The 60,948-nt window shown below is 39.7% G+C and overlaps 1 protein-coding gene across 2 annotated transcripts; it reads right to left on the bottom strand.

Annotated features, from left to right (window-relative positions):
• Positions 1–312: 312 nt before the first annotated feature.
• LOC109426452 (cholesterol transporter ABCA5-like) lies at positions 313–41,177 on the bottom strand. Of its 2 annotated transcripts, XR_009998656.1 has the most exons (13): positions 40,804–41,177; positions 39,914–40,342; positions 21,366–21,752; positions 21,072–21,301; positions 20,820–21,006; positions 3,134–6,031; positions 2,886–3,072; positions 2,536–2,810; positions 2,330–2,467; positions 1,599–2,269; positions 1,193–1,536; positions 842–1,132; positions 313–781 (listed from the first exon to the last, which is right to left on the bottom strand). XR_009998656.1 is itself a non-coding variant. In XM_029875496.2 (12 exons), the coding sequence occupies exons 2-12, from the start codon at positions 40,196–40,198 to the stop codon at positions 1,026–1,028; spliced, it is 5,709 nt and encodes a 1,902-aa protein (XP_029731356.2). In that variant the 5' UTR covers positions 40,199–40,342; positions 40,804–41,177; the 3' UTR covers positions 313–1,025. The 2 variants fall into 2 exon arrangements, 1 of the variants encoding a protein (XP_029731356.2); XM_029875496.2 differs by having other exon boundaries at positions 313–1,132.
• Between the last annotated feature and the right edge of the window lie 19,771 nt (positions 41,178–60,948).

Genomic DNA, 60,948 nt, shown 5'->3' with positions numbered 1-60,948 from the left:
GTGTTTTCGCCATAAATAATAGCATTGCATAATCTGCTGGGATCCGTGAAGCTCTTGAAATTGTCATATAGAGACGTTCCAGATTAGCCAAATTATCTTAGAGTTCAGAACTTCAGATCTACACTCGAAACAGCAGCAGCCATATCTGATATACTGAGTAACGTTGCATAGTCCACTAGATATTATTATGAACCTTTGCTAGATATTATTATGAATCTTTCTGCGTCATCGTGATCCTTCATTTTCCTAGACACGGAAATTCATCAATAAGCTTTTCTTTTCATATCTATTATAAATCGATACGCAAGTATTTTATTTCACAATTTTATTTGAACCACTTTTTTTGTTATTTTCTTCCTAGTTTTTAATGATTTTTTCTCTCAATTTTGGAATGAATCATTTCGCTTTTGGGTTTACCGATCGTAATAAATCACAGATGCAAAACAAAGTTTTAATTCTTGTTCACGTCGTCTTTTGTTCGAATAAATCACGCCCTTTTTGCTCCGAATAATTCCGTTCATAAATCGCTAGTTTACATCTATCAATACTTCCTTCTGGTTCGACATCGCCGCCTACATATTTTTCGTGGGTTTTCTTCTTTGGGTTTGTCCCTCGATGCCCGCTCACTGCTTTAGGTTTCCTTTTGGTTTGTTGTTTTGGTTTTTGACTTATTGTAATTTCACTTTATTGTAATAATTTATAATTAATTTATTTTAAGGGTTAATCAATTTAGCGCTGTTCACTTTTATTCGTCGTTTTCCTTCCGGTCTTTGTAAGATACCTTCAGAATTTAATTATTAAATAATTACCTCTTTGGGTGCTGCTTTTCAATTAAACTTACCTATCGACTAGATAATTATTTTTCAGCACAATGTCTTTTTACATCTGTATTTTTGCTGCTTTTTCTTTAAGAAGCATCATCCGCTCGTCGTTCTCGTTCACACTCCGCACTTGCTAAATGATTACGACTATGTGCTACACTGCACTAGATAGAGAACATGGCTTCCATGTGGCGAGCTGGCCTTCTACTGCACGCTGGACGTTTCCTCGTCGTAGTGGGCAAACTTGAGGAACACCTGCTCCAGGGTGGTTTGGCTGAACGAGTACTCCTCGATGTCCAGTTCCGTTTTGGCTGCAAGAAATGAATAGGTCGATATAGATGGAGTTGCTTATTTTATGTAAACGATCTTACCTTTCTCGAGTCGCGAGAAGCACTCGGCCAGCGAACTGACGCCCTGCTGGGGCACAGAGTACACCAACCGGTCGGCGAAACTCTCCTCCAGGGTGGCACTAGGGAACAAATCAGTCACAAAGTTGCGCAGCGCCATCGATCGGTTGTCGATGCAGTTGCTAATGACCGGCACCGGCCCGATGTTCTCCGCACTGTTCTGATCCAGCTGTAGCTGCTCTCGGCTACTACTCGGCTGACTTTCGATTGGCGTTTCACTATACACGCTTTCGATGTGCTTAAGCTTGATCTCCAGCGTATAACCTGCCCCGTACAGGTTCTTCAGATGCTGCGTCGAACCGAGGCATCTGAAATAGCAAGATAGTGAATATTCCATTACAATACCAAGGGAACAGTTTCCGATTGTTACCTCAATTCCCCTTTGACCATGATTCCGACCCGGGAACAAAGCGCATCGGCTTCCTCCATCGAATGGGTCGTCAACATGGCGCAGCGTTTTCCGTGGAAGCTAGCGAGTATGGTGTCCCACAGGAACCGCTTTGATTTGGGATCCATTCCGGTAGATGGTTCGTCCAGTAGAACCACCTTCGGGGATCCCACCATGGCCATTGCATAGCTGAGCTTCCGACGGGTTCCTCCAGAACAGTGTTGCGTTTGTTTGTTGGCATGCTCACTTATGTGCAGACCCTTAAGGTAGGTGTTAACTAAGCGGTTCATGTCCTTCCTAGTTACACCGCGGATACGGGCGTACAGCTCAAGGTGTTCCCGAACCGTAATGTTCTTCCATAGAGCGTCGTGCTGTGGACAATATCCTAGTGTTTTAAATGCGTCATCCTGGTTGATAGTTATGCTGTGACCGGCCACACGAACCGTCCCCCTCGTAGGCATCGTTTCACCGGTCATAATCTTCATCGTGGTTGTCTTGCCCGCTCCGTTATGACCTAAAAGCCCCAGAACTTCTCCGGCGTCTACTGCAAACGATAAACTACGCACAGAAACCTTTTTCCGGGGTGGTTCATCGTCTGCACAGCAGCAACAGTTGCCACACAGAGAATCTTGCGAGAACTCTTTACGAAGACTCTGAAAATTTGAAGACACGGTTATTCCTTGAGCTTGAGTTGGAGAACAGTGAATACAAACCTTGACCAGGACAACCGGTTCCACTTGTCCAGTTTGTTCTTGAGTAGTTAACCGGAACACCTTTGAGCGTTCGTTCCGGACATCCTCGTCCTCGTGCTCTCCGATGCATTGATCTTCCGCCATAACATCTTCTTCGCTCTGAAATCAAGAACAATACGTCAATTCTAGTTCTTCATTCCAAGCACCAGATGAATGTCAATCCTTACCGCCTTGTGGTGGAACAAATCCCGCAGCCGGCCGCCGCTCTTCATCACGTCCGACACCCGCAGACAGAACGCCCAAATCGGAATATGCAGCAAACAACCGCAGGCCATCACGATCATTTCCTCGGTCATGTAGTGGGCCATCGAGAGCTCGGCACAGGCCGAACTCAGCTGACAGGCGATGTAGACCCGATCGACAAAGTACACCGTGGCGTACGGGATGTACATCGGGTTGATCAGCGAAAACACAAAGTGTAAGGCAAACGCTGCTTTTACCTCTGTAAGGATAATATGTGTATCATATAAGGTATCTTTTTCATGGAATCATCTAGTCATAACCAAGTTGTACTCACCAATTCCTAACATATCTAAGAACACTACCAATATGAAAGGAATCAGTCCCACGAAGGTTAAAATGTTCGGTAGAATGGACTGCGCCGAGTCGGTTCGGTCGAAGAAGTAGGAAAAGCACGTCGAACACAGAATACCAGCCGGCGAGTACAGGAACACCAGCAAACCTAGGGTGATAAGGGCCGGTGGCTGAAATAAACAAAATTTCCATGACGTTACTTCCGATGTGGTTTCACCAAGTACCACCTACCTGTCGGAACGAAGGAATGTCGAACAGGTACACCAGCCCCAGCAGGGCGGCACAGATCAGTATCATCAACACGGACAGCACGATGAAATAAGCGGACAGATAAAGCGACGAGGAAAGCCCGTTGACGCGCAGCTGATTGCGGGCCTTCATTTCCCGATCGTACACCATGTCGACGGCAAGCGACACCGGAATGAGCACAAAGATCATCCCGACGAACAGTGCCGACGAGAAGGTTCCGATGTTGAACTCCTGCGGTTGGGTCGTCTGCTGGAAGGGATGCGAGCGGAGTTCGATGTCTAGGATCGATTCCGGCGATACCGTAGCAGGCGGTGTGATCGACGATGGCGGGCTGTGCTCGGCGAACAAACGCAGCAGGCTATTACTAATTAGGTTTAACAGTATTGGTAGACTATGCTGAGTGGTATCATTGTACAAGGTAGTTATTGACACATTCGTCCATGATATTGAGTTGATGTTGAACGCGGCCATGTGAGGCGCAATGTCCAAAAGCAACGAAAAGTTTCCGTTGTAGTCCTCCGTCACATTCGACGATTGCTTCAGTTCGGCAATGAAACGATGGTATAGATATGATGATTCTTTGGACTGCTGCTGAGCGTTGTGCTGATGTTGATGGTGCTTCTGATGGAGCAGCATAGGAGATGGCGATGATTGCTGTTGCTGCTGTTGTTGCAGCAGTATTGATTGTTGCAGCTGTTGTTGCTGCATGTGATGATGGTAGAGGTTGTGTTGCAAAAACAGTCTATTGGTACTATCATGTACTGCTATCTTGGTAATATTGCTGCCGTACGTTGTGTTATCTAGGAGTATTGAACGCATCACCGGTGAAATCACCTGGATCGAGTTCAAGTACAATCCTAACGCAGTAAATGCTAGGGGTAGTATGATTAACAGATAGAGACGTTGAATGTCACGAAAAAGTATTGTTATCCTAAGCTTTAGTAACGCTACGATGGTGTTCATACAAGACGGCTTCAGCTCAATGTCCTCCAAATCCATCCAGTTAGTCTTGTTTTGACTGTTCAATTTCACAACCGACGATGAGTTATTGGCGGGATCCTCGTAGACGCTCTTGGTGCTTTTGCTCACGCCATTACGGGACCTACTGTGCCGTTTTCGCTGTATCTTCAAATTCGGAGAAGTCCCCGTCGAATTCTTTGCACTCTGAACAACCTCGACTTCGTTGGTAGTCAGTCCATTGATTGGTATGATTGTATCAAAATCCAGTCCATTGTCCGGTAATGAAGTCTTATTCTCGAGGTTTTGTTCCTCCAGTAAATTTTTCGTATCATTTTTCAGCGATTGATAGCTATTACTCCGTTCCTGTAGAGATAAACTTCTCGGCAAAGCTCGATTCTTCATGACTTTTCGACTGAGGCTATCCACTGCATAGCCACTGTCTTGCTCATCATCATCTTCTGTCTCCACCTTCTGTTCTTCTTCTCGTTGAGTTTCCAGATGTAGAAATACTTCCTCCAAGGTCGTCATCGACACCCCGTAAGAGCAAATGCCAAGTTTCATACGCTTCGACTTGATCTCGTTCTCGATATCGTCGAACAACGAAACGAACGAATTCACTGCATCGTGCGGTAGAATGTAGCTCAACTCTCTCCCATGTCGTCTAGCTTTCTCCGCTTTCGGCACATGATCGTTCACTAACTTGGTGATCGCAACTTCGCACGCATGCGAATCCAATACCAACGTTAAATGGTACCCGATTCCGAATTTGTTCTTCAGGAACAACGATGATCCACAACACCTCAAACGTCCTCTCGATACGACTGCTTTTCTTTCGGCCAAGATATCCGCCTCGTCCATGAAATGCGTTGTTAGCAAAATCACTTTCCCATGCTTTCTGTTCTGCAGAATAGACCACATATGCCGTCTCGAGTATGGATCCACTCCAGCCGTGGGTTCATCCAAGATTATAATCTTCGGATCACCAATTATCGCGATTCCCACCGACAACTTCCTCTTTTGGCCCCCACTCAAGTACTTTACGCGAGTTTCCGCAGAATCGAACAAATCGATATCCCTTAGGGTCTTCTTCACCTCGCAGTCCACCAAGTTCGGGGCTATTCCACGCACCGCCGCGAAGAAATACAGATGCTCCTTCGGTGTCAACGTTTCAAAGAGAATATCATGCTGCGGACACACTCCCGTCATCCTCCGGATCATCGTCATGTCGTTCGGATCTCGGATGTCATACCCAAATATGTACACCGTTCCCGACGTCGGTGACGTCAACCCGGTCAAAATGTTGAACAGCGTACTCTTCCCGGCACCGTTGTGCCCCAGAATGGCCGTGATCTGCCCCTCGTATATCGTCAGATTGATCCCATTGACCGCGTTAACCGCCGGCTTCCGACACGAGTGGAACGTCTTGTACAAATCCACTATCCTAATCGCTTCCTTCCCTCTCATTTCGCGCGAAACCGGCTCCACGTCCCGCGTCTGCTCGTCCACATTGTTGAACGAATTGGCCGACTCACCGTTCAGCAGCGGTACCTTTGGCACTTTCTTCTTGCACCAGTAGTGACGACTCAGGCAGAAGCATGGCCGATGCTTGGTTCCATGATCGGACGGTATCACACTGTCGAAGTAGAATGCCAACCCGGCGTACAGCAGAATGTCCACCACCAGCATCAGAATGGAACCCCCGATGGGAATACCCGGCCCAGTCCACAGGTTGTTCAACGTGACACCCTGTCCGGAGATGTCCAGCACTAGGATTTTGTCCATGGCTAGGGCGAAACCCGTGGGCGATATGAGCGAGACGGTCCACAAGGCCGCCGAAGTGTGCGTATCGTCGATGAACACCTGCAGGAAGTACAGCAGCGACATGATGTTGACGGCAAAGTTGCCCAGGATGCCGGCGGTCTGGAATGAGGGAAGGGAAGCATGTATTCGAGATAAGATGCTAAGCCAAAAGGTGAAAACGGTAAAAACATATAAATTTACTTGAACTTCAAACTGAGACGTACAAACATTTATAAAGATTAGTGGCATAAATACGTTCCATGTTTTCCATTACGATGTTTTCCTCAATAAATTTACTTCAATCATGTTCATTAAAGAGTTTGTTTGAACTCCTTCAATAGTTAAGTTGGAAATTTCTTTGGCATTATTTTCAAGAACTCTGCTGACATTTTAGTTGAAAGATTTTTCGTTAAATTCTTTGGGAATCGAAGTAGGCTTCGCCGCGAACGGACGCGTTTTGCTCTACTTGTCAAGTTTTTTCTCGCGCTCCCTTTTTGTGTGGTTTAGAAAAAAAAATTAACTGGTGCTATGCCTTCCGGAAATAGAACGCGTGTGATTTCACGATCTGCGTAGTTTATTGCCTGTAACGGTGCAATTGTGAAGTTGTGAATTTATATACCGGATGTTTGATTTGACCGGCGAGAGGTGGTAACGTGAATTGCCCACTGAAGAAGCGGCAGGAGTGAATAAGTGGTAGCAATTGGAATTTAGAAGATGGTGGTTAGACCGGCCCACAGTTGTATGAAGCGAAAACAAAGTTTTCAAAATTCACGGGGCACCCTCTAGAATCGTGCCTTTGGATGAGAAGATCAATCTGTGAAAGATTCAGCTCAATCGGTTGAAAACTGAGCTGGCGCAAATGAGTTGAAGGTTTGTATGGGATATTCAGTCCAATTATATGGGAAATTTGATGACCTCCAGTCTCTCATACAGCACGCCGGTTTGGCGAGTTCGATTTGGCTCAGAACTGAAAGAATAACAGTTGATACCCTAATGAACAACTTTGTAGAAGACCATATCATGATAAAACTTAATTTAGTTGCGGTTTTAGTCAACGAAACCAGGATTAGGACATCTTCCCCCGTTTACTCTCGGTTGTTATATGCAGCACGTGTTTGCCGTTCGAAACTTGCTCACTGCATCATAGGCGGCTATGTTGTCCTTCATTTTCATTGCTCACGCATGTGGGTGAGTATCGAGACAAAGTAGAATTACATAGCTGCCTATGATGTAGCGCGCAAAATACGGCCGACCAACACGTGCTGCATATAACAACCGAGAGTAAACGGGGGAAGATTTCCTTATCCTGGTTTCTTTGGCTAAAACTGCAACTAAATTAAGTTTTATCATGATATGGCCTTCTACAAAGTTGTTCACTAGGGTATCAACTGTTATTCTTTCAATTCTGAGCCAAATCGAACTCGCCAAACCGGCGCGCTGTATGGGAGACTGAAGGTCATCCAATTTCCCATATATTTGGACTGAACATCCCATACAAACCTTCAACTCATTTGCGCCAGCTCAGTTTTCAACCGATTGAGCTGAATCTTTCACAGATTGTTCTTCTTATCCAAAGGCACGATTGTAGAGGGTGCCCCGTGGAATTTTTCGACATTTTTGTTTTTGGGCCGGTCTAATGGTGGTGCCTAAGAAGATTTCACACAGAAGAGATTCGCATTAAGATTTGGTGCTAATTTTATGAGCGTAGGAAAAGCTTCGTTAAAAAAAGGAAAAAATAAAGGAAGAATTGCATCGTGAAATTAGCAAACGGGCATTGGTGTGCACACTTTATATTAGTTACAGTTACAAGTTGTGAATGCCGTGAGTGATAAAACGATAGAGTCAAGGCCCTAATTAGGATCAATATGGTGAGGTCTTTCTGATTTGTTTTTCTGTTTGTACTCGTATCAGTAACATCAACATATTACGGGTAAATGTTTATTTAGGGATGGCTGGATACCATAACTTTTTTTCTCGTTCCAGAGAGCGGGTAAAGGCGCTTAAGCCTAGGCTTGAGAGTCAGGGCATACGGGGGAAATACCGTTGCTCCATCCCAGGATTCCAGAGGACATGGAGTGACATTAACATTCTTAGCAAAGTCACTCCCAACGAATCGGCATATTATACTCACTTTTATCAAAACGGTTGGTACGAGATGTCCCCGTTTACTGATTCCAAAAACAATAAAAACGCTACACAGTAGGCCTGGCCGCTTTAATGCTTGTTATGCATCTCTGATGCACTGCAACCATTAATAATGACAAGAAAAATGATAGGAGTAGTCGATCTTATCATTTTCCAGGATTCTTTCAATGAATGGCTGTGTATGTGTAGACTAGACTAGACTAGACTAGAAAGATTTTTCGTTAAATTCTTTGAAACTTTCTTCGGTTATTCCTTTAATTCCTTTGTCGTTTCATTGAAGTTTCTAAAGAAATATTTTTAGAACATAATTTGGGAATTTCTTCGGCAATTTCTTTGCGGATGTCCTCACACGTGCAAAGAGAAACTCTGTGATATTGAGAATTCTTCCAAGGATTCCATCAGAAATCCCCCCAAATAGAAAAATATTTCGGGAATTATTTAAAAAAAACTCGTTCCGAGATTTCTTTACAAATTTATTCAAGAAATCCCCTCAAATTCTCCCGAAAATTTCTTCACGGGCTCTTTAAAATAAAAATCATGAATTCATTCGGAAATTTTCAGCTGGAATTAATAATTCAGTTTCTTATGGGGATTCATTCGGATATTCCACTAGATATTCCTCTGACATTTCTCTAAAGGTTATTTCAGAGAATCTTACAAGAATTTCTACAGAAAGTCTCCCATGAATTTCTTCAAAAAGGATAAATTTTGAAAACTATCCATGTTTAATATGAGAAATTTATCAGTAGATTTTTGAAAAAAATCCTCCAGGCATTTTTTTTATTTCCTCCAGAAAATCTTCTAGGGGATTTTTAAGAAATTCTGCCGGGAACGAGTACGGAGATTCGTTCAGGAATTTTTCAGAGCTATCTATCGAAAATTCATAGGTTTTTCTTAAATTTATTTTTCAAAGTTTTCAAAGAGATTATTCTAGGAATTAGTTCAAGAACTCTATTATGTAGCCTTCCTTGGATTCCTTCTAAAATTGCGCCATATAGACAGAAAATTCCGCAGAAATTCCTTTCAAATAGTCTTCGTTGGATTCTTTTTGAAAGTAAATTCACAATTTATCGCCTTAACTTCAGCCGTTTATTAGTGACAATGTTTTTTTTTCAACAAATCGTAAAGGTATTGGAACATTATATTTTATCTTCAGATTTCCATCTGGAATAGTAGGAACCTCTTAAAAAATTTCAGAAATTCCTCTAGAATTTGATCCAGAATTCCCTCTAGAGGATCTTTCTGATATTTCATAAAAAATATTCCTATACAATAGGCTTTTTGGTCCGGATAAATTATGAGCGGGGTGATTCTATTACATCCAACGTTTCGACGCTTGGTTTGGGCCTTCTTCAGGGAGGTTATATGGGTACCGCTACTTGTTTGTCGCCTGTTGTTTCACGTAGCGTTGTCGGGTTTATTGTGTTGGCTATTTGTGGGTAGATGGTGAGGGTGTAGTATTCTAAATTCGGATTTACTACTGCGTCGAACACTAACATGGCGTCAAGAAACACTGAATAGCGCTACGCCAAGCAACAGGTGACAAACAAGTAGCAGTACCCCTATAACCTCCCTGAGGAAGGCCCAAACCAAGGGTCGAAACATCGGATGTAATAGATTTACCCCGCTCATAATTTATCCGGAACGAAAAGCCAATTGTAGAGGGATAGTTTTGCCAATCAGTCGGTACAGTGGCGTAGCCAGAAATTGTCTCTGGGAGGGGTTTTCAACGGTCAATGATACATTTTTTGATTTGACACTTACATTTTGTAAACAGTAATGAGCAATTGTATTCGTAGTGTGAAAATAGCGGCGCAGCCGAAAAATTTTTCGTCGCAAAGCGCTTTATACTGAAAATTTGTTCCACAAATTTTGGCTCTGGGGGGGGGGTTTTAACACTAAAACCCCCCCCGTGGCTACGCCAGTGAGTCGGTAGTTTCCACAATTAGCATTTGTCAAAAATTCTTCCAGAAAAGTTCTCATGGGTTTCCTCCGAAATTCTTTAGGAAATCGGAGTGAAAGTTTTCGAGAAATTATCCACAGATTTCTTAAGAATTGCTTTCAGCGATTCCTTTAAAAATCAAAAGCTTAGAATTCTCCAGGAATTTGTTTTTTACAAAATATATCAGACCTCTTCTGAAATTCTTAAAAAAATCCCCCATAAAATCATTCCTTCAGAAATTTCCTCCATAAATTTCCACAAGTTTCCTCCATAAATTTCCAGGATTCCAAAATTGTTCTATATGATCCTTTTCAGAAATTCCTCCAGGAACTCAGTCTGAAAATCTACGAAGGTTTTTTTTTCAGAAGCTTCTCTACTGGTTTCTTCAGAAACTTTTCCAAAGATTATTTAAGAATTACGCGCTTGCTGCGAAATATTTCCTCAAAAATTTCAACATTTTTTTTCCAAGAATATCATGAGTTTTTTTTTTCTGAAAATCCGCCAGGGATTACTTTAGAAAGTTACCAAAAAAATTTACTTGATTTTTTTAAGTTTTTTCGTAAATATTTCGTAGGAAATTCTTCAGGAGTTCCTTTGGACATATCTCAAGAAAATTTTCTAGGGATCTATACAGAAGCTTATCTTTCATTTCTAGAAACACTTTCAGAAAATCCTCAAAAATTTTATTAAAGTACCTCTTTAAGATTTTTCTAAAACAAAATCCTCAATAATTTTTTCTAGAAATTCCACAAAGGGTTTCCCGAAGAGTTTCTACAGCTATTTATCCGAGAAGTTCTTCCAAAAATGCTCCTGAGATTCCTCCAAGAATTTCCCTGAGATTTGTTTAGATCATACTCTGGATATTCATGCAAGAGTACTTCTTCAAGATTTTTTTTAAACAAAATCCTCAATGATTTTATCTAGAAATTCCACAAAGGGTTTCCCGAAGAGTTTCTACAGCTATTTATCCGAGAAGTTCTTCCAAAAATGCTCCTGAGATTCCTCCATGAATTTCCCTGAGATTGGTTTAGACCATCCTCTAGATATTAATGCAAGAGTACTTCCTGAGATTCCGCAGGGATTCTACCGAAGATTTTTCTTCAGAAATTCCTTTACGGAATTCTTTCAGAAATTTCTAATCGGATTTTTTCTGAAATTCCTTAAGACATTCCTTCAAAAATATCTCCAATTCTCTGGAGATATTTTTCGAAGTTTTGGGGATTTCTTTAAGAATTTCTTCAAAAGTTTGTTTTTAGAAATTTCTTAATATTTATTTTCAATTCGTAAAAGGATTCCCCCGGAAAAATCTTTGAGAAACTCCATCCTTGATTTGGTGGTTCCGTCAAAAATAAATCCTTAGATTTATTCTGAGATTGCTTCTAGAATTGTGTGACATATTTCTCTAGGATTTTTTCCAGAAGTTATTTATAAATTATAAATTTTATAAAAATAATTAGAGGAATCCTTGCAAGAACCTTTGAAGCAGTTTCTAAAGAAATGTATGGAGGATCTTTTGAAGGAATATCTTAAAAAAGCCTCTGATGATGCTTTAAAGATTCCCAGAATAAATAATTTAACATTTTCTGGGGGAATTCCTGGACATAATTCCTGAAGCAGTTTCTGAAGTTATCTCTGGAGAATTTTTGGATGAATGCCTGGAAGAACACATAAAAAAACTCCTTCCTCATCAATACTTAGAAAAAAGTTGTGTTTTATGGAAAAATTTCTGGAGAGATTCCTGGAGAAATGTTTAATGGTGTTCTGAAGCAAACTTTGAAAAATATCTGAAGAAATTTCATAAAAATTGCAGATAAAGATACTGAAGGAGTAATTTCTGAAGGAATCCATGGAAGAACTACTGGAGATATCTCAGGAGGAACTGATAGAAGAATTTCGTATACAATTTCTGAAGGAAATCCTGCAGAGAGGGAGATCGAAGTGTGCTGTGCTAGGAAGTGGACGCGAAATTTTCTCGCGCTGTCAATTTTGTACCTTTTTGTGATTGTGAAAACAGAAAAATTGGATTTATTTGCAGTCGGTTGGCAGTCGAAGTTTATTTTAAAAGTTTTACTGCCTGCAGCAGCTAGTTCCGGAAAAATCTCTTGGTTCTCCACTGTAAGTAATTCGACGATTTATGACATCTGCCGGTTCCCTCTACCGAGTGGCTGTCGACGGTTAAGCCCGGAAAAAACACCCAGAATTCTCCACCGCTACACCAAACGAGTCGGAATGCAGACCGATCATCCCCGCCGAACGACTGTCAACGAGGTTCAACCGATTCCGGACTGTGCCGTGTAACTGGACGTTCTGGAGAAGAAGTCTACAATGCAAGTCAGCACTTGGGTGCCATTAAGGTTAGATCTTTCCTTTTTCATACTAGGGGCTGTCCATAAACCACGTGGTCATTTTTTTGGGACTTTTCAACCCCCCCCCCCCCTCGCGTGGTCATTAGTCCATACAAAAATTTTTATTTGTCCATACAAAATGGTCATAGGCCGAACCCCCCCCCCCTCATGACCACGTGGTTTATGGACAGCCCCCTAGTAGGCTCGGTCCGCAACGATTGCATTGCGGTAATCGTCGTTGTTTCGCGTGTGTTCATATCGATTGTCGGATCGCGGTCGGTCTCAGTTTTGGGGCGACTAGTGTGGGCCACCGTAGTGATCGTAGGTACTATCAGTACGGAATTCAGTTCTGGTCGCATGGCGCTTTTTCTTTGGCTGGACACCGGACCCAACGTACGTGGCCGACGATCGTGTGACATGCTGTGGAGCTCTCACTCGGAAGCTGCGGAACGATTTCCCACAATAATCAACTATTTTACAAAAGCTTTCACTATTCAGTTGAATTCAATTATTCAATCGTACCGTAATCAACCTTTAATTAAATAATCATATCTACTATGTACTAATGTTTACTTTTTCAGCGTTAACCAGGTAAATGATTAAACTAAATATATAACAAATTGTGATTTGCTTTTTCGCCAAGGAAAGCATCCCATTAAATCCCATCCACATCCAACTCCAGATATCTATGAAGTGGCCCAAGTTCTTGGACATGTTCTGAGTAGATATCTAATCAACATTTCCTCCCCATCCCCGCTGATCGTAAGGACCTGGCCAGGTGTCGAGAGTTCGTTAAATGAAAGGTTTGTCAAGTCCCAGGCAACTTTTCTGGCGCATTAAACGTCTCTATCGACAGCCACCCCAGGATGTGTACGGTCGGCTATGCTATGCTATGCTATGCTATGCTAATTTCTGAAGGAAATCCTGCAAAATAAAAAAAAAAATCTGGAGCAATGTTTTGGAGAACCCCACTAAATGATATCTTTGGAGAAGTTCCTTAATCATCACCGTAAAAAATCTGAAAGAAATCCTGAAGAAAAGTATTAATGAATACTAAGCAATCTCTGGAGGAATACTTGAAAGAGAAACTCGCGGAGAAAATTTTAGAAAAATCTTTTAAGAACTTTCTGGAGGCATTTCTAACTAGATGCTAGAGAGAATCCTTGATAATATATTAATCCATATCCTGAAGGAACATCTGGAAAAGTTCCAACAAAAAAGAACTCCTGGCACAAATCCCTTAGAAAAAAATGAAGAAATACACAAACAAATACACAAACTTCTGCAGCAATCCTTGAAAGATGTTCCTTACGAATCTCTGGAGGAATCCCAAAAAGAATTTCTGAACAAACTATTCTTGGAAAGTTTCACGATGAAACTTTTGAGAAATTTCTTGAAAAAAATCTAGAAGAAGACCTAAGGCAAATTCCAGGAGAAATTCCTGCAAGAATCTGGAGGAATCCCTGGAGCAATTTTCAAAGAAAAACATGAACAGGAATGCATTTTTAAGAGAATTTTGGAATCTTGCTGCGATTTTTTTTGAAAATCCTGCAAAAAAGCTTCTTTCTACAAAAATTTACGAGAATAATAATAACACTAGTTTTCAGCATTTTTGAACTCGGTAAGTTGATGATCGTTTTTGATGTAGAATCATGCCCTGAATTCGAAAACGCGAAGGAAAAAAATTACAGTAGAGCGGAAATTTTTTCGACTTTTCATACAAGGTTGATGATTTGAAATCGATTTTTGTTCTATTTTAAAGCAATGTCGCTCACTTCAAACATCTCAGTCTCCGTAATGAATGTTCCGATTTAGCTAAATTTTTTTTGCAATTTCTCATCGTAATAGGCTGTTTTACCTCACGCAAATCTGACAGGAAAAGGCCTACTTTCCTACACCCAATTAACAGTGCTGTAATGGTTCATTACAGCACTGATTTGCGTTGCGTAATGAACCATTACAGCACTGTTTCCACCAGTTTTGATCAACTTCTTGATGCTTTCTAGACGCAGTTTTGAAAAATTGTGACAACTGCACAGTATAACCTGTTATGATCAGATTTTCTTAAACATGGCTATGAACATCAGTGTGCAGTTTGATGAAAAAGTTTTGTTAAAAACTATCCTCAGGCGGTAATTTATGAAATTGCAAAAAACGTTGTACGTAACTCGGTGCAGAACTCGATTTTTCCAGCACTCGTTATTATCCAACTCGGCAAGCCTCGTTGGATAAATGTACAACTCGTGCTGTAAAAATCTTTATTCTGCACCTTGTTGCGTAAACTACTATTACTGTAACTCGCCTACATATGATATGTCAAATAAACGTTCAGAAAGAATTTTTAAATGTTTTTTTTTCTCATTAAAAAAATACATTTCTTCACATATTTTTGGAAATTTTGCTAAAATTTAAGGAGATCGTCCCCAAAACCCGCAAATATCTTGAATTTCATCAATCTGTCGCAAAACCTGTATTCAGATGATCGAATGGTATTATATTCAGCTTTTAATTTATGAAAAAAGATTTAAAATTGGTTGAACAAAACGCAAGATATTTGAATTTTATTAAATTCTATATTTTAAAAAGTTGTAAAACTCGATATTGAGCTCAAACTCAAAAACTGTTCTACTTTAAATTTTTTGAAGCACGGATTCGAAATAAGCGCTAAATTTTGTTTCAAAAAATTTGGTCGTTGACAGTAGTTCACTACTTTCGTTTTATTTTGTAAACTAGTGTAATTATTCCTGAAAGAATCCCTGTAGAAATTTTTGGTGGTGTCCTTGAAGGTGATCACGGAGAAGATTATTAAGAAAAATATAAGAAGGACTATAGTCTAGAAGAATTGATCGAAGAAATTTTTGAAAAATTCTTGAATTCTTCGCTGCAAATTACAAAACAAAAATCGTGTGAAAAATTATGAAAGGGTTCCTTGGAATCGTTCTGTGTTAGGCGCTATATTGAAGTCATTCCTTTGAAGTCGTGCTGCTGCAACAATTTCTTCGTAAATTATATCGGCTTTTTTTGGATATACCTTCGCCATTTCATCGAGGGAGTTCTTGAGCAATTCTTGAATTAAAAAAAAACCCGAACGATTCCCTGGATGAATTTACAAAAGGAGTGGACATTTAAAAAAAATACTGTGGAACTCCTGGAGAATTTCTAAACATTAGTGTTAGAAGAATTCCTGTAGTTACTCCTACAGGATGTGTTGTAGCAACTCCTAAAGAAATTATATAATATATAACTCCTGAAGAAATCCTAGAACAAATTTCAGAAGAAACCCATGGAGACATTCTTGAGGGACTTTCCAAAAAAATCGAATGAGCTTTTGTAAATATTTTCGAGGAAACTTCTGGAGAAATTCCTAACCTGGGGAAATCCCAGATGGAAGTCCTAGGGGAATTCCTTATTAATTTTGTGGAGGAGTTAAAAAAAACTCCTGAGGAGTTGTTGTCGGAACTCCAGAAGAAATTCCCGTACAAACTTCTGATAAACAGCATGGAGAAACTGCTGAAAAAAATCTTAAGAGGACCCCTAAAAAATTACGATAAAGCATTTGGGGATATTGTCGAAAGGAAATCCTGGAGGAATCCCACTGGACACTCTAGGGGGTATTCACGAAAGAGTTCCTAAAACATTCCAGATGGAACTCACGGGTAAATTCTCAAATTAGCACCTGGTGGCATCTCCGTTGGAATTTTTCGACAATAAAGATTGACGACATTCCGGGAAAAATGTGAAGGAGCTCGTAGAGTGATTCCTTAGGACATTCCCGAAAAATGTCATTGGGGAATCTCATGGAAATATAGAAGGATAAATTCCTGCAGGTTTTTTTTTTATGAAAATTGATCGTGTAATAATTTGTGAACAAACCATTTTCAAATGTATTCATGAAGAAACATTTTAAGGAATTCATCCTGGGAACTTTTTTAAAGGGACTTATAAGTGAAATCCAACTGGTCTTCATTGGGAAAGCTCCAACATAATTCTTACAAAAGAAATGCCTGATAGAGGCGTCCAAGAAGAAATTTCCGCTCACAGAATCCCAGAAACTATTTCGGTTGCCGGAATCACGGAAGTGATTCCTGCTGTCAGAATCTCGATAGGAATAGTTGCTGAAAGAATTCTAGAAGAAACTCCTTCCGGAGGAACACTAAATAAAATTTGTTTAGAAGATATTATTAATTGAATATCTGGATAAACAAAAAAAAACTGCTGGAGGAATTTCAAAAGAAAATATCGAATGAATCCTAAAAGAAACTTATGGATATGCATTCCTGAAGGCACGGTGCTTCATTTACCGTTATTATCAAAAAAAAAAAAAAAATGTACCATCAAAACCTGAAACGCCATTCTCTTTCTTCATCATTCCTACACCTCTGGACAAATTTTGAAAATAATCGTTGGACAAATTTTTGAGTTACGCCCTTTTAAAGAGCCTAACCCCTAAAAAATCAGGGTTTCTATAGAAAAACATCATATTTCATAACAGAAGCATGCTTCTGCCAACAAAATATGAAACGCCATTCTCTTTCTTCATCATTCCTACACCTCTGGATAATTTTTTAAAATAATCGTTAAACGAAATTTTGAGTAACGCTCTTTTAAAGGGCCTTACCCCTAAACAAATTGGGGTTTCTATAGAATACCATCATATTTCATAACAGAAGCATGCTTCAAAGCCCCAAATTATGAAAAGTATCATTAATAATGCTACAATTTCATACTATGCACTAATATAGAATGCATTGTGTATAAAAATTAGCCATAACGCCAGTATAAGGGAAGTATTCTTTAACCTGTAGGATACGGACGTTGTTGGCTTCATTTACTATTATAGCCAGAACAATATACAATGAAAAACATAAACGACAGTTCATTTACTTTTTCATTTATATAGTTAATGCACACCCATAAACTGAATTTCAAAAATAATGTTGGTCAAATTCTCCAGTTACGCCCATTTGAAGGTTATAAGTACTTATAGTAGAATTATTATAAAACTTAGTTTCATTTACTCACGTTTATTCTTCGGTAACGTAGTTTAGCAGTTAAATATAGAACTATCATTACAATTGATCTTCTCAATCCTTAGTTTTGTATGTTTATTAATTGAAAACGGCATTCACCAATAAATCTAACGTATGAGATAGGCGCATGTCATCGCTTGATTTGTCTATAAAAAAAGCAATACAAAAAACTTACGTTCCACGCTATGAATGGCAATTGATACAAACATGATTGCTTCCTACATGTTTGAAAATATTTCCCTTATATTAGCGTAATGGCCAATTTGTATACAAACATCAATACAAATAGCCAATATTATTAGCGCATAGTATCAAATTGTAGCATTATTTATGATACGTTTTATTATTTGGGACTTCAAGGTATGCTTTTGTTATGAAATATGATGATTTTCTATAGAAACCCTGATTTTTTAGGGGTTAGGCCCTTTAAAAGGGCGTAACTCAGAATTTCGTCTAACGATTATTTTAAAAATTTGTTCAGAAGTGTAGAAAAGATAAAGAAGGAGCATGGCGTTTCAGCCCAATTAACACACTTGTCACGGAAGAATCATGGCGGCGCAGGTTTTTGTTGCGCAGAAGTCACTGTGATTTACTTCTAACAAATAAACAGTTACTTGCTAGAAGTAAGTCACAGTGACTTCTGCGCAACAAAAAGCTGCGCCGCCGTGACTCTTCGGTGACAAGTGTGTTACTTAGGAGGTTTTGATGGCAGAAGCATGCTTCTGTTATGAAATATGATGGTATTCTATAGAAACCCCTATTTTTTTAGGGGTAAGGCCCTTTAAAAGGGCGTAACTCAAAAATTCGTCTAACGATTATTTTCAAAATTTGTCCAGAGGTGTAGAAATGATAAAGAAAGAGAATGGCGTTTCAAATTTTGATGGCAGAAAAATGCTTCTGTTATGAAATATGATGTTTTTCTATAGAAACCCGGATTTTTTAGGGGTTAGGCCCTTTAAAAGGGCGTAACTCAAAATTTCGTCCAACGATTTTTTTAAAAATTTGTCCAGAGGTGTAGGAATGGTGAAGAAAGAGAATAGCGTTTCAGGTTTTGATGGTATATTTTTTTTGATAATAACGGTAAATGAAGCACCGTGGAAGGTATTCTTGCTAGCAGAGTGCCAAAGAGAATTCCTGCTAAGGAAACCTCAGAAGTATATCGATTATGTAAGAAAGTTGATGGAGGAATTCCAAACGTAATTCCTACTTGAAGAAAGCCAAGCCGAATTAGACGGTGACAAATACAAACCGAACTGAAATTTGATATGCTGCAAGACAAGCCCGTGCGCAAAGGGGGGGGGGGGTTTAACCCCTCCCATTGCCGATGTTCCATACACTAGGTGCCCCTCCGCCCTTTGCTAAAATTAGGAAAAACCCCTCCCTTGACGCCTTTTCTATGCACGGGCCTGCTGCAAGGCAAGTTAAGGTTTTCATACTTTCGGCCACTATGTTTCAACATCGCTTCAACATTGCATGCTGTGGTGGTTGAAGAAGGTAATCGAATTCTTTTTTGGTGACTTTCCATTCAATTTGAAATAATTTCTGAAGAAGAAGATTCTGTTCGAAACATGATTTTAAGTTCAGTAGAGAAATTACTGAAAACTTAATTCGTAGAGATAACTCTTCTACATTTTCGAGGTTCTAGCAGGTAAAAAACTTTCATAAAATAAAATAAAATCTCAGAAATAAAACAAATGAAAAAAATAATAATAAAAAGTATTGAGATTTCTTTATTGATATTAGGCCGTTACAAATATTTATTTCACTTTTTGTCCCACCACTCTTTGCCTGGTCGAGGGGGGGGGAGGGGGATAAAAATAATAAAGCATTTAATCTGCAAAATATTAAAAACTCATCGGATTTGTTAAAAAATTTTTAGTGAGACCCGATATTTTGATAAATATTTTTTTATCTGCCCCCTCAAAATGCTAAATCCAGCCAAAAAATTTTGAGGGGGGGGGGGGGGAGACAAAAAGTCAAAATTAAATTTGTATCAGCCTTATTCCTATACATTAGCGTGGTTCAAAAAATCGTTTTTGCTCCACACCGCTTATTCGATTCCTATCCAGATTATATGCCTTCTCCCAAAATTTGAGCTCATTTGGTTGAAAATTGAGACTGCACAAGCCCTTCAAAGTTTTTATGAGAATTACTATGGGAAAACGATATTTTTCATTCAATCCACCGTAGCATTTCCTCTAGTGCCCTAGTGGGTTAGTCGACCCTTGGTAATCCTAGGCTACTCTATCAGCTACAACTTTGCCGAAGACCGCATTCAAATCGAACGCCTCATTAATTAGTTACCGATTTTTATCCACAATCGAAATCTTTACTCATGATGGTTAAACTATTCGGTGGGCATCACTGCATTTTGCAGTGAAACATAGTAGCCATGATTTCAGTGTGCTATCTTTGGCGCCATATCCAGCAATGTTGCCTGCTAGGAGGCTTGAGGATCACTGTTAAAGTTTGCCCAGTTGGATACAAATCGATAACTTATTAATGAGGCGTCCGATTTGAATGCGGTTTTCGTCAAAGTTGTAGCTGATAGAGTATCCTAGGATTACCAAGGGTCGACTAACCCAATAGGGCACTTGGGGAAAAGCTACGGTGGATTGAATGAAAAACATCGTTTTCCCATAGTAATTCCCATACAAACTTTGAAGGGCTTGTGCAGTCTCAATTTTCCACCAAATGAGCTCAAATTTTGGGAGAAGGCATATAATCTGGTTGGGAATCGAATAAGCGGTGTGGAGCAAAAACGATTTTTTGAACCACGCTACTATACATGTATCAGAAAAACAACAATAAACTTTATCCTCACTTTACCTAGGGTATAACTTTTTCCTCAGAAGTCGGATCACTTCGCGATCTTCGACAAAGTTCTTTGGCATATAGTCACCTACAAAAATGCTAAAGCGTTTATTTATTGAACGCTTACAGCGCCCCCTAGCGGCCAAATTCGAAAACTTAAAATTTCTGCATACACTTGGCCAAGTTTTCCCATACAAACTTCGAGCGTTTTCAGCGCCCCCTTAGGCTCATTCGATTTTGCTCAAATTTTGAACGTAGCTTCTGGAAGTCCAAAACATCTGATTTAGGAGGTAAGACTTGGCATTTTTCGAAATGTTTGATTTTCATATAAGTTTGGGCCACCCTAGTGTATATGTCTTCTTTGAACTGTGAGCGTTATTTTTTCAATATGTATCTGGGACGTCCACTTCATATTTTCCCATGAGTTTCTTTGCAGGAAGTAACAGTAAATATGTACAACTAATGGATAAAACAAAACTGCGAATATTTTCATATTGTTGTGTTCGCACAACCGAAGGAAAACTGTTTTGTCTTTTAGTCCATAATTCCAAGATACAAAGGCAAACGAACTAAAGAAACCCAAGGCAATAACACAAGTTAACATCGATTTATATTTCACGCTTTCCACTTACCCTCGAGTTATCGAAGAACGGCGTAATCATAAACCCAATCAGTATGACGGAAAAGCTATACAGCAATATCAGTATGAACACCGGCAGATAGTTGGTGTGCTGGAAAACTCCGAGCGAGAAGAGTAAAATCACCGAAACGAACGTCAGAAAGGTGACAAAAACGGCGTAGATAATGAACCAACCGCACCTGTAAAAGAAGGCGAAACCCCGTGTTGTTAATGGCCTTGAGAAAAGGATATGCTTCCCCCATACCAAAAGACCGAATCACGCAACCCCATTATTTTGAGGCCCTCCTTGATGTGGTTCTCCTTCTCGCCGACTATCAGTATCAGCAGATATGTGATGAACTGGGACAGGGCCATCACCATGTAGATCGGTATCACTAGTCTGAACGCAACCATCCAATTACCCGTATAGGCTTCCTTGGGAAACATCTCCAGCGTGATGTGAGGTATCTGTATGTCGTCGTTTTGGGTCACAATCTGGAAGGAATAATGGGGACATTAAGTATTGACTAGTTTTAGAAAGAAATGTTCCATAAGAAACCTTGATTTTGGTGTAATCCAGTAGCGTCTGCAGGGCGATGAACCCCGAGTAGTAGTATTGATTCACCGGGCAGGAGTCACCGGTTTCGATCGGAATCACGGCCGACCAGTAGCTGTCCGATTGTCTGCACGTGACCAACGAGGAGTACAGCTCCGTTGTCGACGGCGTTACGAAGAACGATGGATTGGTACGAATTTCGTACTTCAGCTGACCGTACAGCGGATCGTCGCTGTGGAAAATCAGTGCCAGGGGCATTTTGTCCGGGTCTCGCCAGTACGCAGAGAGCAGATCCTCCTGGGAGTCGTACAGGATCCAGTTGATGGGGTAGACCCCACCACTGTGATGTCGGTTGGATCGCCATAGCTCATTGACTGCTTCCAGGAACGGCTGGAAACCGAACAGGGTTAGCTGATTCATGGTACTGTTTAATATTAGGGTTTGCCCAGCTCTAAGTTACCTTATTCCCCAATCAATGTACGTTTTGCATAAAAACAGAATGTGCTTGAACTATTTTTGATTTGCTGATTTAATAATGTAACTATTTAAATGATACAATACACCTTTTGGGCTTCAAAATTGTGAGTCGATGATTTGGAAGAGGTGTCCAGCATAGATCTGGTCCTCACAAGTTACTACCTCATGCTTCCACGGGTCAACCCATAACAACATCAAAGACTGTCGGTTAAGAATTGTGTACATAACTGGTAATGTAGCCATAATGTAGGCATAATGGAAAATATTCACATAATGTTCATTATGCTTTTAATTTGAGTTGCATCATGAATATTATGCATTCCCGAGGAGAGGAGAATAGCAAATTAACCTTCTTCGGGCATTAGAAAAAAGTTACGAATAATGCATTGGGGTCATTATGACCCAGAAAATCAAACTCTTATAGAATGATGATTTTTTCACCAATTCAAATGACCAAAGTCTTATATGATAGATAATTTCGTTAAGAATGTGTTGATATGTTGAAATAGTGGTTCCGGGAACATTGGCCACCGGGAATCTGCTACACAGGGCACCATGTCGGACATGTGGGATAGCACTACATTTTGCCAGTAGTTGTGGAATAACTCGCGTTCTGGACCACTTAGAAGGATACTGTCTTCGGCAAAGTTTCTCAGAAGACTAAGAGCTTTCACATAGGAAACAATTTAGTTCGAGAATCTCTCACTGCGTGGCGCTAGTGTTCTTAGGAGCTTCCAGTCCAGTCTGAACGTCGAATATCTCGTGTTCTGGACCACCTAGAAGGATACTGTCTTCGGCAAAGTTGCTCAGAAGACTAAGAGCTTTCACATAGGAAACAATTTAGTTCGAGAATCTCTCACTGCGTGGCGCTAGTGTTCTTAGGAGTTTCCAATTCAGTCTGAACGTCGTATATCTCGTGTTCTGGACCACTTAGAAGGATACTGTCTTCGGCAAAGTTGCTCAGAAGACTAAAGGCTTTCACATAGGAAACAATTTAGTTCGAGAATCACTCACTGCGTGGCGCTAGTGTTCTTAGGAGCTTCCAGTTCAATCTAAACGTCGTATATCTCGTGTTCTGGACCACCTAGAAGGATACTGCCTTCGGCAAAGTTGCTCAGAAGACTAAGAGCTCTTACGTAAAAAACAATTTAGTTCGAAAATCACTCACTACGTGGCGCTAGTGTTCTTAAGAGCTTCCAGTTCAATCGGAACGTCGTATATCTCGTGTTCTGGTCCACCTAGAAGGAGACTGTCTTCGGAAAAGCTACTCAGAAGACTAAGAGCTTTCACATAGGAAACAATTTAGTTCGAGAATCTCTCACTGCGTGGCGCTAGTGTTCTTAGGAGCTTCCAGTCCAGTCTGAACGTCGAATATCTCGTGTTCTGGACCACCTAGAAGGATACTGTCTTCGGCAAAGTTGCTCAGAAGACTAAGAGCTTTCACATAGGAAACAATTTAGTTCGAGAATCTCTCACTGCGTGGCGCTAGTGTTCTTAGGAGTTTCCAATTCAGTCTGAACGTCGTATATCTCGTGTTCTGGACCACTTAGAAGGATACTGTCTTCGGCAAAGTTGCTCAGAAGACTAAAGGCTTTCACATAGGAAACAATTTAGTTCGAGAATCACTCACTGCGTGGCGCTAGTGTTCTTAGGAGCTTCCAGTTCAATCTAAACGTCGTATATCTCGTGTTCTGGACCACCTAGAAGGATACTGCCTTCGGCAAAGTTGCTCAGAAGACTAAGAGCTCTTACGTAAAAAACAATTTAGTTCGAAAATCACTCACTACGTGGCGCTAGTGTTCTTAAGAGCTTCCAGTTCAATCGGAACGTCGTATATCTCGTGTTCTGGTCCACCTAGAAGGAGACTGTCTTCGGAAAAGCTACTCAGAAGACTAAGAGCTTTCACATAGGAAACAATTTAGTTCGAGAATCACTCACTGCGTGGCGCTAGTGTTCTTAGGAGCTTCCAGTCCAGTCTGAACGTCGAATATCTCGTGTTCTGGACTACTTAGAAGGATACTGTCTTCGGCAAAGTTGCTCAGTAGACTAAGAGCTTTCACATAGGAAACAATTTAGTTCGAGAATCACTCACTGCGTGGCGCTAGTGTTCTTAGGAGCTTCCAGTCCAGTCTGAACGTCGTAAATCTCGTGTTCTGGACCACTTAGAAGGATACTGTCTTCGGCAAAGTTGCTCAGTAGACTAAGAGCTTTCACATAGGAAACAATTTAGTTCGAGAATCACTCACTGCGTGGCCTAGTGTTCCTATGAGCTTCCAGTTCAGTCTGAACGTCGTATATCTCGTGTTCTGGACCACTTAGAAGGATACTGCCTTCGGCAAAGTTGCTCATAAAACTAAGAGCTTTCACATAGGAAACAATTTAGTTCGAGAATCACTCACTGCGTGGCGTTAGTGTTCTTAGGAGCTTCCAGTTCAATCTAAACGTCGTATATCTCGTGTTCTGGACCACTTAGAAGGATACTGCCTTCGGCAAAGTTACTAAGTAGACTATTAGCTTTCATATAGGAAACAATTTAGTTCGAGAATCTCTCACTGCGTGGCGCTAGTGTTTTTAGGAGCTTCCAGTTCAGTCTGAACGTCGTATATCTCGTGTTCTGGACCACCTAGAAGGATACTGTCTTGCGGAAAGTCACTCAGCAGACTGAAAGCTTTCAAATAGAAAACAATGTAGTTCTAGTGCTCTTAGGAGCTTCAAGTTTAGTCTGAACGTCGTATATCTTGAGAAAAGTTATTCAGAAGACTGAGAGCTTTCACATAGAATACAATTTAGTTCGAGAATCACTCGCTATGTGGCGCTAGTGCTTTTGGGAGATTCCAGTTCAGTCTGGACATCGTATAGGGTAGAAGCTTCAGTTTTGGCCAGTCCGGAGTTTTGGCCATAGTGCGATATTGAGCCTGTTGCGTTCTAATTCGGCATAAATTTATTTTTTACTAGTAGATCCTAATACAATATGATGATTACATCTGTGAAAACCACACATTTTGATTAAAAACTGGAAGAAAAAAATATATTTCCTTAAAAAATCAGCACCCATATATCTATTTTGGCCAGGGTGCTTCTAATTTGGCCACTCCCATAAGAAATACACGTGATTGGCCAAAATAGAAACCAAACTTAAGAATATGGCCAAAACTGCGGCAGAGCTTCTATTTTGGCCAGTGCCACTTTTAATTAAAAAATCAAGTATTGGTTTGATTTTTGCATTTTTCCTTCAAAATATAGATTGAAACCTTTCATTTGACACATTGGTTGTTTTCATAGGATTATTGGTTATTTTTATAAAAATGATTTCTCTTAGACTGGCCAAAACCGGTACCCGCACCCTATCTCGCGATCTGAACCACTTAGAAGGGAATACTGTCTTGGGAAAAACTGATCAGAAGACTAAGAGCTTCCGCATATAAAACAATTTAGTTCAAAAATCGCTCACTCTGTGGCGCTAGTAGTCTGTGGCGTCGTGAATCTCGCGTTTTGAACCACTTAGAAGGATACGGCATGGGTGCACATAAGATTGAAGGCTTTCACATAGAGAATGGTTTAGTTCGAAAATTACTCACTACGTGACACTAGTACTTTTCTAAGCTTTTAGTTTGTTCTAAACTTTCTAAACCACCTAGGTGGATACTGTCTTCGGCAAAGTTACTCAGAACACTGAAAGCTTTCACATGGAAAACAAACTGAATTTCCTGACTTCACCCACTTAGAAGGATACTGTCTTTGACAAAGTTGCGTTTTCACATAAGGCACAATTTAGTTCAAGCTACTCACTACGTGACGCTAGTGTTCTTGGGGTATCCAGTTATGTCTAAACGTAGTATATCTCGCAATCTAGACCACTTTGAAGGATATGTTTTTGCCCATAAGACTAAAAACTTTCACATTGAAATCATTCCAGTTCGAGATCCTCTCACTACGTGGAATTTTTTGGTTTAAACTTTGTATATATCACGCTCTGGACCACTACGAAGGACACTCTCTTTGACAGAATTTCCCAGAAGACTTAGAGCTTTCATATATAGTCTAGTCGTCATTTATCCCGCATTTTGGACCACTCGAAAGAATGCCGTTTTAAAAACGTTGCTGAGACGACTTCCTTCAAGACAACAATTAAGTTCGAGATTTAATCACTATATTGATTAAGTTCTATAATAAGCTACGAGTTTGGTCTAAGCGTCCTACATTTCGCGTTTTGAACCATTTAAAAAAATACAGGTTTCAGAAGATTTGCTTAGAAGAATAAAAGCTTTTTAATTTGTATAGGAGGTTTTCAAGAAATCTCTTTGGGGATCTACTATTAAAATTTCCTAGACAATTGATAAAAAGTTTTCCGGCAGTTATTTTGGAACTTTTCAATAATTCCTTTGAAAACACTTTCGGCATTTTTGACAATTGCTTTGGAAAACCATTTTGCATTTCATTTAAAAATATATTCATATTTTTTTAATGTTTTAATTTTTTTATCTTCGGAAAGTATTTTTAAGAATTGTTTTTTTTTATTTCTTTGGTAACACCTTCGGAAAATTCTTCTAAACTTTGTTGGCAATCATTCAGAAAACTCTTTGATATTTTTTGTACTTATTTGATTGCTTCGACAATTCCTTCAATAGTTCTCTCCGCAAATTCTTTGTTATTATTTTTGCTTTCATTTTTCAATACATATTTTGTTTGAGTATTTGTTCTGCAATTAGAATGAAAATTCATTGAAAAATTCCTTTGAGAATTTTTTTGATAAATACTTTTAAAATGTCTTCCTGAAATTTCTTATTGATTCCTTTCTGCAGTTTCGTCGGCAAATTAATTGTGATATTACCTAGCAATTCCTTTGGTAATTTGTTCTTCAATTTCTTTAAAAATCACACAGTAATTCCTTTGAAAATGATCGTGAAATTACATCAAGATTATTTGGAAACTTCTTTTGCAATGCTTTCGGAAGTGCCTTCGACAGCTTATTTGGTATTCTTTTTGGAAATATCTTCTGCTTCGGAATTTACTTCAGGATTTCCTTGTGAAATTTCAGTAGCAATTCCTTTGGAAAGTCATTCGGTAATTTCTTGAGGGTGCCTTCAACTATTTCAACATTCAAACGTTTTTGGAAATTGCTTTTTGAAACATTCTGATTTTTTTCTAGAACTTCTTGATTTTTGATGAACTTCTTGAAAACACCTTGATTATTGGAAATTATTTAGGTAATTTCGATAAGATTTTCTCCGGCCACACCATTGTATTTTTTTCAATTCGTAAGGAGTATCTGATTGAATTTCCAAAGTAATAACAAACGAAATTCTGTAAGGATTTTCTAAAGGAATTTCCAATGCTGAAAGAATACTGAAGAATTTTTTAAAAATTAAATTGCACAGAGCTGTCGAAAGAATTGCAAAACAAATTGCCAGTTAAATTTCCAAAGGGATTGCAGATGAAACTTCCAAAGAAAGCCGGGATGAACCTGCCTACGGCAGAAAATCCCGTTATTCGGGGATAAAAAAAAACTTCCAAAGAAATTGATAAAGGAAATCCCGTAAGAGTTGCCTGATAAATTTGCACACCGTCTTCAGCCAAAGACCACAGACTGAATATAACTTACACTAGACAACGGATAACATGTAAAACTGTAATACATGTAGTGGTTCAATGGGGCTGGGGGGGGCTGGGGTGGTTCGGCCAATGACCATTTTGTATGGACAAATAAAACAAATTGTATGGACTAATGACCACGGGGGGGGGGGGTGAAAAGTCCCAAAAAAATGACCACGTGGTTTATGGACAGCCCCAATGAAGAATTTTCCGTTTGGCGAAATTTTTCTCTCGACCGGAATGGGAATCGAACCCACAATCCGTAGTTTACAATAGCCTAAAAGGCTTGCGTTACTAACAGTACGATCACGAACCCCACAGTTATGCTGTGTGTATTTTCAAAAATAATAACTTCAAAAAATTTCCAATATTACTGCTGAGAAATTTCCAAAAGATTTATCGTACAAAATTCCAAAGAATTGCCGAAATAGAAAACCCAAAAAAAAACTTATATGAAGTTTTAGATCAAATGCAAAAAAAATTGCTGAAAGGATTTTCAATGAATTTGCTGAAGAAATTCCGCCAAAAGGAAATGCGAAATGTTTTCACAGGGTTACTTTTAAGAAATTCACCAAACCGATTTGCAAAGGAAATACCGAATCAGTAAGAATTGGCAAATATGTTTCCAAAAGAATGTTGAAAATATTCCCAAAGTAATAAGCAGAGGCTTTTCCAAACAAATTGTAAAAAAAAAACAAAAAGAATATTCAGACGGGATCCCCAAAGAAATTTCTGCAGAAGAAATTTCTAAAGAAGACCACAAAGTCATTGCAAAAGCATTTGTTACATAAGTTCCTAAAAAAAACATTGAAAACTTTCACCAAAGAAATTGCGAGTTCAATTGTCGCTCAGACAGTTTTCAAAAGAATTGGCAAACAAATTCCAAAAATAATTTAGCAGGCTACGAATGAGTGTAATCAGTTTTGTACCTTTTAATCCCACCCTATTTTGCTTATCCTTTGACATCACTTATTCGTAGAGGGTACTCTGCTTAGAGGGTTCGAAAAGTAGGTACAAGATCATAATGTAGCAGGTTTAAAAAATCCCAAACAAATTCCCGAAGGAACTTTCAAAGTGATTTTAGAACCGATTTTCAAAGAAATTTTGATTGTTTTGGATTGCTGCACAGATATCCAAAATTATAACTGAAAAAAAAAGAATAAACTACTTGACACCGAGATTAAACTGACAGCTCCAAAGGACACAACTACCACGTTGTGAGCGAATTTTGAAATAAACTTTCAATGTGAAAGCTTCTTTTCTTCTAGGAAGGTTTTACAAACATAGTAACATGGATATACAACGATTACCAGCTTCTAAGAACAATACACCCCAAATATTTTTTCCTGAAATTTGCCGAGTTGAAAGTTTTAGCAAAATATTTGTGAAAATACAGCAAGGTTTGCTGATTTGTTCAGGCAAATCTACTGATCACCATCAACGTTTTGCTGTAACTCAGCAAATTTTGCCGAAAGTTCAACATAAAAAGCTTATTCGTTAAGCTCAGCAAAATTTGGCTGAAAGCGTCTTGGTGTGTAGCATCACATCATGAAAACTCTAAGTCTTTTGAGCAACTTTACCGAAGGCAGTATCCTTCTAAGTGATCAAGAGCGCAAGATATACGACGTTCAGACTGAACTAGAAGCTGCTAAGAACACTCGCGCCACGCAGTGAGTGATTTTCGAACTAAATTGTTTCCTATGTAAAAGCTTTTAGTCTTCTGAACAACTTTGCCGGAGGCAGTATCCTTCTAAAAGGTCAAGAACACGAGATATACGACGTTCAGGCTGAACTGGAAGCTCCTAAGAACACTAGCGCCAGCAGTGAGTGATTCTCGAACTAAATTGTTTTCTAAGTGAAAGCTCTTAGTCTTCTGAGCAACTTTGCCGAAGACAGTATCCTTCTAGGTGATCTAGAACGCGAGATATTCGACGTTCAGACTGAGCTGAAGCACCTTAGAACACTAGCACCACGCAGTGAGTAGTTTTCGAACTAAATTGTTTCCTATATGAAAGCTCTTAGTCTACTGAGCAACTTTGCCAAAGACAGTATCCTTCTAGGTGGTCCAGAACACGAGATATACGACGTTCAGATTGAACTGGAAGCTCCTAAGAACACTAGCGCCACGTAGTGAGTGATTTTCGTACTAAATTGTTTTCTATGTGAAAGCTCTTAGTCTTCTGAGTAACTTTGCCGAAGGCAGTATCCTTCTAGGTGGTCCAGAACACGAGATATACGACGTTCAGACTGAACTGGAAGCTCATAGGAACACTAGCGCCACGCAGTGAGTGATTCTCGAACTAAATTGTTTCCTATGTGAAAGCTCTTAGTCTTCTGAGCATTTTTGCCGAAGATAGTACCCTTCTAGGTGGTCCAGAACGCGAGATATACGACGTTCAGACTGAACTGGAAGCTCATAGGAACACTAGCGCCACGCAGTGAGTGATTCTCGAACTAAATTGTTTCCTATGTGAAAGCTTTTAGTCTTCTGAGCAACTTTGCCGAAGACAGTATCCTTCTAAGTGGTCCAGAACACGAGATATACGACGTTCAGATTGAAGTGGAAGCTCCTAAGAACACTAGCGCCACGCAGTGAATGATTTTCGTACTAAATTGTTTCCTATGTAAAAACTTTCAGTGTTATGAACAACTTTGCCGAAGGCAGTATCTTTCTAAAAGGTCAAGAACACGAGATGTACGACGTTCAGACTGAACTGGAAGCTCCAAAGAACACTAGCGCCAGCAGTGAGTGATTCTCGAACTAAATTGTTTTCTAAGTGAAAGCTCTTAGTCCTCTGAGCAACTTTGCCGAAGACAGTATCCTTCTAGGTGATCTAGAACGCGAGATATACGACGTTCAGACTGAGCTGAAGCACCTTAGAACACTAGCGCCACGCAGTGAGTGATTCTCGAACTAAATTGTTTCCTATGTGAAAGCTCTTAGTCTTCTGGGCAACTTTGCCAAAGACAGTATCCTTCTAGGTGGCCCAGAACACGAGATATACGACGTTCAGATTGAACTGGAAGCTCCTAAGAACACTAGCGCCACGCAGTGAGTGATTTTCGTACTAAATTGTTTTCTATGTGAAAGCTCTTAGTCTTCTGAGTAGCTTTGCCGAAGGCAGTATCCTTCTAGGTGGTCCAGAACACGAGATATACGACGTTCAGACTGAACTGGAAGCTCATAGGAACACTAGCGCCACGCAGTGAGTGATTCTCGAACTAAATTGTTTCCTATGTGAAAGCTCTTAGTCTACTGAGCAACTTTGCCGAAGACAGTATCCTTCTAAGTGGTCCAGAACACGATATATACGACGTTCAGACTGGGCTGGAAACCCCTAAGAACACTAGCGCCACGCAGTGAGTGATTCTCGAACTAAATTGTTTCCTATGTGAAAGCTCTTAGTCTTCTGAGCAACTTTGCCGTAGACAGTATCCTTCTAGGTGGTCCAGAACACGAGGTATACGACGTTCAGACTGGGCTGGAAACCCCTAAGAACACTAGCGCCACGCAGTGAGTGATTCTCGAACTAAATTGTTTCCTATGTGAAAGCTCTTAGTCTTCTGAGCAACTTTGCCGAAGATAGTACCCTTCTAGATGGTCCAGAACGCGAGGTATACGACGTTCAGACTGAACTGGAAGCTCATAGGAACACTAGCGCCACGCAGTGAGTGATTCTCGAACTAAATTGTTTCCTATGTGAAAGCTCTTAGTCTTCTGAGCAACTTTGCCGAAGATAGTACCCTTCTAGATGGTCCAGAACGCGAGGTATACGACGTTCAGACTGAACTGGAAGCGCATAGGAACACTAGGGCCACGCAGTAAGTGATTCTCGAACTAAATTGTTTCCTATGTGAAAGCTTTTAGTCTTCTGAGCAACTTTGCCGAAGACAGTATCCTTCTAAGTGGTCCAGAACACGAGATATACAACGTTCAGACTGAATTGGAAACTCCTAAGAACACTAGCGCCACGCAGTGAGAGATTCTCGAACTAAATTGTTTCCTATGTGAAAACTCTTAGTCTTCTGAGCAACTTTGCCGAAGACAGTATCCTTCTAGGTGGTCCAGAACACGAGATATACGACGTTCAGACTGAACTGGAAGCGCATAGGAACACTAGCGCCACGCAGTGAGTGATTCTCGAACTAAATTGTTTCCTATGTGAAAGCTCTTAGTCTTCTGAGAAACTTTGCCGAAGACAGTATCCTTCTAAGTGGTCCAGAACACGAGATATACGACGTTCAGACTGAATTGGAAACTCCTAAGAACACTAGCGCCACGCAGTGAGAGATTCTCGAACTAAATTGTTTCCTATGTGAAAGCTCTTAGTCTTCTGAGAAACTTTGCCGAAGACAGTATCCTTCTAAGTGGTCCAGAACGCGAGATATTCCACAACTACTGGCAAAATGTAGTGCTATCCCACATGTCCGACATGGTGCCCTGTGTAGCAGATTCCCGGTGGCCAATGTTCCCGGAACCACTATTTCAACATATCAACACATTCTTGACGAAATTATCTATCAAATAAGACTTTGGTTATTTGAATTGGTGAAAAAATCATCATTCTACAAGAGTTTGATTTTCTGGGTCATAATGACCCCAATGCATTATTCGTAACTTTTTTTGTGGCGCCATTTTGGTTTCACCTTAAGAAATTTTTTTTTTTTTTAAAAGACTCGTTTCTGAAAAATATTAAAAGTCAAGAAGTTTCATTACGATAAGTTAACTAACAAAAGAGATATTAATGCTTGAAATCGCGTTTTGGGTCATAATGACCCTAATGCACGACGAAGGTTAATAACTACGAAATCACATAACCTGTTTTAATATCTTGTTTTGTTTTTATTAAATTATCAAGGCATAGCTTTTACATAACAAATTTTGTTGGACAATTTCATATTGTTATAATCAAGCTATTGAAACACATTCACTACAATACATTTCAATAACATATTCACGGTGCTTCATTTACCGTTATTATAAAAAAAATATACCATCAAAACCTGAAACGCCATTTTCTTTCTTTATCATTCCTACACCTCTGGACAATTTTAAAAAAAAATCGTTAGACGAAATTTTGAGTTACGCCTTTTTAAAGGGCCTAATCCCTAAAAAATCAGGGTTTCTATAGAAAAACATCATATTTCATAACGGAAGCATGCTTCTGTCAACAAAATTTGAAACGCCATTCTCTTTCTTTATCATTCCTACACCTCTGGACAAATTTTAAAAATAATCGTTAGAAGAAATTTTGAGTTACGCCCTTTTAAAGGGCCTAATCCCTAAAAATCAGGGTTTCTATAGAAAACCATCATATTTCATAATAAAAGCATGCCTTGAAGTCCCAAATAACAAAATGTATCATAAATGATGCTACAATTTGATACTATGCGCTAGTATTAGCTATTTGTATTGATGTTTGTATAAAAAATGGCCATCATTTTTGTATCAATTGCCATTCATAGCGTGGGACGTAAGTTTTTTGTATTGCTTTTTTATAGATAAACCAAGCGACGACATGCGCCTTTGCATTCGTTAGTTTTATTGGTGAATGCCGTTTTCAATTAATAAACATACAAAAATAAGGATTGAGATGATCAATTGTAATGATAGTTCTATATTTAACTGCTAAACTACATTACCGAAGAATAAACAGGATTTAATGAAACTAAATTTTATAATAATTCTACTATAAGTATTTTTAACCTTCAAATGGGCGTAACTGAAGAATTTGACCAACATTTATTTGAAATTCAGTTTATGGGTGTGCATTAACTATATAAGTGAAAAAGTATATGAACTGTCGTTTATGTTTTTCATTGTATATTGTTCTGGCTATAATAGTAAATGAAGCCAACAACGTCCGTATCCTACAGGTTAAAGAATACTTTCCTTATACTGGCGTTATGGCTAATTTTTATACAAAATGCCGTCAATATTAGTGCATATTATCAAATTGTAGCATCATTTATGATACATTTCATTATTTGGGACTTCAAGGCATGCTTTTATTATGAAATATGATGATTTTCTATAGAAACCCTGACTTTTAAGGGGTTGGGCTTTTTGAAAGGGCGTAACTCAGAATTTCGTCTAACGATTATTTTTGAAATTTGTCCAGAGGTGTAGGGATGATAAAGAAAGAAAATGGCGTTTCAAATTTTGTTGACAGAAGCATGCTTCCGTTATGAAATATGATGTTTTTCTATAGAAACCCTGATTTTTTAGGGGTTGGGCCCTCTAAAAGGGCGTAACTCAAAATTTCGTCTAACGATTTTTTTTTTAAATTTGTCCAGAGGTGTAGGAATGATAAAGAAAGAAAATGGCGTTTCAGCTTTTGATGGTATATTTTTTTTTGATAATAACGGTAATTGAAGCACCGTGATATTTTGTTGAAGTACATGTTTTGTTATTGTTTTGCTGTTGATCAACTTATCAACAATAGCACAACAGTAACAAGTTTGGAAATCAAAGCAACAATACGACAAATATGACCTGTGCCTTTGTTTTGTTTTATTTTTGTATTCAGTTGAGAAGGAAATTTCTAAACAAATCCTCTGAAGAATTCCTTAAATAATAATCGGAAAAACACATAAAAGTTCCGGAGGAGCCTTTCGATAAATCCTTCGAGAAGTCTTCAAAAGAACTCTTGCAGAATCTTCTTAGAAATTTCAAAAGCAGTTCTGCTAAGCAATTATTAGAATTCTTGGCAGATTCTTTTGAATAACTTCCGGAGACATCATAACAAATTTTGTTCTTCAATTATTATCAATAACAAATTGATATCAAAATTTGTTATTGAAATATTTTCCGAATTCACTGTTATTAAGTTGTTATTGAAACTAACAAGAAAAGTTATTCAAATGGTTTTCCAGGAACATTTTTTTGTTATGATATTTGTTATTTTGCCGCTTATGACAGACAAGTTTATAACATAATATGTTATATTAATAACTTAAAAATAATCGATTCTATTATTCAGTTATTTTGCTCAAATAACACAGCTAATTATGCTGCTGTTATTCCCTTCAAATGAGTTGTATAATGAAAAAATCAACGTATATCTTCTATGCAATTGAGCGTCATAATTATTATTTTATATGACTCATTTCGGTAGAATAATGACCAGCTTTTCCGCACTGACTGAATTGCAAAATGAAAAACAGATGCATTATAACAAAAATCATTGCATACAACTTTGTAAATAACTAATATGCAACTCGTTTTGAAACTCGATTTTTTCAGTACTCTTCGTATTTCAGAAGGAATCCCTAAAATTTTTAGGCAACTTCTTCAAGAAATTCCAATAGAAATTTATGGATAAATCCCTACACAAATTTCAGAAGGAATTCCGTGGTGGAATTCCTGTAGGAACCCTAGGATAAGTCCTAAAACAATTCTTTGGAGTAATTCGTGAGGAAACCCATAGATAACTTCTTGAAGGTTAACAAAATAGAATCACAGGACGAGTTCTTCAAGGAATTAAGAATCGATGGATTTCTGAACAATTCCGTGGATGAATTCCTAAAGGATTTCTTGGAGATAATTGTGAAACAATTCCTTAATGACTTTTTTGAAGAAATACCTGTCGCCTGTGTGCATCGTTTACAACAAAGAGACTCGAGCAAGCGAGACGCGTTTCCCTTGTGTGCGCCGGTGTAATGGACCTTTTTTCGTTCGTTTCCCGCGAATTTCAGTTCGGTGCGCTGGGATAGCGCCAACGATCCGTCCCTGTAAGCAAGCATCCCTGAAAAATTTTCTTAAAATTTCAGCAATATGATGAATGAATGCCTCAGGAAGTGGAGGAATACCTGGAGGAATGTCTGAAGGAATGCCCTGTGGGAATCAGTTGAAGGATTCTTGGAGGAATGCCTGAAGAAATTTATGAAGGAATCTCTAGAGGAATTCGTGAAGAAATACTTGGAGGAATGGAATACCAAGTGGTTAGAGGTATTCTTGAAGGATTTCCTGGAGTAATCTCTTTGGGAATCCTTGAAGCAAGTCCTGGTTGAATCACTGATAAAATGCCTGAAGAAATACCTGGAGGAATGCCAGGTGGAATTACTGGAAGATTTCCTGGAGAAATATATGAAGAAATACCTGAATAAATGCCTGGAGGAGTTCCTGAAGGAATTTCTGGATAAATTCCTAGAGGAATTCCTCGAAGAATGCCTGAAGAAATGACTGGAGGAATTTCTGGAGGAATGCCAAGGGGAATTCCAGGAGTAACTTCTGGGAGAATTCCTGGAGCATTTTTTGGAGAAACTCTAGTAACCATTTCTTGAGTAATTCCTGCAGCAATTTGTGGAGAAATACCTAGAAAAATTACTGGAAAGGAACAAGTAGTGAACGTTAAAGTTTTCCAAGTAATTTTACAATCATGTTTTGCAACATTTGCATCATATTCATCTAATTTCGTTTGTTTCGAGTTCGAAGAAACTCTATGGTGCTGTAGAGCACACTTCGGTAGTAGGGAGTTAAAGGGCCACAAATACGTCATAAAAATGACATGATTGAAAATTTAATCTTAATACTTTCTATTTCAGCGGTTAAGGGTAAATTATTTTTATTGATGTATTTAAAACTTCATTTTTCGCTTATTACATTCCATCCAAAGTCCAACATAACCCAATTCCAGACCATTCCCTTACCAAAATCTTATCTCCTTTCTATTTACGAGGGCGTCGGTGAGTCGCTGGCACCTCGATAAATAGATATTATCCCTTCCCTTCTATCTCTTCCCTTCCACATAACGTGTTTCTTATCGTTTCAGAGAGCGAGCAATGGCGCTTAAGCCTAGGCTTGTTAGCCAGGACACAGTGTAAATGCCTGTGCCCCATCCCTGGAAGCAAAAAGGCCCATGGAGTGACAAAATTTCTTAGCTACGTCACTCCCAACGTTGGTGTTACAATATACTAAATCACTTACACTCCCATCAACACATCTACATGATCAATTCAAATACACTTACACAATCTGAATCTTATCGCTCGCTTATAGTGATTCCCAAATCAACCCATTCCAAATATCCAACTCCTTGACACCTATGGGGGCGCCGGTGAGTCGCTGGCCTTTCATAAAGTAGGTGCCATATCATCACATCCTTTCCTATCCTCGTAACGGAGAAGATGGGCGTGGCCGGCAATGGAAGTTTTCATGTCTTTTTTACTTCAACCTCTGATTGGATAGCTGTTCCTTCCCAAATAGCATTTCATAAGCAATCGGAATAGGAGTATTAAAGCTTTAGCATGACAATTTTCAGTATGCAATCTACGAATTACTCCGTTACCACGCAACGCAACGCAACGCAACGCAAATACCTAGAAAAATTACTGGAAAATGACTGGAGTAGTTCCTGTAGATATGTCTGGAGAAATACCTAAAGAAATGCCTGGAAGAATTTCTGGAGGTTTTCCAGGAGGAATTCCCAAAGCAATACATACCTAAAATTTCAATTGCTGTATTTGTTATTCCAAAGTTATTGAATAACAAACTCATAACATTTCTTGTTATTAAATGTTTCATATGTTCGATGACTTCATGATGTAATAGCAAATCTTGTTCTTTGGTTATTTTCACTGCTAAACTAGCAAATACTACATCAATACCAAACTCTGCTCAAATACCTCCAACTGTTATTGTGATGTTTTCATAACATTTCGTACAATAACGCTGCAATAACAATTTTAGGTATTAGAGCACATGTTGCTCTTCGCATGGTATTTGTAAGGTATGCCCTTCTGCTCGGGTATAGATAAAAAAATATCCTTGAGAAACGCCTGGAGGAAGGTCTGGAGCAATGCCTGGGGAAATGCCTGGAGGAATTCCTGGATGAATTTCTAGAGAAATTAAAGGAAAATGCCTGGATGAATTTCCGGACAAATACCTTGAAGAATGTCTGGAGAAATTCTTGGAGTAACTTCTGGGAGAATTTCTGGAGCAATTCTTGGAGAAATTCCTGTAGCAACTCCTGAAGTAATTCCAGGAAAAATGCCTGAAGGAATTACTGGAGAAATTGTTGGAGAAATTCGTGGAGAAATTCCAGGAAAAATGCCATGAGGATTTTTTGGAGAAATGCCTAGAATAATGCCTGGAGGAACTTCTGAAAGAGTGCCTGGAAGAATTTCTGGAGGAATGCCAGTAGGAATTTCTGGAGGTATCCCAGGAGGAATTCCTAAGGGAATACCAGGAGAAATCCTAGAGAAATCCTTGAGGAAATTCCTCGAGAATAAATTCCTGTAGTAATTTCTGGAGGAATAACTGGAAAATGCCTGGACGAACGCCTTTAGAAATTTCTAGAGGTATCCCAGGAGGAATTCCTAGAGGAATACCAGAAGAAATCCTAGTAGAAATCCCTGTAGTAAACCCCGAAAAAGGCCTGAAGGAAATCCTGGAAAAAATCCTGTAGCAATTTGTGGAGAAATTTCCGGAAAATGCCTGGAGAAATTTATGGAGGAATCCTAAAAGAAATCACTGAAAAAATGCTTAGAGAAATCCTGGTAGGGAGTAAATCCTGGAGGGATTCTTGGAAAAAATCATAGAGAAATGCCTGGGAAATGCCTGGAGGAATTCCTGGAGGAATTCTTGGAGAAATTACTGGAGGAATTCCTTGAGAAATCCCTGGAAGAAATCCCTGGAAGAAATTCCAGGAAAATGCCTGGATGAATTGCTGGAGAAATGTCTTGAAGCTTGCCTGGAGGAATTTCTGGGAGAATTCCTGGAGCAATTTATCTTAGAAACTCCTGTAGCAATTCTTGAAGTTATTTCTGGAGGAATATCTGTAAAACCTACTGGAAAAATGCCTGAAGGAATTACTGGAGAAATTGTGGGAGGAATTCGTGGAGAAATTCTCGGAAAAATGCCTTGAGGTTTTTTTGGAGAAATGCCTAGAATAATGCCTGGAGGAACTTCTGGAAGAATTCCTGGAGGATTGCCTGGATAAAATACTGGAAAATGCCTGGAGTAGTTCCTGTAGAAATATCTGGAGGAATTCCTAAAGAAATCCCATGAAAAATCCTAGTAGAAATCCCTGAGAAAGTCCTGAAGGAAATCCTGGAGAAATTCCTGAAAAAAACCCTGTACCAATTCTGGGGAATTACTAGGAAAATACCTGGAGGAACGCCTGGAGGAATCATTCATAAAAAAAATGCCCGGAGGAATTCCTTGGGGAATCCCTAAACAATTCCCGAAGGAATTGCTAGTTGAACTCCTGCAGTATTTTTTGGAAAAAAAATCTAGGAGGAATCCCTGAAGGAATCTCAAAAAGAGTTCCTGGAGGAATCTTACCTAGTGTTAACATTCAAATACATAGCATTGCTATAAAAAGTTCGATAGATCCCCAAGATTTCGTTCCAGGCTAAAAGAGTAGGGGTACGAGAGGCATGACTCCTCGCCTAAGTAGTTCACTCCCTTGCCTAACAGACTGGAACTGTTGGCGCCAACATGAATATGAAATCAATATTTCCCAATCAAATAATGAATAGAAAAAAGTGTTAACTTTCAGGTGCTGGAAAATTGCAGCAAGCAAAACGCCTTTTCCCGCTGGCAAGCAAAACTCCCGCTGGTATTTCCCGCTTTGGAATGTAATAAATTACCACGGGGCTCCAAGGAACATTCCCCAACAGCAATCACGGTGTACAGAAGGTGATATATTCCCGAAATCGAAATCTGACAGTTTTTTGATGACGTAATGGATCACTAAAATAACTAAAACGACCGATATGAAATAGGCCTTTTCATGTGACAGATCCGTGCATGCATTTGTTTACAAAGCTTGAACAACAGCTGCTAACACGAACGTGTCATCTTCATAGAAGAACTGTCAAACGCCCGAACAATCAGCTGATTTAAGACGTCAAATGAAAAGGCCCATGAACAGATAGCGCCACCGTAGCCTTGTGTGTTTGACGTAACTCGACTGCTGTCACTGTGTTACCATCCATATACGGTGGCGCTTTTGTTTTGATGCGGTGAGTAGCGGAAAAGTCGGCTTCAATGATCCATTCAAATCGTTTATAGGCGATCTAGTACTCCACCCAATTTGATCCACGTTAAAAGACGTGACAGCAATGGAAGGAGTAGGTTGCGCGAGGTTGCTATAGGGCACCGCATGAAATGCTTTCCCTCTCTTTCACTCTTACAGAAATTTTGTAAACAACAAGGCCAAGAAACGTCAAAATCCCATACAAATTCAAAACAGTGCAGTACCCTATTGGGTTGATACAATAGGGCACTGCATGTAATTACTTCCTTCTCTTTCACTCTTACAGAAATTTTGTAAACAATAAGGCCAAGAAACGTCAAACTCGCATACGAGATCAAAATAGTGCAGTGCCCTATAGGCGCGCAATCGCTTAAATTCTTAGCGCTGCAAATTAGACAATCTTTCGAATTGTGGAAAGTCATCGGTTTCCACGTCTTTTGATCGATAAATAGAAAACAGTGAAACTAGAGCTGGGCAGAATCATTATTATCACCCTACCTGCGTCGTGGTTGAATTTGGCTGCGGCAGTACTGCGATGGTGTGGGCTTTGTGGTGCTGAAAATGTTCGAAAAGTGACGCTGCTCCTCGCGGTTCGGTGATGGCGGGAAAATTAGGATTAGGTATCAGTATCTTCAGCACGATCAGCGTGCCCAGTGTGTACAGGGGCAGAAATACTTCGGCTATAGTTTTCCTGGAGTCTCTAATTTTAAGTTTAAAATTGCGAACCAGTGTCGCTCCTAACTGTTGGCAAAAAGAGCTATCGTTTAGCAATTCCTTTCCCATGATGCTCTAAAGTTATGGTGCTACGTCCCAGAGATGGTCTTATTTCAAGCTCTAGCCTTAGAAAAAAGCAAGTCTACGTATATCAGCTAAAATCATATGCAACGTGCGCTCGAAATCCACGCAAGCGATTCGCTTGTTGCTGTGCTGCAAGTATAAAAAATGTACACAAACAATTAGTCAAAACAAAACGAAAAAATCGCTTTTTCTCACGCATACAATCACAATAAGCAACCACCGGCTTCCGAATCAAAACAAGACCACGTGCTTTTGTTTACGTTTTTCACACCAACACTTGGAAGTCCACCAACACACGCGACGCCCGGTGCCATAAAATTTTCCCCACCCATACCGTTGCGTGCCATAAAAATCTCACCCCAACACACGCGAAAGGGATGGAAAAAATTATCGATTTTTCGCAAAATGTCAAAATTTTCCGGATTTTCATGCGAAAAACTCCTTAAAATCTCCGATTTCACATCAAGTTCACAAAATCACTCGTTAAATCACCACCTCCACCAATCACTAGTAAATCCACCCGCCGGGATTGCTTTTTATGACCGCTTTTCGCACTACGCCATAGTGCCATTTGAGCAACCGGATCCTACCCTCTTTGTGATCGCAGTAGCCTGGGCAGAGATTTTCCTCAAATCACCGCGTCAATCACGGCATGCGGGTGCGTTTCACTTGCTCTCGGCTCAGCTCCGAACACGTTCCACATTAGTGCGCGCACTTTCGATCCAGAATTTACCAGTTAAAAAACGGATTAAAAACAGACTCCCCAGCTTGTCACGGGCAACCTTTTTCGGGACAACATTTTCGCTACAAAACTGTTCACACACCACCGTCGGTTGTCGCTGCCGCCGCACTACTGGCGTTTGGCAGATCCCTTCCCTGTGGTGCGCCCGGTATGCGATGGAAGCGCCATAAAGGTGCGTTTTCCACCTCCCCCCGGATCCTGGCGTGCGAATCCTGTAAAATGAGGCGAAGCGACGCGTTCGTTGTCAAGACGATCCTGGAGGGTGGCCCACTTGGATGACAGTTTCGATTGAGAGGCGATGTTGGATTCACACTTGCTTTGCACAAATATTTTAGTACATGTATTCACCAGTTCTGTATGGTTACTAATGTTAAAATCATCAATGCTCTTTTCAAACTAGATTTATACGGCAACGTACAATAGACTGGGTAAAACAGGGGACATACATTTTGGCGCGGACGGTTCACCCCATTTCCTTTGTAAAGAACAAAGACTTAAATGCGCATGTGCACAACAAGCCCACAATTAATGCAAGCAGTCTTCGACTCTGATCGAATGGTCGTTTGAAAATGCCGGTATATTACTATGGGCTGTTTGCCATATCTAATTTCAGATTGAACTTATATTTTCAAAAATGGTCTTGCACGGTAATTCCTTAAAATTACTATAAACAGCAAATTTGCGTATTTTTTTTATTCAAGTTCATCTTGGAGATGCATTTAACGTGCTTTATTCAAGCTCTTAACCCGGGAGCACACAGATAAAAATAATGAGATTTACACGTCATGTAAACTTAGTGTTATGATGGTTTACATGATATATCATGTAAATTTGTGTTATATATCATGTAAACAAACAGAGTCATGCTGAATTACATGACATATGATGGAAGTTTCTGGAGGAGAAGGATGCAGCGCGGGCGGTAATGCTGCAGCATGGAACCCGACAGAATGTGGAGCGATAGACAGAAGCGGAAGCAGCAGACCCGTCTCTTCCGGGAGAAAAAGCGCCACCTGGAAGAAGCGGAGTGCGAGGAAATGGAACTGCTGTGCCGTTCACAAGAAACACGTAAGTTCTACCAGAAGCTCAACGCATCCCGCAAAGGCTACGTGCCGCAAGCCGAAATCTGCAGGGATAAGGACGGGAGTCTCCTGACGGACAAACGTGAGGTGATCGAAAGGTGGAAGCAGCACTTCGACGAGCACCTGAATGGCGAAGAGAATGTAGGCACGGAGGACCAAGGCAGCGGAGGAAATGACTATGTTAGTGCAGCAGAGGACGGGAACGAACCAACTCCCACGCTGAGAGAAGTTAAGGATGCCATCCACCAGCTCAAAAACAACAAAGCAGCTGGTAAGGACGGTATCGCAGCAGAACTCATCAAGATGGGCCCGGAAAAGTTGGCCACCTGTCTGCACCAGTTAGTAGTCAAGATCTGGGAAACCGAACAGCTACCGGAGGAATGGAAGGAAGGGATAATCTGTCCCATCCACAAGAAAGGCGACAAGTTGTAACCGTTCGCCGAATTGCTCAAGAGATTGTCAAAACGCGGTGGCTTTTGCGCCACTCTCGCGAACGAGAGACCACCGGTTCAATTTAAGGTTTGCCCGACTATACGACGACTCTTACCTCAAGGGCCTTCTCGAACGGTCTCTGGCCGAAATAAAACCCATGAACGTACCAAATCTATTATTCAAACTTACAAACTGAACCAATAACAGAAAATTTACGCAAAAAGAAACAAACAGAATAAATAACAACAAGTAAATGAAAGAAAGTATTTGAAGTGAATTTATTGTATAATCGTCAAAAGGGAAGAAACTAACTCAAATTAAAACATCAGAACAAAACAAACAATTGAATTCATTAGAATGTATATTGTCTTTCACAAAGCTCGTCAAGTGTGTGTGTATGTGTGTGTGTGTGATCATGGCCATGATTAACGTACCTGCGCAGGTTTTATTCGTTGGCGTTGCTCTCTTGGCCAATCGACGACGTCGGTGGGCTCTTCCAACTGTTCGCCGAATTAAAGGTGCGGAGGAAGGGTGTCGGCGGTCCGGTACTCTGCCCGAACGTACGTCTACCGCACGCGGGTAGGCCGGATATGTTTCCTTTGCTCCGTTTGACTGCCATTCGTTGGCGGGCGAGGAAGAGCACCAGTAGAGCACGGAAAAAATGGCATAAAGCCCCAAATAAAAAGCGTCTTTTGGACGCTTTTTTAACAACAATTAAACGCACAGGGAACAGAGCGTCTGCCCCTGGCGACAAAAACCATAATTTAAGTCACTTAACAAAAACTTAAAACTGGCAGAAGGTCGCCGAAGCTCGCTTCTGTTCTCCAGCCGACTCAACTATCAAGTCATGGAGTCAAGTCGATTTCTCTAGTCAAGTAAATTTCCTGCTATTGAAGCAGTCGTCTATTGAATCTAAAAACTATTATATACAAGTGCGCCAAATTCAAATCGCACATGGCCGTAAAACTATTTAGCGCCATCGAAAAAGTCCTATAAGATACATATAACATGAATCGTCATTAGCTTAGCCTAGACACAAACCTTACATGAAACGGATAATCTCTATTATAGGAAACGGTTCAAACTCCAATCCCAATTCAACGAATCTAATTAACGAGATTTTACTTAAAAAAGATAAAAACGTCAAAAGCTACAAATTAACTAAAATATTTAAAGAAACGAACTTTGAAATAGAAATTTAGAATAATAAAAAAAACAGATTTATCCAAATTTATCAAACTGAATTCAAACTTTATTTTACTTAAAAAGATGAAAAACGTCAAAACGTTACAAAGTTAATGTGTGAGAACTTTCGAGCGATCACCATTTTGAAACATACTGGAAAAACTTGTAATTAGAAGGCACGAAATGTTGCTAATTGGCAAATTGAGAGATGAAATTTGTGAAAAAAATCGCGTTCTGGTGGGATTCGAACCCACGACTCCGTATTCGCTAGACCGGCGCTTTAACCAACTAAGCCACAGAACAGGTAATGGTTCTGCGGAATAGAAAGCCAAACTGACTCCGAAGCCGCACCGTGAACACTCCTATTTCACAAACTCATCTCTCTTTTCGGCTTAGATGCCAATCCACAACACACTCCTGTTTGTGCCCACTACCTACAAGTGCGAGCGAGTTATTTATATGAAGCCGAGACTTACTCTCGCACTCCGCATACCTAGCCACCAGGCAGTTTGTTTTGCTGGTGTCTAATTAGTATGCGTCGAGAGCTCGGCACGGTCGGACGCTCGGACGACTGAACTGCGCCAAGTGACGCAAGCAAGGGTACAATGATACATATTGCCCATTTTACTGGCATTTTACCAGGTTAGCTGGTATGTCTGAAACATACTGGAAAAACTTGTAATTAGAAGGCACGAAATGTTGCTAATTGGCAAATTGAGAGATGAAATTTGTGAAAAAAATGTTTCAGACATACCAGCTAACCTGGTAAAATGCCAGTAAAATGGGCAATATGTATCATTGTACCCTTGCTTGCGTCACTTGGCGCAGTTCGGTCGTCCGAGCGTCCGACCGTGCCGAGCTCTCGACGCATACTAATTAGACACCAGCAAAACAAACTGCCTGGTGGCTAGGTATGCGGAGTGCGAGAGTAAGTCTCGGCTTCATATAAATAACTCGCTCGCACTTGTAGGTAGTGGGCACAAACAGGAGTGTGTTGTGGATTGGCATCTAAGCCGAAAAGAGAGATGAGTTTGTGAAATAGGAGTGTTCACGGTGCGGCTTCGGAGTCAGTTTGGCTTTCTATTCCGCAGAACCATTACCTGTTCTGTGGCTTAGTTGGTTAAAGCGCCGGTCTAGCGAATACGGAGTCGTGGGTTCGAATCCCACCAGAACGCGATTTTTTTTCACAAATTTCATCTCTCAATTTGCCAATTAGCAACATTTCGTGCCTTCTAATTACAAGTTTTTCCAGTATGTTTCAGACATACCAGCTAACCTGGTAAAATGCCAGTAAAATGGGCAATATGTATCATTGTACCATTTTGAATGCCGCCTACAAAGTGCTATTCCAGATCATCTTCCGTCGTCTTTCACCTAAAGTAAATGAGTTCGTGGGAAGTTACCAAGCCGGTTTCATCGACGACCGGTCGACAACTGACCAGTTCTTCACCGTACGGACAACAACCCTGCAAAGCTGGTGTTTGCTAACCATCCGATTGGTACAAGAAGGAGCGCAGAGAGCACGATGGGCGGACCAGGTGGAGCGTGATCTGGCGAGTGTTGGGCGTGACCGACGTTGGAGAGCTGCAGCTGCAAATCGAGTATTATGGCGGCAAATTGTTGGTTCAGTATTATCATGCATTTGATGTTAACTAAATAAATGAAATGATGGAAGTTTACATGATATTTTATTACTTCTACATGATATGTCATGTAAACTTCTGTGATATCCCACGCTCCAATCATGTGCATCATATGTCACAGAATTTTACACTCTTTTTTCGATCTGTGTACCTACTGACTATACCACACGCACCATGAATAAAAGCACGCTTGTGGTACAAAGTGTGAATGCGGTGTCGCTGAGGCTGACCGAATACGCAACTGCCGAAGGGTTAACAATTCAGTGCTATAAACTTTAATAGTGTTCAAGCATAATTAACGGCTAGGTGTGAAATCTCTAAAACAAACCGACTGGCGAAGTAAATAATTCAAAACAAAAGAAAACAACTTCATTTCAGCACCAATGTTTCAAAAGGGCAGAACTGCTTTTAGATACAGTAAAACCTCCATGAGTCGATATTGAAGGGACCATCGGCTCATGGAAATATCTTGTAGTGGAACAGAAATCCTTTTAGAGGCATTTTGGAGGGACCATCATAGTAACCCAGAAATATTTTTTTTAGTATGGAAAAATTTACCTCCATGAGTCGATATCGAGTCAAGGAACATGGACTCATGGAGGTTCGACTGTATATAACCTTTTTGCAAAGCTATAGAACATAATGTAATACCTCCCACAAAAAACACAATAGGGGTACTCACTAAACAGATTAAATTGCTGCGTAAGCCATGATTTTCTGCTTATTTGAAATGTTTCATAATTTTGCGAATAAAATAATCAAAGATTGCCTTGGTGATCGCAACGTTTAATCAGTTTAATCATTTTACGCTGTTAAGTGAATCCCCCTAATGTTTGTCGGAAAGATGAGCGTTTTGGAAAGGAAAAGATACGATCCACCGCTTGGAAAGAAGGTGATCCAGGTAAGCAGTTACATCCGTCTGAAATGGTGGTGCTCATTTATTAGTTTTTAGCATATGCTGATTTATCGACCGTATTCTATTAATAACTTGATGATTTTGTGGCTATATCGGTCTCTTTCTACTCATAGTATAAGGGAGTAGAGATCAAAGTGGATAATGAAATGATAGATATGATAGAATTCGCTAGGTAGCGAACAAGTGTGAAAATTTTTTTATAGAAGGTGAAATTAGGCAAGTAGGCCATGTATTGAACGAATACATCGAATGCGTGAAACTTCTGCCGTGCGACCTGTGCTTTTAAACAGATCGGCTTGGTTGGTAGTTTTCATACCACCTTACCAAGACTGGCAAAAGTTTCAGGCACCCGACTGCCTAATGTATTGTTCTGTTTTCATCACAAATTCTATCGATCGGTAGCTTTTTCGGAATTCGCACTCCGTTCATAGGGGTATGCCTATATCGTGGCGTGTTCTTCCTATTAGCTTTTTCGATCTTATAGGATAGAACACTTTTCTTTTTTGAGCCAAACTTTTCATATCATATGCTGATTTATCGACCGTATTCTATTAATAACTTGATGATTTTGTGGCTATATCGGTCTCTTTCTACTCATAGTATAAGGGAGTAGAGATCAAAGTGGATAATGAAATGATAGATATGATAGAATTCGCTAGGTAGCGAACAAGTGTGAAAATTTTTTTATAGAAGGTGAAATTAGGCAAGTAGGCCATGTATTGGAACGAATACATCGAATGCGTCAAACTTCTGCCGTGCGACCTGTGCTTTTAAACAGATCGGCTTGGTTGGTAGTTTTCATACCACCTTACCAAGACTGGCAAAAGTTTCAGGCACCCGACTGCCTAATGTATTGTTCTGTTTTCATCACAAATTCTATCGATCGGTAGCTTTTTCGGAATTCGCACTCCGTTCATAGGGGTATGCCTATATCGCGGCGTGTTCTTCCTATTAGCTTTTTCGATCTTATAGGATAGAACACTTTTCTTTTTTGAGCCAAACTTTTCATATCATATGCTGATTTATCGACCGTATTCTATTAATAACTTGATGATTTTGTGGCTATATCGGTCTCTTTCTACTCATAGTATAAGGGAGTAGAGATCAAAGTGGATAATGAAATGATAGATATGATAGAATTCGCTAGGTAGCGAACAAGTGTGAAAATTTTTTTATAGAAGGTGAAATTAGGCAAGTAGGCCATGTATTGGAACGAATACATCGAATGCGTCAAACTTCTGCCGTGCGACCTGTGCTTTTAAACAGATCGGCTTGGTTGGTAGTTTTCATACCACCTTACCAAGACTGGCAAAAGTTTCAGGCACCCGACTGCCTAATGTATTGTTCTGTTTTCATCACAAATTCTATCGATCGGTAGCTTTTTCGGAATTCGCACTCCGTTCATAGGGGTATGCCTATATCGCGGCGTGTTCTTCCTATTAGCTTTTTCGATCTTATAGGATAGAACACTTTTCTTTTTTGAGCCAAACTTTTCATATCATATGCTGATTTATCGACCGTATTCTATTAATAACTTGATGATTTTGTGGCTATATCGGTCTCTTTCTACTCATAGTATAAGGGAGTAGAGATCAAAGTGGATAATGAAATGATAGATATGATAGAATTCGCTAGGTAGCGAACAAGTGTGAAAATTTTTTTATAGAAGGTGAAATTAGGCAAGTAGGCCATGTATTGAACGAATACATCGAATGCGTGAAACTTCTGCCGTGCGACCTGTGCTTTTAAACAGATCGGCTTGGTTGGTAGTTTTCATACCACCTTACCAAGACTGGCAAAAGTTTCAGGCACCCGACTGCCTAATGTATTGTTCTGTTTTCATCACAAATTCTATCGATCGGTAGCTTTTTCGGAATTCGCACTCCGTTCATAGGGGTATGCCTATATCGCGGCGTGTTCTTCCTATTAGCTTTTTCGATCTTATAGGATAGAACACTTTTCTTTTTTGAGCCAAACTTTTCATATCATATGCTGATTTATCGACCGTATTCTATTAATAACTTGATGATTTTGTGGCTATATCGGTCTCTTTCTACTCATAGTATAAGGGAGTAGAGATCAAAGTGGATAATGAAATGATAGATATGATAGAATTCGCTAGGTAGCGAACAAGTGTGAAAATTTTTTTATAGAAGGTGAAATTAGGCAAGTAGGCCATGTATTGAACGAATACATCGAATGCGTGAAACTTCTGCCGTGCGACCTGTGCTTTTAAACAGATCGGCTTGGTTGGTAGTTTTCATACCACCTTACCAAGACTGGCAAAAGTTTCAGGCACCCGACTGCCTAATGTATTGTTCTGTTTTCATCACAAATTCTATCGATCGGTAGCTTTTTCGGAATTCGCACTCCATTCGCACACATTCGAAAAAGCTACCGATCGATAGAATTTGTGATGAAAACAGAACAATACATTAGGCAGTCGGGTGCCTGAAACTTTTGCCAGTCTTGGTAAGGTGGTATGAAAACTACCAACCAAGCCGATCTGTTTAAAAGCACAGGTCGCACGGCAGAAGTTTCACGCATTCGATGTATTCGTTCAATACATGGCCTACTTGCCTAATTTCACCTTCTATAAAAAAATTTTCACACTTGTTCGCTACCTAGCGAATTCTATCATATCTATCATTTCATTATCCACTTTGATCTCTACTCCCTTATACTATGAGTAGAAAGAGACCGATATAGCCACAAAATCAACTTAGTTTTTAGCTCTATTAAATACTCTAATGATACCAGGTGTTCGGGCCATTATGAAGTTGATCATCAATATTAACATCTTTTTTCGATCAGCCTAGATAACTGCATAGTGTCGGTAGCGGCTGTTCAACATTAAAAATTGTAGCTAGTCTTCTTATTATTTTTCTTTCTCTTCTTTGTACCTCTACGTTCCCACTGGAACTTAGCCTGCCTCAGTTCGACTTAGTGTTCTTTGAGCACTTTCTCAGTTATTAATTGAAAGGCTTTCTTCGCCTGCCATTGCATGAGTTTGTGTATTGTGAGGCAAGTACAATGATATACTATGCCCTGGGAAGTCGAGAAAAGTTCCAGACCAGAACGGGAATCCACCAAGCCGTCGTCTACGGATTGGTGATCCAAAGCGTTATTCACAAAGTTAGCCGGAACTCCTAGCTAGTCTCAAACCCTATTTCTGTGAATTTTCGATTGCTTAAAAAAATCTAGTAATTCTGACAACTCTTCGTGCAGTAAACTCAAAATTTCTGTTCGAAAGAACATAAAAAAATATAATTACATCCAACCAGAGTGAACTGTAAACCATTCAATGGAATCAGCGAAATATTTTAATTTAATCTAGATAATGAACACTTCAGATTCTCCCAATCGCCGTCAGATTACCCATTCATTGTAACAATCTGTGAGAGAATTGAACACGGTTCTAGGAATACGGGTGTTGGAGGATTCAATTATGTTTCGATAGCGCTGAACGTCATTTTTCCAAATCACATTCGCAAGACCGAACCAAAACCACTGTATTATCAATATTAATATTTATTAAAGACACTTTACCACATCTGTGGTATTCGTGTCTGGAATCCACTGTAAGGTACACCGGGGCAAGTTGAAACGGGTGGGGCAAGATGAAACAGCGGGTGGGGACGTAGAGCCATAGAGAAGAAAAAGAAGGAGAAGAAGCTCAACTATGTAATCAATGTACATACAGGGTGTTCAATAAGTTCGGATACACCATATAACTTCAATTAATTTCATATCTGTAATTCAGATTTTCAAAGTAAATGTATTTATTGAAAGGTCATATAACGCTGATCAAATATAGCATATGGTTTTGAATAAAGTTTTTTTCTACTTTTTTTTATAAGCCTTAGATGTATCTAAAGTTTGTTAGCTCCGGCACGCTGGAATAATTTTCGATAAGTTGCTCAAGCTACAGAAGTCTAAAACGTTGACTTTTGAGTTTATATCTCACTATACTATATTAAAATAACTAAATTAATAGACAAAACCTTTACACTGCTGTTTCAGTGATGATATGGTGATAAATTTGCAAGTTTAGTCAAAATGAGCTTAAATCTATGAAAATGGCATAAAAACATTATATAAAGCCAATTTTGGTTCAAATTTGCCACAATAGGGATATAATCAAGTTTTGGAAAAGATAACTATGGATTAAACTTAGATATAACGCAGCCTTGCTTTTTGACAAAACAAAAATCATTAAACCAGGTACAGCGGCAGTTTTAGAAATTTTAAAGATCAAAATAAAATGAGTCCGTATTTCACCCAATCTGAATCTTATAGATTATTTCGTATGGCCATAGTTGCTACCACTAATGCTGAGGACAACAACCTAATTTGATTCAACTTAACGCCATTACTCAATAAAAGCTAGACAAAATACCAATGACAGACGTGCGTGCCGGCCAAAAGGAACTTGAGACACATTTGCAATTATTACAAAAGGATAAAGGACAGTTTATTTCAAAACATATACTGTATTTGATCAGTATTATGTGAGCTTTCAATTAATACATTTACTTTGCAAAACTGAATTACAGATGGGAAATAAATTCAATTTTACTGTGTATCCGAACTTATTGAACACCGTGTACATACATTTATTTGTTCAACATCATTAAGACAAGACATAATCGACAATAGTACGCCACAATACTCGGTTTGTGGCTGCCGCTCTCCATCCTCGGTCGCGCCCAATGCTCGCCAGGTCACGCTCCACCTGGTCCGCCCATCGTGCTCTCTGCGCTCCACGCCTTCTTGTGCCAACCGGATCAGTTGCAAACACCAGCTTTGCAGGGTTGTTATCCGGCAATCTTGCAACATGCCCTGCCCACCGTATCCTTCCGGCTTTGGCCACCTTCTGGATGCTGGGTTCCCCGTAAAGTGCAGCGAGCTCGTGGTTCATTCTTCTCCGCCACACACCGTTCACACTTAAATTCAGAAATTGATCTCGGTAAACGGTTTACCGAGAATCCAACAGCTGATATCTCGGTAAAATATTTACTGATTCTCGGTAAATATTTTACCGAGATTTCGGTAAACCATTACCGAGTCTCGGTGAACTTTGCCGAGATCTCGGTAAAAAGTTGGATTACCGAGATCCCAGAAAAGTTTCAACGACATCTCGGTAAAACTTTTACCAAGATTCAGTAAAAATTATTACCGGATTCTCGGCTGTTGGATTCTCGGTAATCCGTTTTCTGAGGTCGGCGATTTAATTTAAGTGTGTTCTCCTGCACACCGCCGAAGATCGTCCTTAGCACGCGTCGCTCGAAAACTCCGAGTGCTTGCAGGTCCTCCTCGAGCATGGTCCATGTCTCGTGCCCGTAGAGGATCACCGGTCTTATTAGCGTTTTGTACATGGTGCATTTGGTGCGTGGGTGAATCTTTTTCGACCGCAGTTTCTTCTGGAGCCCGTAGTAGGCCCGACTTCCGCTGATGATGCGCCTTCGAATTTCACGGCTCACGTTGTTGTCAGCCGTCAGTAAGGATCCGAGGTAGACGAATTCCTCCACCACCTCGAAAGTATCCCCGTCTATCGTAACATTGCTACCCAAACGGATCCGGTCGTGTTCGGTTCCGCCTACCAGCATGTACTTTGTTTTTGAGGCATTCACCACCAGTCCGACCTTTGCTGCTTCGCGTTTCAGGCGGGTGTACAGCTCTGCCACCGTTCCAAATGTTCTAGCGATAATGTCCATGTCGTCCGCAAAGCACACAAATTGACCGGATTTTGTGAAAATCGTTCCCCGGCTGTTGAGCCCGGCTCGTCACATCACACCTTCCAGAGTGATGTGGAAGAGTAGGCATGAGAGTCCGTCACCTTGTCGCAGTCCCCGGCGAGATTCGAATGAACCGGATAGTTGACCCGAAAGCCTTACGCAGTTTTGCGTTGCTTTAATCAGTCTAGTCAGCTTCCCAGGAAAGCCGTTTTCGTCCATGACTCTCCATAGCTCTGCGCGGTCGATACTGTCGTATGCCGCTTTGAAGTCGATGAACAGGTGATGCGTTTGGACCTGGTATTCACGACATTTCTGGAGGATTTGCCGTACGGTAAAGATCTGGTCCGTTGTCGACCGGCCGTCGATGAAGCCGGCTTGATAACTTTCCACGAACTCATTTGTTTTAGGTGACAGACGACGGAAGATGATCTGGGATAGCACTTTGTAGGCAGCATTCAAAATAGTGATCGCCCTGAAGTTCTCACATTCCAAATGGTCGCCTTTCTTGTGAATGGGGCAGATTACCCCTTCCTTCCACTCCTCCGGTAACTGTTCGGTTTCCCAGATCCTGACTATCAGCCGATGCAGACAGGTGGGCAACTTTTCTGGACCCATCTTGATGAGTTCAGCTGCGATACCATCCTTACCAGCTGCTTTGTTGGTTTTGAGCTGGTGAATGGCATCCTTAACTTCCCTCAGCGTGGGAGTTGGTTCATTTCCGTCCTCCGCTGCACTGGCGTCGTCGTTTCTTCCATTGCCGTGGGCTCCCGTTCCTACGTTCTCCACGCCGTTCAGGTGCTGATCGAAGTGCTGCTTCCACCTTTCAATAACCTCACGTCCGTCCGTCAAAAGGCCTCCGTCTTTATTCCTGCATATTTCGGCTGGCGGCACGAAGCCGTTGCGGGATGCGTTGAGCTTCTGATAGAACTTCCGTGTTTCTTGGGAACGGCACAGCAGTTCCATTTCTTCACACTCCGCTTCTTCCAGGCGGCGCTTTTACTCCCGAAAGAGGCGGGTCTGCTGTTTCCGCTTCTGTTTATAACGTTCCACGTTCTGTCGAGTCCCTTGCTGCAGCATTACCGCCCTCGCTGCATTCTTCTCCTCCAATACCGTTCTGCACTCTTCGTCGAACCATTCGTTCCGTCGATTCCGTTCCACGTACCCGATGGTGCTCTCGGCTGCGTCGTTGATGGCTGCTTTCACTGTACTCCAGCAGTCCTCTAGAGGGGCCTCATCGAGCTCGCCCTCGTCTGGCAACGCGGCCTCGAGATTCTGCGCGTATGCTGAGGCGACATCCGGTTGCTTCAGTCGCTCTAGGTTGTACCGTGGCGGTCGCCGGTACCGTACAATGTTGATGACGGAGAGTTTTGGGTGCAGTTTGACCATCACCAGATAGTGGTCGGAGTCGATGTTGGCGCCACGATAGGTCCTGACGTCGATAATGTCGGAGAAGTGCCGTCCGTCAATCAGAACGTGGTCGATTTGAGATTCCGTCTGCTGTGGTGATCTCCAGGTGTAACGATAAGGGAAGCTGTGTTGGAAAATGGTGCTACGTATGGCCATATTTTTGGAGGCGGCGAAATCAATGAGTCGTAGGCCGTTTTCGTTCGTCTGCTGGTGGGCGCTGAACTTCCCAATCGTCGGTCTGAATTCCTCCTCCTGGCCTACCTGAGCGTTCAAATCACCTATGATGATCTTGACGTCGTGGCTTGGGCAGCGATCGTACTCGCGTTCGAGCTGCGCGTAAAATGCGTCCTTGTCATCATGAGTACTTCCGGAGTGTGGGCTGTGCACGTTTATTATGCTGAAGTTGAAGAATCGGCCTTTGATCCTCAACCTGCACATTCTTTCGTCGATCGGCCACCAACCGATCACGCGCCTCTGCATATCACCCATCACGATGAAAGCTGTTCCCAGCTCGCGTGTGTTGCCGCAGCTCTGGTAGATGGTATGATTACCTCTAAACGTTCGCACCATGGATCCTGTCCAACACACCTCCTGCAGCGCTACGATTCCGAACCCGCGCACAGTGATGCGGCTCCATACAAAAGGTGGCAAAAAGTCTTAACATTCATGATATTCGTTCAAAGCTTATACAAACTTTATTATTTATTAGAATAAGTTACCTAGAAGTCATGTTGACTTCCTATGGGCCACATTGGCCACTTTCAGGACCGTTCCGGAATCCTGGTTCCCCTGGGGAGGTGGACAATTTGGGAATGTTTTTTACCCTCCAACATCCAAAAGGGAACCAATGGAGATACCAGATTTTTTTTTGAGTGAGAAGTGAACAGTACAATAGAAATGTTCATTTCGCCGAACCGGTTCATTTTACCGATTAATTTTTGAACCGGTAAAAAATATTTTATAATTCCGATTAGAAATCGTAATTTTTTTTTTATAATTTATTTTCATGGGAAATTAAACATGAATAAAAAGTAGTATTTTGCGAACCGGTTTGCTCAACCGGTTCACTTTTGAACTGGTAAAATCAAGGATTTCGCCCAACTGGTATTATGCTGATGTTCTATACATTATGATGATAAACAAGTGGAGAATGCATTATTTGTTGAACCGTTTTGTCTAACCGATCTATTTTTAACCGGTTAAATAATTACAGTATATCTCTTGAGGATAGTTGTTTTATAATTACTTCTTATAGCTAACCTTCCACAAAAAATAAAATAAGTGAATTGGAAAACCGGTTCATTTTCGAACCGGTAAAATCAAGACATTCATCCCACTAGTAAATGGATGCCCATTCGACAAAAAAAAAAGATAATTTTGAGACCCGGTTAATCAAAAACAATAATTTATGAACCGGTTAATTAATTTTGCTGTCCAGCTTGATAATTGTTAATTTATTTTTATGCACGATTAAACATAGGACCAAAATAAGTGATAAGGAAAGCCGGTTCACTAATCCGATAAACTTTTGAAAAGAATAAAAAAGTTCCGCCTGTGCAGTGTCAGTGTAAAAAACATTATTATTTTCAAAGAATGACAGATCAACGAAACTAAATAATTTTGCAAACTTGCTAAAACCAACTTAGTTATGAATCGGTTAAAATAAATTATTATTCAGTTTGAGAAACGTTGAAGTTCTCCTATATGATGTTCTCCAAAATGATCAAAAGAACCAGTTCGTTTGACCGTTACACTTTTGAACCAACTATAACAGTTATTGGTTAATGCTTGTGGAAGTTACGAAAATTAGGATCTATCTGAATTAGGTAAAATATCCGATAGAAAAACAAAAGCATGTAATTATTCACACAGGACAAAACAAAGTTTACCAGAAGTGTGTAATGCAAACAATTACAAAACCTGATATATTTAACATGGATTAATAAGTTCAAGTATTTTTTTTTTTCATTTTAGATACGTGGGTTTACAATTTCGATAAAAACAACTTCCTTCTATTTATTGGCGTAACGTCCCAGCTTCAACAAAATCTGCTCATCAGCTTCAATTAAAGTTCTTTCAAGATTTCCGTAGTTATTTACTGAAAATTGTCTATGCCAATTTACCTTTTTTTGGCGTTTGACACATTCCACGCGTTACGTTTTGCGTGAATATCAAACTTTTGCTTGTTGATAAATTCATGCCAACCAACTTATCAAAAGATCGGACTTGAATATTAGGGTCATTTCATGCTTTCTAATTAAAATTGGTCCTTTTTACTTCGAGAAAATCAAGAAACAGGGCTCAAAGGGACACCATCGCAATTGAAATTTTAAATACGAAAAATATTCTGGAACGATCATAAATCGAACACTACAATAACTAAAGTACTTTTCACACATAAAAATGTTAACATTCTACAACAAACATCGGCTCTGTTATGCCCCAATGTAGCTGAGCCGATACAAATGAATAGGAACTTCTTCAATGTAGAATTTGAGAAAATGTTGGAAATAATGTAGATATAAAGATGTTTTCCCATTGGCCTCTCGTCTATGTATGAGTTGCTTGCATGGCTCCGTAAAGCTTCATGACGTCTGAGCCTTGAAAATAAAAAGTGAAATGATAAAAGATAAGAAATGGAAGCAATACAATCGTAACAATTTGAAGATATACATGTATCTCCTTTTATTCTCAAAATAAGTAAAGCAATACGCTAACTATAAGCAGGAGGTCAAATGTCATTCAACATAAGGGCTTTCTAGTTGTTTCTTTGCCGAAAAACATATGTTGCGCAACTTTGCGCAAAATAACCCCTAGGTTTTCTGAAAGCTGACAAGAAAATCTTCAAAATGAATATAGCGTCAAATGTGTACAAATGTGTGCTCATATTTGAAAACTTAGAGGAAGTTTGTATTTGTTTTTCCATACATTTTATATGGGAGCTTAAATTTCAAGTATGATTTACACCCACTTTAAAGCTCTGGAAAAAATTCAATTTTCGTTTAATCAGCACCAAATTTTGAAAATAGACTATTCAAATGTCAAGAAAAAATGAAAAAATACATTCGAATCAAAATACGTAAGTTGATTTTTCGACTTTTTTCCGCCCTCGCATCACTGTGCCGCGGTCCTTCAGTAGATCGGCGAGTATGCGGGTGCTCCCAATGAAGTTGAGAGATCGGCAGTTCCACATACCGAGTTTCCAATCGCAAGTCCTTTTTGTTCGCTGGGGTCGTTGCCGTTGGTCTGGGTTCGTATTATTCTATTGCTGATTTTCCGTTATCACTAAATACCAAAAAATATCTAAATTTTTATCACATTCACTTTCTCAACAAGTTGTCTAGGGAATGCCTTGATCAAAATTTGGGAAAAATCGATAAAGGCATTTCCACAACATTTTTTCGGGGATCAAGTTTCTTATTTTTTAAGGTTTTCTACGGAACATAAGAACTACCACACAGTTTCTTAGCTTTCCTGAACGCATTTAATCTAAACAAACTTATTTTTTCAACTCATTCGAACCATCAGATGACAAAGCTTGTCATACCATAAAAACGAATGCAGTAAGCAGTAATTAAGACATTCGTTTGCTTAACGTTTGTTGCTACTGGTGTTGTTGAGAAATTTGAAACAAAAAATATTGTATTGGGAAGGCCCGTAATGGTGGTTCTTGATCAAACATTTCAGTAAAATTTACTCTTACCAATCGAGAAATATCTTTTCTCATCGATCCAGCAATATTTATTGCGTTTGGAAATTAAATATTTTATCCGTGTGATTTTTTTCTTTTTTACTATGCTACATTTTTTGACCACTTTGTGCAACTTCAAATTTCAATCATCTAGTTTACAGAGCCCTATTTTTTAACTTTTACCAGAAACATCAACAAAATTGGTATTATTTGCTTCGTTAGTATGTTTATTATAAGAGCTAGAAGAAACTTTTTTGGATATTGTGCTCAAATTGAAATGGTAGTTAATCGTTAGTGTATTTATAATTTCTTAAACAGTCTATAAAATATGTCTTTGTCATCATCAGTGCTTTCGGAGCGAGGGCTGTGCACGTTTATTATGCTGAAGTTGAAGAATCGGCCCTTGATCCTCAACCTGCACATTCTTTCGTCGATCGGCCACCAACCGATCACGTAACTCTGCATGCCACCCATCACGATAAGAGCATGCTGAACATTGAGAGTGTTAGCTGAACAGTGGTTGGTTAATGATGTCAGTGGCTGAACACAATGCTGAATATTGGTCTGAAGTATGGCTTGTTCAACTTAACTAATCACCAATACATAGATGGCTGAATATCGAGTTGAATAGAATATTCTTCATCTGTGTAACCAGTTTCAAAGCATATACCAACAATCAACATGCAGAATTAATCATCTGTTGTTCGGCCTTTAATCAAATATTTTTTGACAGCTGACCCAAACATACTTTCATGCAGTCCACATCGCTTGTTCAGCCTTAATACAGGCTCAGTTCAACTTATGTTCTTGACTATTCATTATTATACTATTTTATTAAAGACACTTTACCAAATAAGTTGGCATTCGTGTCCATGACAATTCAGATACACAAGTAATGCTCTTGTTTTCGAGGATACGTATACAATTGTGTGTATGGTGTATGTGCTAAGGTGAGCGACTATAAATCAGGAGGTCTGAGTTCAATTCTCAGTTTTCCCACAGATTAATTTATACATTTCGAACATCTCTTCTGAAAATATAAGCAGCTAATGGTATAAATAGGCTCGTTCGGTGGTTTATATAACAATGACAGTTTATTCCAGAATAATGTCTAACCTTACATCATGGATTGATTGATTGATTTGTCTTTATTAAAGAGACTTTCAGCCCTTACATCATGGATTGCTACGATCCTACATCCCTCCCTTCTTTTATAGTTCTGACGTTCTTGATAATTCATGAAATAGTACGTCCACGATTTGGTCCTCATTTAATAAATCTGGTCGCCCCAATTAGTGGTCAGTCCACACTTCATCTAACGAATAGTTTCATTTAGGTATCCATGGTCATGATGGTTAGGGTTTGGATTCAGCCTGAAAAATAGCTAACATGTGAAAATTGATATACACTGTTCATAAATACAAAATAAGCTTTGTTGTGTCTATGATCTTCTTAATGTTGCTGATTTACGTTGTTCTCCTTCTCTTCCTCCCGGGTTTCTTCTTCCTCTTCATCTTCTTTATGGCTCGACGTCCCCACTGGGACTTAGTGTTCTTTGAGCACTTCCACAGTTATTAATTGAAGGGCTTTCTTTGCCTGGCATTGCATGAATTTGTATATTGTGAGGCAAGTACAATGATACACTATTCCCTATACAAATGATAAATTCAATTGATTACTAATTAAGCGCATATTAAGCCTTAAAACACGCCTTTCAAAGAACCTCAAATCAGCTGAAGGTTGAATATAATCACCAAAATTAGAGTTTAGAAGCTGAATAAAGGATTGTACCTCTTGTGTTCAGCCTATAAAAGGTTTCAAATTTTTGAATTAAATGCGGCTTCCCCCTGACCCCTCCCCCCTTTCTGGGTATTGAGAAATGCCTTGCCACGAGGGTATTTTTAGGGAGTTAGAAGAGTTTGTTCTCTATATTTAACTTTTTATTATAGAATTTTCACCTTGATGATTAATCCACCAACCTAAAAATGTGATAGGAATTCACTTTTCTCAAAAATGAAAATATAGTATTGGTGTCTTCTACAAAGATGCAGAAAAAGGTATTACTGTAAACAATTACCTTATTTGTTCAACTTTAAGAGTTATGTGTCATTGTTTGTGGACGACCTCTTGCAATAGGATTTCTGATATAACTCTTTCTATGGATTTTTTAGGATTGTTCGAGTGTTCTACAAAGTTGTTCTTTGTGATGGAATACACCCTCTTCTGCTTTTTTTCTTTGTACTGAATAACACTTCAAGTAGAATTCTTCTTCTTATGGCTCGACGTTCGAATTGGCACTTGGCCTGCCTCTTTTCAACTTAGTGTTCTTAGAGCACTTCCACAGTTATTAATTGAATGGCTTTCTTTGCCTGCCATTGCATGAATTTGTACATTGTGAGGCAAGGACAATGATACACTATGCCCAGGGAGTCAAGAAAATTTTTCCGACCGGAACGGGAATCGAACCCGCCGTCTCCGGATTGGCGATCCATAGCCTTAACCACTAGACTAACTGGAGACCCCAAGTAGAACAGAGCCTGTTCCCAAAATCTCAAAAAGACTCCCTGGACGAGTCTTTGGGATAAATTCTCTTTATTTTAGGAATTCTTAGAATGATTATAATACAATTCCAAAAATGATTACTGTAACCTCTCACGCAATTACAGCTGAGATTTCTAAATACAAAAAAAAAATCTGTAATCTTTACATTAATTTTTCAAAATATCCTGCTGTGATTCTTTCAGTGATTTCTACAGAAACTTTTCTTAGTACTTACCCAGTAATTCATGCCGGAAACCCATTTCAGATTCATTCAAGAATTTTTGCTAGGATTACTTAAGAAATGCTTCTCGGATTCATTCAGGAATTTCAGAAATAATCCACCAGATTCCTTTGCTAATTTCTGCTGGTAATCTACCAGAAATTCTTGGTGGACTCGTTATAGCAATTAATGAGGGAATCTCAGCTGATGTCGTTAAACAAATTCCAGCAAGAATTCATGAAAGTTAAAATAGTAGGAATATCTGAAGGAATCCCAACAAGAACTTCAGCTGATGTTGAAAGATAAATTCCTAAAGGTTTCCTTGAAAAATCTCTGGAGAAATAGATTTTTTATAGGAACCCTTGGAGGAATTACAGGCAGTTTATGTAAAGGAATCCTTGGAGAAACGTCTGGGCCAATCTCAGCAAGAATTTCAAGCGAAATCCCATCATTAATTTGTGGAGGAATTCCAAGTGGGTTTCACAAAACACTTTTCCTTGGATTCCTCCAAAAAATTCTCTTTGAATTTTTCTGTGCATTTCTCATAGAATTCCTGTAGACCTCTTTTACGACACTACTCTAGAATACCCAGCCCACAGGAATTTACATAGAAGATCCTTTTGTGATTTTTACAGGCTTTTTTTTAAACATTCCTCCAGAAATTTCACTTTAAATTTCTCCAAAAATGTCTGCTGGGTTTAATCCACGAATTCCTCAAGTTGTTTCTCTAGTAATACCTCTTGAATTTAACCAAGAACTCTTCAGGGATTACCACTAGATTCCATTCTTGTTGGGATTCATTGAATTATTCTTGATAGGATTCATCCAGCAACCGCTACTGTTACTTCTCTATGGTTTCCATCAGAAATTCACCCTAAGATTTTTTTCAGGAATTCCTGCAGAATTTATCTTTCTTTTCTTCCAAGAATGTATCAAGGGATTGTTTCAGGAATTCCTCTTCGTTTTCTTGTTGAAAATCGTCTTCAGATACCTTTGAAAAATTATGTCGAAATTGCTTAAGATTTTTCTAGGAATTCGTGGTGGAAAACCTCTGACGAAAATTACTCAGCAATTCCTGGAGAATACTTAAATCCTAGCAAAAACGCTTGGAGAAATCGTGGTAGGAGTTCCTGAAGGA

Source organism: Aedes albopictus, chromosome 3, assembly GCF_035046485.1.
Source record: "Aedes albopictus strain Foshan chromosome 3, AalbF5, whole genome shotgun sequence".
In the NCBI taxonomy this organism is placed as follows: Eukaryota; Metazoa; Arthropoda; class Insecta; order Diptera; family Culicidae; genus Aedes; species Aedes albopictus.
Note: the sequence above shows the minus strand (reverse complement) of the source record. Positions and strands in the feature narration are given on the sequence as shown.

Coding starts and splice junctions, on each gene's coding strand:
- LOC109426452 (XM_029875496.2), bottom strand. CDS start 40,198: ATGGGAAAGGAATTGCTAAACGATAGCTCTTTTTGCCAACAGTTAGGA. Junction 21,007..21,071: donor TTGCGTGATTCGGTCTTTTG/GTATGGGGGAAG, acceptor CTTCTTTTACAG/GTGCGGTTGGTTCATTATCT. Junction 6,032..20,819: donor CGTTCTTCGATAACTCGAGG/GTAAGTGGAAAG, acceptor CCCTCATTCCAG/ACCGCCGGCATCCTGGGCAA.